General features: G+C 37.2%; 1 protein-coding gene and 1 pseudogene across 1 annotated transcript; both read right to left on the reverse strand.

The window, feature by feature from the left end:
- Positions 1-14,550: 14,550 nt before the first annotated feature.
- Positions 14,551-25,062, reverse strand: Mmp13 (matrix metallopeptidase 13). Its single transcript, XM_026392481.2, has 10 exons — positions 24,943-25,062; positions 24,612-24,853; positions 23,848-23,996; positions 23,546-23,671; positions 21,405-21,566; positions 19,965-20,082; positions 18,845-18,978; positions 17,670-17,829; positions 15,321-15,424; positions 14,551-14,651 (listed from the first exon to the last, which is right to left on the reverse strand). The coding sequence occupies exons 1-10, from the start codon at positions 25,060-25,062 to the stop codon at positions 14,551-14,553; spliced, it is 1,416 nt and encodes a 471-aa protein (XP_026248266.1).
- A 4,637-nt stretch (positions 25,063-29,699) lies between these two features.
- On the reverse strand, positions 29,700-59,860 carry LOC113185386 (S-phase kinase-associated protein 1 pseudogene; annotated as a pseudogene).
- Between the last annotated feature and the right edge of the window lie 1,088 nt (positions 59,861-60,948).

The following is a 60,948-nucleotide window of genomic DNA, read 5'->3' on the forward strand; positions in this document are numbered from 1 at the left end:
GATATATTCAGATACTTCTTTGTAAAATGCATTGCTTTACATATAAGACATGATCTCAATCCCCAGTGCTTCTACAAGCTGGTGGGAAATACAAATGCTGGAAGAAAAATAAAAGCAATGTGCTTTACAAGTTCAGTAAAGGGAGAGATGGAGTCATGGAGCCTGGCATTTCAGCTGCCTAGAGAAGGTTGGATAAGCCTTTGCTAATTCTCGTGTTCAGTCATTAAAAGCAATGGAGCACAAGTGCATAACTGCAAACAGGCTAGAGGAATCCCCACTTCTCCCTCATTCAACTAAGCTTAAGGACAAGTTAGGGGACACTCAATTAATGTTTGCCCATTGACATAGGAGCAGCCTCTTGGAGTGACACTAGACTTAGGGCATATATGCCTCATCGTCTTCTTCTGGATATTACATTTACTGGATTCAGTGCTTGATGACCAAACAGATATTCCAGGGTGGTGAGTAAACTACATTTTCCATCACATGACAATAAATTCTGTGAGTGGAGCAATAATGTCTCAGTTATTTATTAAAACTATGTTTGTTTTAAAGCTCTTCTCTGTAATATGTTTATAATATACTTGGTTTTCCTTTTCCCACAAATTAGTCATTTAAAAAAAATGAAATACAAGATCCAGCTTGTTTCTAGGTATTCCAGCTGTATTTTCTTTGTCAAGTTTGTTCAGGCTTTACTATCACAAAATGATAGAACTCTGCCTAAGTTTATTGGAACAACAGCTAGGAGATTCCAATACAAAATTCGATAGGTTTTAAAGAATAGGGTGTAAAGGACTACCAAAAACTAAAGGAAATCCCAACTTATTTCTCAGTCTGGAAAATCCAAAAGATGCTTTTTCTATATAATAAATAAGCTCTAAATAGTATGTGAACTAGCTGTGCCTCTGTTCTTTCCTATCAGTATTTGCTCTGTATAATTCCTTGGGTTTAAATGTAGGAAAGTATAGGCTACATTTTTCAGAATGAGATAATTTAAACAATAATTTTAGTGATGGAATCCAAACTCCCTATTGCTCAGGGCTTACTCCTTAAGGGTCTTAGAATATGGTAGAATGTTTGTAGGAAAAAAACATGGAAAGAATGGAAGGAGGAAGAGAAGAGGAAGAAGGGAAATGGGATCTAGGAATAACTGACAACTCTCATATCAAAACATCACCTTGTGTTTACATGTGTCGAGGATACCATTTCATGTGGTCCTTCTCACAACCCTGTGAGGTAGGCAAGGCAAGTATTACCATCCTCATTTTAATGCGGAGGAATGTAAAACGCAGAGCAGTGTGGTGGCTTGCCCACTTTGAAAGTGCTAGAGCTCAAAACTGTTCTTTTTTTGTTCTTTAACATTGCTGTGCTGCACTATTGCTTTTTATTGTTGTACTGCCATGGCCAAAAGACACAAAGAAATTTTAGGTATCTCCAAAGAGGGATTTCAGTGTACATTTTGGGATCTGCAGAGGCTCAGAGACTCTAGTTTTGAGTTGTGGATTTTCTGATTCTTCTCTTTTCAGGCTAGTTGTAAGTACAGTAGTCTTGTAATGGGCTGCGCTGCAGGAAAATAGGAGTCTGTGGTCATAATGGCTCCCCTGATGAGACATCCATACATACACACTCCCCAGACAGCATATTGCAATTTTATACTGTTTGCTTTATGCCCTGTTTTGGAAAGACCCTAAGTACCTTTTCCCAAGTACCATTTGGGCACAGCCAAATTTGTAGTTAGTTGAATAGCTTCAGAGAACATAGTCTCTCTGTCTCGTATTCCAGTCCAAATCCCCTTATTTCCTCCTATTTCCCTTCCCTTTCTCCTTTGCCTTTAATTCCCAACTGCTGTTGTCCAGGCCTGTCCTACGTCAGTTCATAGCATCACATACACAAGGGTGTCTGCGTCATAAAAAGATCACAAACCTGGGAAGTTTTGTAGTCCACATAACTAGCTCTGAAGCAGAATGACTGCCAGGTTCATTCAAGGTCATGCAGAGCTGGCTGGCCCTGGCCTGTTAGTGATGATCACAGTCAGGTTTACAGAAACCACAAACCATGTGTCCACCATTCTGGTGAAGTCACTGTTCTTTGTCACAATCTTTCACTAAAGATTAAAGCTGCTCAGGGCCACGACAAAATGGGCACCTACCTGTTTGTCCTTTTCTTAGCTCAGAGATTGGGGATTCCAATAACCTATACTATACTGCCTCAGAGAGAGGCTACACAGAGAGTCGCTGTGGCTTTTTGTACTTGGCTAAGAAGGAGAAGGAGCAATCAATTCTAGGGACAAGCCATTCCTCAAACTACTACCCTTGGCCATCAATTATGTTCCTAATGGTCAGGGATTGTATTTACCTCCTCTGCCATGGGAATGTTGTTACCCTGATTTGTAAAACTACATAGACCAAATAATCTGAGATCTTGTAACTTGAATCTGCAAATCTATTCACATGATTGTCTTAAAAAAAAAAATGTCCTGGCACTTTTTATTTAAACTTCTCACTTGAATGGTTTGATTCAGTTTTAAACTTATACCTAATTTGGGCTCCTCTCTGAAGACTGTACCCACAACCTCAGTAAGCAGAATTACTCTCCTATATAAACAGTACTACTCTGCTCAGTGAATAAAGAAGCAGTGAATGAAAACCCAGAGTTCAATTTTATCCTAAGAAATCTGGATGACAGACTTATCCATGGTTTGCAGCCTCCTAAGAGTTCCAACTCTGAGAATTAATCTCCAGGGCACATACCAAGGGCTTCCTCAGCTTGAGTCAGTTTTAATTATCATGATTTCATGTTCAGTAACAGGAATTCAGGTACTATAAAACTGTGCTTCCACAGGGTGTGTTCTTTACCCCCAGGCCCAAAGCCTTAACTTTCTTTCACTAAGTGAAGGATTATCATCAATGATGGTGCCAACAAAGGGTATACTTTGAATTAGTTTCTTCCTATCGCAAAGCAGAGGGATTGGGAGTTAAAAGCATAAACTGTCACTTGCAAGGTTAGAGTAGAGGAGGGGTCAGGGAATCCTCCAGTTGATCTGAGACACTGTAATGCTGTAACCTAACGGTATGGGCATGTCAAGGTGCTGTTGGTGGAATGACCACATCCACCCTACCTGACTTTAAAACAATGGGAGAAGGCCCAGAGGATAGAGTTCTTTCAGTACTACATGAATCTTCAGATTTTATTCCATTACTGATGTAGAAATAAAGCCAGGCATATAATTGAAAAAAAAAATGACTACCTTGTGTTTCAGCTGACTGGGTCATGGCATTGTTAAATTATTCAAGCATGGGCAAAAATAGGTTTAGAAAAGAAAGGGCTAAACAACAACAATTTCTGTCCACATTCACCTGAGCATTCATTAGGATTTTAGTATCAGGTGTGTCATATCCCAGGGTACAGGGCCTACATCATGCCATGTTTCCTTTGAGAGAAATTCCAGATGATTAACTGATCTTCCTTACAACTGAGAAGCTACTGGGTCTTTTCTCTTGGCTTTGTGCTCAGGAAGCATAAGTTTGAAAATTAGCCTAAACAAGACATCTGGTAAAAAAAAAAAAAAAAAAAAAAAAAGAACTATTTCCTCAAACAAAGGTTAAACTGTATTCTATGGACAAATACTAATACATCATTTATTAGGCCCTCTTTCTCATTTTCTAAACTACCACATTCCCATGCCAATATCCATTATCAGCATGGATAGTTCAATAGTTGACCAGATGGTCTTAACAAAGGGCAGAATGTCTTCTGATGCCACCACCCATTTTTTTGCCAGAACTAAACCAAAGGAGGAAGGACTTGTTAGCTGCAAAAATACAAATGATTCATGCTTTATTCTTAGGTCTAGAGAACTCCTTCTTAGAATTTTTAAAAGAGAACTTCATATCCTCCAAAAACAAAGCAGATATACAAACATTTCAACCAAACTGAAGAGAACTGGCCCATAGGTTATAGGAATAGAGGAAATGCTTAAGAACAGTTGTAAACCTGAAAGAATGACTTCAGCAACTGATTTTTTTGGAAGGGTTTTGTGTCTGAGATTGAGTTAGATCCAACACCCCTTATCTCTATCACTCCTGGCCCATCCCTCCCACCATCTCAGGACTATGAAAGTAGTACCAATTATTTCTTGAGCACTTGATATGGACCAGGGACTTTCTAAGGACTGTATATTTCAGCATAGTGCATAGATTTGCATGTAGAATGGCTGGGTTCAAATCTCAGTTTTTCCACATACTAAGACAGGTCTCTTAATCTCTCTGTACTTGCTTCTTCAATTATAAAATGTGAACAAATGTAGAACTATCATAACAATAAATAAATACTTGTGAAGCACTTAAACAGCTTTGACACAAAGAAAAGTATGATTTTTGTTACTATTATCCTCAACCAATTTTAGAAATGGGTTTATTCTCAGAAAGGTGGCATAATCCCCTTGATGTTTCACAGCAGTCTCCCAGAAGCAGGTAAATTGATCCTGATTTTTATAGTGTTTCATTGATGATTCTTTTTCATATTGTAATATGGGCTCCATTTCTTCACTGCTGCCTCACAAGTAGTATCTACATTATCCAACCAACTCTCCTGGGGTGAAGCTCAGTGCTAGAGCATGTACTTAGCATGCACAAGGCCTTGGGTCCAATCCCCAGCAACAAAACAACTCAAAAACCAATCAATCCTCCTGAGGGTAGAGCTTTCACATTCCAAAGACTGTGAGTTTTGGGGATGCTGGTGTCTTAGTCCATTTTCAGTTGCTTTAACAAAACACCAGAGAAAGGATAATTTATAAAGACAGAGTTTGTTTGGTTCATGGTTCTAGAGGCTGAGAAGTTGAAGAGTTTGGCATAGGCATGTGCCCAGCTTCTGATGAGGGCCTTCCTGATGCATGATGAAGTGGCAGAGGGTGTCTCATGGTGACACAGAGTAAGTGAACCAGGGAGAGCTCACTTTACAACAAGGGCATTCCTATGAATCCTTTAATCTGGGAATGGATCAGTCCATTCCCAGAGTCAATTGGAAGCAGAGTCAATTGCCTGCCAAAGTCCTCACCTCTCAAATGCTATCAAGACATGAATTTAGGGAGTAAGTTTCCAACACAGGAAATTTAGGGGACACATTCAAACTGCAGGAGTCCAGTAGTGAAAAGGATGATGGAGTCAGTGATGTTGTCAAAGAGATCTAGGTTAGATTCTGAATAAAGCAAGACTAAAGGAGGCTAGTAGATTGGGGAAATTAAAGGGATCTGACTGTACCACACTGAGGATGGTCCTACTTTGCTCTCCTGAGATCACAAGTCACCATGAGTGCAGGAATGGACCACCCCATACCATAGGTGGTGACTGAGCACTGAAAACGGGGCTAGTCGGAATTGAGATGCACTGTAAGTATAGAATGAACACCAGATTTTGAAGACTTTGTATGAAAGACAGATGTAAAATAGCTCATGAATAATTTTGTAAACCTCCATTATATTGGGGATGATGGTGTTTTAGATCTAGTCAGTTAAATAAAATATATTATTAAAGTGTATTCTACCTTCTTTTTTTTACTTTTTTTTTAAAGGAGACAACTAGAAAATTTTAAATTACATATCTGATGCATGTTATCGTTCTATTAACAGGGCCACTCTAGACCATGAATCTCTGAATTTCCTGATGCTAAGGCCTAAGAGGGACTCTATTCCAGGTTCATTCTCCCAAGAGTGTAATCTTTCAGTGATGTGGTGCACAACTAGTCGTGGCAAAGCCAGGAATGGAGGGACATACAAGTCAAGGTTTCCATACTTATATGTCAGAGGTCCCTTGCCATTCAAAGCAAAAACAGAAGTAAGAAGGGGAAAAAAAGAGCTAGGAAAGGCCTCCCAAATGTTAGAGACAGACCCAGGCTTGGGTGATGTGACAGTGGTTCAGTCACAGAAGATTACATTGAGAGGTGGAACAGCAAAGGTGGTAATTGGCTTTTGTGCTGCTGATGTCCAGAGTGAGGCTATGGGGTTGGTGTTTAAATGATGTGGGGTTAGTTGACAGCTATTTTCCCACCAGAAGTCAACATGATGGCTGATAGCAAGAAAGGGAAGGGAAAGATAAGATGTTTGGAATGGACGTGGCAAAATTTACAATGGTTTTGTGCATGTCTTAGTATTTACGTCTTTACTGAAGGCAGAGACCAGCCCCCCCCCCCATCAACAGTGGGATTTAGCCTCTGGACCAAGGCAAGCATCAGAAACTCAAATCTCTAAAGTTGAGAAAAAAAGAAAGAATGTCTACTGGGCAGAGTATTTAAAAAGCTGGGACTCTAGGGAAGAAAAGAGGGGTCTAGTTCATCAGGTTGCAGCAAAAGTGGGGACTCATCTTAGAAAAAACATGGAAACCAGAACATCAAAACTAGGCTCAAGGTCAGAGTTGTCCTGACAGAGAAGATTTTATACTGAGTCCCAGACAGTTGAGCCAGAGCTCCCTCCATCTCTCCTGGCTCAGGTCAGTTAGGGTCAAGAGACCTCTGCAGAGGGGAGATACTCAGCAAAGGCCAGAGACCCTGACCTTTGAGGCCTGACCTTTGTCCAAAGTGACACAGATGCACAGACTCAGCTTCTCCCAACTCTGGGTCAAGGGCACCAAAACATTAGTGGTACCTTTACAGAAGTAGAATTAGGTGTATTTCATGCCCTTAATCAATAATAGAGGTCTGAACATATAAGGTTCTGTCCCATGGAAATCAGTATGGGAATTAACACGCCAGAGGAGGAACACTGGGTGATTGTACGGTCCAATCTCAAACATTATTCAGTGATCTTGGACAGCTCCTTTGCTTTCCTTTGGCCTCAGTTTCTTATTTGTAAGATGAAGGCATTGAAAGCAAATGGTCCAATCTGTTCCTTTGTTTTTATCTCATGTAAATGCAGGATACACAATATTGCCATATGTTCCTAGTTCCTAAATCTACCATATTGAAGACCTGGGGAAATGTTTTGAACTTAAATGTAAACACCAAGCAGAGTGTAGAATGCAGCTCTAGTAAAATAGCTCTGAGCTCTTACTTCATATTTGACTTAAGCCCACATAATTTCTCAGTGATTTTTGTTGCTAAGTACTCTACTTCCATTACCACTACTACAAAATATTTACCGGAATTTCAGTTCCACATTACCCAACTTCCTTGGTCTTTGTTTTATCTTTCTGTTATTCAAATCATAAAGCAATTTAGAGGTTTCCTGTGAAACAGGGAATACAACTTCTTAGGAAAGATCTTATATAGGATAAGGCAAGATAAGTAGATTAATAAAAGTGGGCTTGGCTGGAGGCACAGCTAGTGATGTTTCTCAGACCTCAGCTCAGGTCGAAATGATTTGAACCAAAGTTTGCTAAGAGACTGAGCCAGCACCAGCTGACACCATGTATCATATGTCCCTAGAGATAAGTAACAGCTCTGTGCATTGTTTTGGAAACAAAGTCAAAAGACCCGGGGCACTCACTGAACTGAAGTACAGGCTGGCTGAAGTATAAAACTCAAAACTCCTTTAAGATAGAATTGGAAGGGTCAGATGAACTGCTTTGCTCATGACCTGGACTGTACTTTTAGTGCCTGGTCTAAGACAGTTGTCAAGAAAAGGAATGCTTAGAAGACAAGCAAAAAAAAAGCCTATCTTTTTAGTTGCTAATTTTAAATCTTTTTGATGAAAGAAATGGAGACATAGATAAGGATGCTTTATCAATGTCTTTCCATCCAGCATAAAGCTATGAAAATGGGAATAGATATACCTTCACCTTTAAAGAACTGCAAGGAAACAGGCAGGTTTGAATCACGTGGGCCCAGTCCCACTACAACCAAGACTTGAGATTCAGAACTCTCTGGATGTTGAATACTCATAATTGTTCCTTGCCCAATTGATACGTGGTGACGCCATTGAATGATTAATTCTAGGATGAGAAATTATGGATTTTTAATAAATGTGTGTGATGGGGAAAAAATAGCACTCATGCAATTAAATTTGACCTGTTCAGATTTTCCTATATAGAAAAGAAATTTCCCTCCTCAAAGAATAATATTAAAGCATAGTTTTTTGTTTTTTTTTTTTTAATTGCTGGTCCTTCAAAACATTACATAGTTCTTAATACATCATATTTCACAATTTGATTCAAGTGGGTTATGAACTCCCAATTATACCCCATATACAGATTGCTGAATCACATCAGTTACCCTTCCATTGATTGACAAATTGCCTTTCTAGTGTCTGATGTATTCTGCTGTCTGTCCTATTCTCTACTATCCCCCCTCCCCTCCCCTCCCCTCCCCTCCCCTCCCCTTTTCTCTCTCTACCCCTTCTACTGTAAATCATTTCTTCCATTTGTATTATCTTGTCTTTGACAAGTTAGATCAAGTAGGACATTATGATTTAGTCTTTAAAAAAATGGCCCTGCTGTTGCTGTAAACTCAGTACATTTTGATTTTCTAGAGGTCATTGTTAACTGCAGGTCAGTCTGAGTAAGCAGGGAGGTCTAACCAACCCAACCAAGAAAGCCTAGATTAGCATTTCACACTCATCAGAATATCAGGCAGCTATGAAGTCCAAAAACTTAGAAAAACTAGAGATTGTGTGAGAAAGAAATTTTGGAAACTTTAAGCATCATTTTTCTCTAAACCTGACATTGTCCCCAGTGATAAATGACTATTCACCTTTTCACTTGGAAATCTAGATTTACCACCCCTGGTAATGTGAATTTTCTTCCCTCTTACTGTTGGAACAGTGCTAGTTTGGTTTCTTTGGGGGGCTGATTTCATATTTTTGTGTATTTTGTGTTTTGTGTTAAACATTGGAGTCTGTCACCCAGAGGCCCAATATGGCTCTCACATCCCAGAAACAAGGCATGTACACCACAGGTCTTGGTGGCTTGGCCTGACGCACCATCCTGACTCTGACTTCTTGTGATAAGTGACAGGGACACATACATGACTCAGAACTTGTATTCTTGAGCTCATAATGGCTGTTAAATCTTTTTGAAAGTCAATGACATAAATTCAGGAATTACACAATCAGCCATTTGGCCAAGTTCCTCATTCCAATATTAAAGAACAAAGCCTGGTTCTATGATTTAATTCAAATTTAATGTTTCAAAATTTTAAGAAAGGTGTTGCTGGTGCCACCTAGTGGGGCTATTATAATCCCACAGCTTCCTGACAAATCCTTAAACTCAAGATAACTTCTGTGACCAGGGCTTAAATTTGGTATGTAGCTATCTTTTTACAAGGTCTATTATATATGTTTTGGTGTTTTGACTCTACAATGAGGATAAGGAGTTACAGGACGATATTTTAAATCTATAATGGAAGTTCTTCAGGATAATTCCAAGGACAGAATTTGTTCTACCAATATAAAATCTTATCAGTTTCTCCTATTTCAAATACATTCTGGCTATTGTTAAACATTGAGAAAACCTTCAAACTTTTAATTCTCATTAGATTATGAAGATGACATTATTAGTGTTATTCAATTTGAGTCTAGCACATTTGCCCAGTATATTAGTTCTGAGGATATAGTATTATGTCTCATAAAATGTTCATTTGGCCTTTTCTCATCCCATTTAAGAACATCTGTGAGAATAGCCTTTCTGGTTTTTACCTGTTAGTTATTTCACAGAAGATTCTATTAGGATACTCTGCTTAACTTACAAGGTGCTCTTTTTAAAAAACCACAACAGCCCCCAGTGGTAAACTCCAAATAGATATTGATCATTTTTTGAATTTTATGATTGGCCACAGTGGAATAACACTGATCCAGGTAACTCTAGTCATATTGAGAATTTGGAATTGAGATTGGGGGTCAAGAAAGTATCCTGATTTTATATATTTATATCTGTATCTATGTCACTCTTTATCATAAGGATATCTCTAAGAGTGACAGCAAATGATAAATCAGATAAGGAAAAGTTTTCTGAAAACATCTTTCTAAAATAAGAGAAAAATAAAGTACAATGGTGAATCTTGGTTGTCAACTTGACTGGATTGAGAGACACCTGTAAGATTGGTAAAGCACACTGCTGGGTGTGTCTGTGAGAGTGTCTCCAGAGATGATTGGCATATGGGTCAGCAGACTGAGTAGGAAAATGGCCCTGCAGGTGGACAGCACCATCCTATAGTGAGGGGGCCTGGATGGAACAATAAGGGGAAGAAGGGGATGCTGCATATGCACATATTATCGGCTTTTCGTGAGGGTGTGTGTTTCTGCTGCTGCCATCATCCATAAACATTGGACTCCATAATTCTCACCTTTGAATGTGGACTTGCACCTGCAACTCTCCAGATGGCCTCCAGGCCTTCAGCCTCGGACTGGGGTTGCGTCATTTGTTCTTCTTGATCTGAGGCTTCCAGCTTCTTGAACTGAGCTACTGGTTTCTCCAATTGTCAAGCCTGCAGATAGCCATTGTGGGGCCTGAGGGACCTGAAGGACTTTCTAAAACACAGATTGTTTGATTCCAAACCAGAGTTCCTCATCTAGCTGTTCATGACACAGAATGTTCATCTCTGACAAGTGCCTGGATGATGCTGATGCACTGGCCTTCAGAACACATTTTGAGAAGAATTTTGCTGAAGGAGCCTTTCCTCTACAGGAGGAAACTGGAAATCATCCTCCCAAAGTTTCCCTGAGAGGTATGTTATCTGCCTGAGACTAGGGCCAAAGACAGTGAGTGGCCTTATACAACACCAGGAAAATTCACTGGGTTCTATATCAGAGAAGACATTCGGCATTTGTTTTTTGGGGATTGGCTACCTTCACTTAGCATAATCTTCTCTAATGCCATCCATTTCCCTGCAAATGCCATGATCTTACTCTTTTTTATTGCTGAGTAATATTCCATTGTGTATAAATGCCACATTTTTTTAATCTATTCATCCACTGAAGGTCATCTAGTTTGGCTCCACAGTTTAGCTATTGTGAATTGTGCTGCTATAAACATTGATGTGGCTGTGTCCCTGTAATATGCTGTTTTTAGGTCCTTTGAGTATAGTCTGAGAAGAGGAATAGCTGGGTCAAATGGTGGTTCCATTCCCAGTTTTCCAAGGAATATCCATACTGCTTTCCAAATTGGCTGCACCAATTTGCAGTCCCACCAGCAGTGTATGAATGTACCTTTTCCCCCACATCCTCGCCAAAACTTGTTGTTGTTTGTCTTCATAATGGCTGCCACTCTTACTGGAGTGAGGTGGTATCTTAGAGTAGTTATAATTTGCATTTATCTGATTGCTAGAGATGGGCTTGGGAGGGAGAGCAAGGGAGGAAGATTACCTCTAGATAGGGAATAGGGGTGGGAGGGAAAGGGAGGAAGAAGGGGATTAGCATGGATGGTGAAAGGAGACCCTCATCATTATACAACATACGTGTATGAAGATGTGAATTTGGTGTCAACATACCTTATATATAATCAGAGATATGATAAATATGGTATAATGGTGAAGTAAGAATTGTAATGCAACAACAAATAAATAAATAAATAAATTTTTAAAAAGAAAAGAAAATTCACTGAGTTCTAGATCAAGAGAACAGCTTTTACCAGGAAAGGATCTCCCGACACTCTTACAGAGACAGGGGCACAACCATGTTTCAGATCCATACACTCAAAAATAGTTAATGTTTCCATCAACTGACTCAGTTATCAGGAACTAGACTTACACATCCTGCCTAGAAGGACCCATGCTATTTTTATTTGAACTAACAGGCTTTAAAGTCAATATGTTTTTATCCCTTTACTTGTCAGAGATTCATTGATTTATATTTGGCATTGCGACTGACTTGAAGGATAGGATAAACATGGTTGTAGTAGGTGCTTTCTTGGTATAATTTACCAATTCACACTCTGCCAAAATCATCATGAAGCACCCCTATAATTCCTTACTAGGCTCCAAGAAATCCATTCCAGTCAGGAGCTCTGGGCCCTGAGCCCTTCCCTGATTGCCTTCACCTGGCCCAGTTAACTTCTCACTTTTTACATTAGCTCAGGAACCTCTTCTTTGCGAAACCTTTCCTGAACCACCTCCTTTGCCCTTGACCCCCATGCCCCATAAATACAATAAAGTCCCTCTTGTTAGAGGCACTCAGAATACCATGTTTCTATTCTTTTTGGCACCTACCACAGTTTAAACACATACTTATTTCATTAATATTTGTGCTTCCAACTAGACTGAGTTCCCAAAAAAGTAAGGAGGTTTTGTTCTTCATTATTTCCTCAACTTCTACTTAAATTCCTGACACAGGACAGGGGGACAGGCGCCCAGTTGATTTTGGGGGGGTGGGGGGAGGGGCAAGGCACTGCAGATTGAAAACAGGGGAGCTTTACCACTGAGCTACATCTCCAACCTTTTGCAACACTGCACCCAGCTTCCAAACTTTGTGGGGTTTTTTTTGGTGCTACTCAGTATTGGATATAGGGCCTCGTGCATGCTAGGCAAGTATTCTGTCCCTGAGCTATATCCCTAGTCCTCCATTTGATTTTTGTTAGATGGACTGGTGGATGGATGGATGGATGGATGGATGGATGGATGGATGGATGCATGGATGGATAGACTATGTTATACCCTAACAGCAAAACTTAGAAATCAATAATTCTGTTACATTTTCAGGGAAAATGAAAAGTATGCAGATTATTTTTGAGGTACACCATAAAGAAGACATCAGCAATTCATTCTTCCCCCATAGTGAGTGCTCCCTGCTCCCCAACAGAGCACCTGACTTACTGAATTGGTCGTCTTGCAGTTTTGTCTTCACAGTGATGTAAAAGCTTTTCGGGGAGTACAAATCAAGGTTTTGTTTTGTTTTGTTTTGCTAGTGAATGACACTTAACAGAAATGTATTAAATGTTTGCAAATGGGAAAAACTTAGGAAAACAGAAGGGACTTGAATTTCCCAAGGGGGACCTGGGTTCTCTTGCCTGCCTCCAGAGTTTCCTGCCTCTCCATATTTCCCCAAATTCACCACAGCTTTCAATCCTCTCCTTTTACAGATAAGAAAGGTAAGGCCCATGGAGATGAAATAACCTGTATAAAGTCACAGGGCAGAATTCAAGGCAGAGCGAGAAGTAGAACTCAATCTTCCTAACTCCAGCTCTTTCCACTTAGTTGCCAAATACTGTCAGCAAGGAGGATACTGAGGAATTGTCTGCTTCATCAAGGGAGGATGGCCCAGAAGGAATGGTCTCATCAGCACCGTGCTGACCAAACTCAATCAGAACTTTGACATAGCCCAGTACAATTAATTTTAAATTTAAATTCTGAGAGGGTGGGGAGAGTAAACTGCATTCACCAAGAAATATTGATAATAAATTATTTTGTGAGGAAAGCTTAAAATTATACTTAAAAATAAAATATACCATATAAAAATGTCTGTTGAAAATATCTTTTTATTAGAAACAACATTAACACATTATAATACATTGTGCAAATATATATTTCATTTTTTTGCCTGAGTTTTTATGAACAAGATTTCTCAGCACAATAGTTCTTCCTCTGGGGGCCACTCATGTATTCAGCAAGTGCTCAGTGCCCTGCCAAGTGCTGAAGAATTGGGGAAAAAAAAAAAAGCAGAGAAAAACAACACAGTCCCATATCTCAAGAGGATCAGAGTCTAGTACACTATTTTCCTTATTTTGGATGTCTCTGTTTTAACATAAATACTTCCAATTTGTAAGATATATTTTATTCCTTGCTAGTTAAGTCTTTAGAAAATAGCCTATATGTCCAAGGTAAACTGGACAATTAAAATAATTAGTTAAAATATGATCGAAACATAAATTTGAGTCTTAAATAATCAAGTGATTTATGGAAACGTAATGCTATCACCTAAATTATTTTGATAACAGTTTTAATTTTTTACTTTGTGACTTTGCAAAGCCCCAAAATGTTTTAATAAAAAGAGAGACCTTCTTTCTTGATCTTCTATCAACACACAGAGGAATATTTGTCTTATCTGAAAGTAATCCATTGCCAAAAGCGAAAATTAAACAAAATCCAAAGCTGCATCTATGGTCCCCTTATTAGTCTTTGTCTCCTTTCTTTAGTAACTTTGATATTTTCTTAATGTTTGTATAAAGAGGGACATGTACATATGAATATTCTCAGTGTAAAACCCAAATTATCTCTTTGGAAAGTTGTCTACAAGTCTATTACTGGCATTCCCCTTTATTTCTATGATACACTTCTCAAAATGTTCATGTTTATACTATTTTGTACATTTTAATAAAGATGATTCATAATTATATGTGATTTACTTTATAATCTCAGTGACACACCCTATTCCCACTTTTGGTGTGGGAAATACCATCAACTGTTGCTGCTATAGAGCCCACAGGAATCAGGTGATCCTTGGAGGTACTCGACTTCATTACTTCAAAATTCTTCAATGTGGTTCCAGCCACGCATAGTCATATAGATAATAAATGCTCAAAGATAACTTATGAAAGCTTGTTCTCAGAACAAAGCTGTCCTCCCTTGCCCCACATTTCTGGAAGTATTATCCCAAGTGATCTCCAGGATTTAAATAACAATGTTTAAAGACACTTAACACCACAGTAATGAATTTGCTGGCATGACACGAACAATACGGTTACTCCAGATGCTATATTCAAACTGTATGGGTCCATTGAAAAAATAAATATAACCTACAAGAAAAAGACCATAAGGAAAATTTCAAAGTTTGAAAATAAAAAGGTTTTACTACAGTTAATCATAAATATCCAATCTGTTAGAGTTGAATTATCTTTAACATTGCAATTTTTATCTTTTTAAATCCTACTAACATTTTAATGTCTTGCTTGTAAGTTTAAAAGGGATAAATGTTCTCAGGTCTTCTAAAATACCACCTAGAATTCATTGTCTTACCATGAATTCCAATTTCAATGCTAGAAATACTTATATTAGTTATTTGTTGTAAGTTAGGGACAATATTTCCTTTCATAATTAAAGCAAAAAGTCATATAAATTATTGGTTGTTATGAGCTTTTATATATAAATTACCCCCACTCCATTCCTAGTTTAAATTCTGGCAACATCCTTTCCATCTTGGCATTTTTACATATAATTTAAGGTAATATATAGGGTTTGGCATGTCTTTTTTACAGAATTAGCAATAATTAAAATTTTCATTTTTTTCTAAGCAACTTATTTTTTTGTTTGTGCTCTGTGTAAATAGTCACTCAAGAATAATCAATGACTTAACTGCCATATATTTAATAGCACATCTAAGTCCTATATTAAAAGCCTTCGTAAAGAAAAGAGTTTTAAGGAGCTGTAGAAGCTCTTGTTGAAGTTTAATGCAATGTAATAATTACCATTTTTCTCATATACAGCATCCACTTTATCGCCAATTCCTGGGAATTCCTCCTCTATCAGTCTGGGATAGTCTTTGTCCATGATATGATTAGTATCATCATATCTATTTAATAAGAAAAAGAAATTCTTAAGTAAGTTCTAGTTCTTAAAAATGATTTAAGCCCATTGAAGGGGTGTAAACCTGCAATCCCAGCTACTTGGGAGACTGAAGCAGGAGGATCTCAAGTTCAAGGCCAGCCTGGGCAACAGAGGGAGAACCCACCTCAAAACAAAACAATTTTAGATATAATACAATGGATTCAATGGTACCTTTCAGAATGGACAAGTTTTAAAATATCTGATAGTTTCTTTTTAATTAGTAATGAATGCTTGATGAGTATTTGTTGACCTTTTAAAGGTCATCTTTGTAAGGACAATTACAAGCTTATTTCCACTTTACAAATTTTGTACCTGTTATAAAAGCATGTCATTAGGATGGCATTCTTAGAATGAAAAAATATATTTCACTGAATAAATATATGCATTGAATAATTGTCTATTGATCTTCTACTATGTGTAAAATAACTTGCTAAGTACAGTAATGGATATAAAAATATTTAAGGTTTAAATTCAGCACTAAAATGTTATAAGGGCTTATGGTAGTAAAGATTGAAAGGAGAGAATAGGTTTTCCCATGCATAACTGTATATTCTACATTTCTTCTTCCCTGTCACCACCACACCCTGGCCAACCGAATACATTCTGAAATTAACCTTAAAAAAAAGTATCCTTTAAGGTGCTATTGTTACTGATGGGAGCCTTTTATATCCTTGAAGTATATCCTAATAGGTAAATGGTAAGAATCCCTGACCCATCAAGAAAGCTTAGACATATGACATATACACACAATTACAGCATCAGGCTCGTGTGTGTGTGTGTGTGTGTGTGTGTGTGTGTGTGTGTGTTACTGGGGTTGGAACCCATGGCTTTGCTACATTAAGCAATGCTCTGCCTCTAAGCTGCATCCCCAGCTCAACACCAGGCATTATAAGGTAAGCATTATAAGGTAAGTAAGTTAAGCACCATAAGAGAGTAAACAGAAAATGTCATGACTGTACAGAAAAGGGGGAGATAACCTCTGAGTGGGGTGTTCAAAAATTCTGTAGACAAAATAATACTTCAAATATTTCAGATAGTTAGAGTTTTAAGAGGGAGAGATGAAAGGAAGAAAATTATGTAAGAGAAGTTGAGGGGGATATAAAAGCACAGTATGTTTGAGATCTGATAAGCAATTCATCCTGACTGAACCATAGAGTTCTTCCAGAGTGTAGGAAATGGAAAGTTGTGCCAGAGAGAAGCTGTCAGTAATTTTTAGAGAGGTACAAATTTAATTATCAGAAAAAAAATAATTCAAAAGACAAAGATGATACACACAGGAAGATGTATATAGCGTATAGTTGTGCATGTGTGTGTGTGTGCCTGTGAGTATGTAGAAATAGAATAAAGCATCCATTCTAAACATTTTGAGTGTGGTGTTCCTTGATATATTGTCATTCCCCATTGTAGAAATGGATCTGGGCTCCTAAATGTTGCTCAGTGCTGCCTGAACCTTTAAATATGTTTTAAATATTCCAGTTCCATTTTCCCTTCAGAAATTTGACTGTACAAACTATGGGCCCATCAGCTTACTGGTCACCCTTTCTAGTGGATCAGCTGATTCTACAAACATGGAGCCTTTTCTCAACTAATCATTACCTGTACCCATTCTGGTGTCCTCTCTAACCCCTGAAAATAGAACCACTTATAAATTAGGAGGTGGTGACAAGAAAGAGAGTCCAGATAAAAGATTAAAAATAATAAAGGTACCAAAGTAAAAGTAGCAGTTTGCCATATTTGAGGCATAATAAATGGCTAAGAAAGAAAAGATCGGTTGGGATGTGGCTCAAGTGGTAGCGCGCTCGCCTGGCATGCGTGCGGCTTGGGTTCGATCCTCAGCACCACATACAAACAAAGATGTTGTGTCCACCGAGAACTAAAAAATAAATATTAAAAAAAAATTCTCTCTCTCTCTCTCTCTCTCTCTCTCTCTCTCTCTCTCTCTCTCTCTCCTTAAAAAAAATAAGAAAAAGAAAAGAAAGAAAGAAAAGAGCGGTTGAGAAGAGGTAGGTAGAGTGTGTGTATTTAAGAGAGATTAAGATTTTAAACATGTCTGGAGCCCATGCAGGAGCTTACATGGAACAGAAAGAAATGAGTGAATGGTATGAAATTTAAAATAATATGGTAAGATAATAACTTAGAGTAGTGGCAGATGTTTGAGGCTTGCTTTGTACCCATTACACAAGATGGGACAGTGCATATTGTTGTCTTACCTCCAGACCTGGTTTCCTGAGAAGAAGAGGGTCTTGCCCGTGTTCTCAAAATGAACAGCAGCACTTATCTTCTTAACCTCTTTTGGAAAACCCAGTTCAGATATTTTTCTGGGATAACCTTCCAGAATGTCATAACCATTAAGAGCCCAAAATTTTCTACCTAGAAGAAGTGAAAAAAATAGTTTTAGTGTAAAGAAAATCTATTTGGACTCACACGTGTGGATATTTACTTAAAAAAATACTATATTTCAGAAATAAAATATTCAGTGTTCATGGTCACAGTGTTTATGAAACATAGAGATATAAGCATTATTCCAATAAAAATTAGTGTTTAAGACCCTAACTTCCTAGTTCTGAATATAGCCAACCAGATATCAAAATTAATTTGGCAATTTATTACCTCTGAATATTGTTTAGAGATGGGTAAAAAATTCTTGTTTGACTATACAGCACAATAGTAAATTGAAAATACATATTTTATACCAGTTAGAAAGTGATTTCTTTCTCTAAAAAGTAACTTCATTATTACATTAGTTATAGTAGTCAAATAATAAAAAATAATGTGAGTAGAATTTAGATAAACATAGCATTAAATTGTGGTCATGAAGACAGAATAGCAATTTGGAAATTTTTCATGATTTTATATCAACAGAATAAGTAGAATTTAAACCCGTACCTATGCTTTGAAACCAAATATGTAAACAATATGTATTAAATATGGTGAAGGACTAGAAAAGAAAGTGAGTACATAATAAAATGAACTTGTTTACAGAAAGGGGAATTATAGTTAACATTTTTTCACTTTTTCAAAATGTACAATGTTATGGTTTTTCAGTAAGCAATATATAGAGATTTTTTTTTCAGTGCTAATGATGGAAGCCTCAGCAAGAGATCTACCACTGAGCCACCTCTCCAGCCCCCAGTAAGCAACTTTTAAGAGAAACCAAGAGAAAAAAAAATTGAAATTAAGGATATGATGCAAATAGATACGATAGCTAATAAGACAGAACTCTTGCATATCAAATTTAGGGATATTTGGTAGAATGGTCAGGTGGTTTTTGGTTTTCATCTGATCTTTAATTTAGGTGTATTTCTGGTAGTGATCATTTTAGTAAGTCTCAGGTCTATCACTGTCTCCCCTGGTCATGTGGAAGGCCTCATCTTGGATGGCTTACCTCGGAAGATGAATATAAGGTCGTGAGAAGGATGTTCATATGCAGCATCAACACGATTGGGAAGTTCTGGCCAAAATGATTTTGTCAAAAACAGCTCTGCATCAACCTGCTGAGGGTGCAGGCGCCAAAAGAATCTAGCACAAGAATAGAAAGACATAATTTTCTATCATATTTTAAGTGCAATATTTCTATCCTGCAAGCCACCTCTCTCCACATCAACACAATTAACACAACTGTCCCCTAGCACCTGTGAAGGGGAAAAAGTTTCATATTCCTTTAAGGGTAGTTTTAAGTTTTGGTTATCCTAATGCTAACCTAAGGTATTCAAGTTTAAAATGTCACAGAGCTTTAGTGAAAGCTCTGAGTCTTTTGTGGGTTGACAAGGTGCTTTTTTCTTGTTTTGTAAATCTTGCAAGTGGCAAGCAATATACCAGGCACTGTATTGGGCTCTAGGGAAAAAAAAAAAAACATGAATACAGAAGCTATGTCTTCCATGTAATTTCATGTAGTTTTCACATTATCTCACTGATAATGTGAGAAAGCACCAGAGCACAATGTAATTAGAGTTGTATGAAAGGTGGTGGGAATGCTATTGGATCAAAATGAGGGGGGCAGCTAATGGATTAGTGAACAGATAAACAAATGAGCATCATACAACAATTTAGAAATTTAAAATTAACATTTCAATGTTAATACCTATAAGTTTAGGTTGCAAAGCATTCCCCCCTCTCAAATTCCAGCCTAGGTATCTGAAATCAAAGTCTTTCCATGCCAAAAGGAATTCTTATGGACAATAATGAGTAACATTTTACTAATTCAGTAATTACTCTCAGTATCTATTTTTCAAATAAATTGGATTACTTACTTTACTTTGTTGTCTTTATAAGAAAGATAACCAAAGATGTAAAAGAAGCTGCTCAATGCTAACATTATCCATTGGAAAGGAAAGTGTCTATTCATCAGTCATTTATTGGATCTGCAACATGTAAATAAACTGCCCAAAAGTCTATTCTTTTCCCTGTTAGAATCTAGATGTTTGACTGGATGTTTTGGCAGTTTGCAAACATGGACATGCAAATGTTTGTCACCTACAGATTTGATGAAAGACTCTCAAGAGTACCTGTCTTTAAAGATCATTGTTTCTCCTCGGAGACTGGTAATGGCATCAAGGGTTAAGGAGGGGTCACATTTGTCTGGTGTTTTGGGATGTTTAGGGTTAGGATCTTCATCTCCTGGACCTGCAGTTGTGAAATAAATGGGAGAAGTTACCAGTATGACCCCTCCTGGTGACCTGAGTCACAGCACAACAGGCTGATCCTGCTTATGGAGAACAAGAATGGATTCCCTCCAAGGAGGGCAGTAAGTCCTGAAGCTCCTACATAATGGTAATCCTACCTCCTTTCTCCAGGGTTACCAAGGTCTTGCAGGGGGACTACCTCTCTGCTTTCATCCTTCAACAAACCTTCAGACTCTGCTGAACTACAAATTAATTTTTTTATCTGATAGATATGAGAAAAAAGCAAAAGACTGAGAAAAATTCCTCCATACTTTGTATCACCAATTGACAAACTGTTTTTGAGAAACATATTTCTCTTGAAGCCATTTCTGATGGCATGCTATGCCTGTGATAGCCCTCAAAGAGGCTCCTTCTCCTGACTATTTTTTCAACTGTCAATATCAGCTTATGTTACATCACCAGTTTGCCACAGTGCATTGCATCTCAGTGACAAGCCAGCCTGCAGCAAGTCTGATGTGATTTGCATATGGTTATAACTCTTCCACCAGTTCACACAGTAGTGCACAGCAGTAACCCTACAGTGTTTTATCTAATTTTATTACCAGTCCCTTATTCACAATATAGTAGAAATAAAAATTGCAAAATAAAATGGAAAATTCCATTGGCCACCTTCAAGTTCTTGCCTTTGCTTACACTAACTATAATAGTGAATTTAAATCTGGGGTGGGGAGGAATTATGGATTGAGGAGACGTGAGCAAGTTTTCTGAGCTCTTTGCTCCAGATATGTTTACACTAATGACTGCATGGTGGTTTTCATTCTATTTATGGCAGGTAATCTATAAATAAATGTTTTGGTTAAGATTTAAATGTTTTGTAAATATTATGGAAAAATTGGAAGAATAAAAGGAGGGATTTTTTCATTGTCATTGTAATTGTTGGTTAAAAACTACTGAAGTTCACAAGAGTGATTTCTACTATGGCAATTAGACTAGTTGAAAGAATACCAAGAATTTATAACTGCTGTCACCATCAACTGTGTTACTATAGGTGTACTAAACTCTAACAGGCTTAATTGCTTCATTGGTTAAATGGGAAATAAAATATTTTCCTTTTTCATGGTAGAGGTATTTTGAGGGTATCTAATGTATCTGACAATGTATAAAATACAAATACAGAAATTATATTATGCAAAAAAAGCATACAGAATGGAATATTTTCTCCTTGGACAATTTAGAAAGAAAAAATGCATGCATCTATTCTACTTATGTAACTAATTTTATAACTGATTCTATTCTGTTTTTATAGCTGATAAATTAAGTCACCATAGAGAGACTGGATTCCTTGTACATCATCATCAGGAAGCATGAAATGGCTTTTTCCAGTGTAGGTGTAGATGGGAAACATGAGGGCTCCTGGGTCCTTGGAGTGGTCAAGACCTAAGGAGTGACCAAACTCATGGGCAGCTACAAGAAACAAGTTATAGCCTGTAAGAAAACAAAGAAACAGTGAGAAAAAAAGGAATTTCAGTCAATGAAAGAAATATTTTTTCCATCTTATTTTTCTCTTTCTTCATTTCTTGTTCTCTTTTAAAAATTAATATTCAGTGGCTTGAAGAAAAATTCAAAGTATTGATATAATCTTTATTAATAATTTATGGTTCTCTTTGATTATAGTTGCCTACATAATTAATCAGTTACCTACAGCAATATCAACAGATTGCTCTCATATACTTATTAGTCAATAAGGATTTACTGTGAATACAATAGGAATCCTGATATGCTATTTTTATTCTTAGGCCAAGGGAGGAAAGTGGACAGAAATCACCTTAAATTAGAAGTAGGGAAATCACATGGAGCCTTGCCTAGCTTATATGCAGTCTAGGACAGCATCCAAACAGGAGGCAGCATCCAAGAGATAATGACAAAGTATAGAGAACATATCAACTAGGGTCTCTGGATATACACTTGGGAACAAATTCCAACCAAATGATCCTTTCCAGAATTTTTCTAGACTATAGAGTTTATAATACCAGAAACTATGTGTGACTGAGCATTTCCCCTGTACTCTCGAATACGAGTATGTCACTGTTGTCATGGTTTCCTCTAGACATTCTTTTTATCAATTTTTAGCTTCCTAATATTGATACTTTAGATAGGGGAAAAGAAGGATAATAAAACATTAAAAGAAAAATAATACGTGTAAGGCAATAGGGATATTTACTTCTGCTTAGAATACATGAAAGCTGGAGCCAGTGGCTTCAGTTCTACCTTAAATACCCTGTTATCTTAGCCTGTACATGAAGAGACTGAACTAAGTTAGTAAATTCTGCACATACACATACAGAGGTCACATGATCTAAATAAGTAGTTCTTTACTAAAGTGACCAGTAATGCATACCTTTCTTGGCCTTCAACTGAAAACTTATTCCAGATTTATTTTTGGAAGTTTTCATTTATTTCAGTTATATATGTTTCAAATGCAGAACTTATATAGGAAACTAAATCTGAGTCTTACTGTAACTCTGTCTTAACACTAGTTAGTGTTGTTCTTTCTTCCCAAGGTCATTCTCGCCTATGAAAGACTCAAACATGTGAATTAGTGAATTTTCACTCTTTCCTTTAGAGGCATTGGTATTGAGACACTGATCTTTTAAGGCCCAGTTTTACTTGGGAAAAATAATCCTTTATATTTCAATGAAAAATAAAAATCAGCTGTCTATAAAGATTGCCTCTATTTGCCCTAAATTAGAATCTCTCTAGTTCCAAAATTAAACTCTCTTTGAAAAATTCTGTGATTTTTCTTCCTAAATTTGCATTGTAATTAATTTGAGCTTTGAAGATTCAATAACTAAATAAATGCATTCCACAATCCGTTCATTTTCCTCTTGTAAATACATCCTTCATCTTATCTGTCTCAGTGCATTTAAATACATTATCTTGATTTCTCAAAGCAGTGTTTATAAAATGAGTGCTGTAGGCAAATCTGAAGCAAGTAACTCATGCAATAAGGAATAGAAAGTTGTCTGAACTCATGTCATTAATATTTCTACAAAGGAAAAAAATCTATTTCAATTCCCATGCAATTCAGTTATGACCCATAGATGGAGTCCTAATGACTTTTAGATATAAATTTTCGTAAACTATACTTCTTCAACATGCAAAAAAGGGACCCCACAGTAAAATTTCCTTTGCTGACAGAGAAGACATTTTAGTCAGACTTCTAAGTTAGTATCCCTCAAATCAGGATGATAAAGTAATACATTTTATCCATTTTTTCACATTCACAATTTATTTGTAGAAATGTCTCTTGTAGAGACACTAACAAGAATAAGATTGTTTTTATTCATTTACTTTAGAAAATATAATCAAATGCTAAATACAATTTATTTTATGCTTCTTCACTCTGTAGGAATATGTTCACTGTGTAATCTAATACATTAATTCATCTGTATAAAAAACATTACCTTTAGAACTACTGGTCCAGTCTTCATCATCATCAAAATGGGCATCTCCTCCATAGTTTGGTCCAGGAGGAAAAGCATGAGCCAGCAGACCAGAGGGTCCATCAAATGGGTAGAAGTCTCCATGCTCTACAAACAGAAGGGAGAGTCAGAATCTGAGCATGCCCAGTAGAACCTAGCACAGGTGCTTGCTCAACTTTTGTTAAATGCTATAAACTTAATGAATGACTAGAAGAAGGAATAAAAATAGAACCGATTAAGGATTAGAACATAAAAACATTTCAGAAATGATTCTGCCTCATTACCTTTAGTTCCAAAAGAGATCATGATGTCTGCTGTGCCATCATGGAGTCTGGTAAAATTCAAAGGTGTCACATCGGACCACACTTTGAAGGCTTTTTTAAATGCCTTCTCCACTTCAGAATGAGTCATATCAGGGGTATAATTCACAATTCTATTCAACAGAGAAAGCTTCAATTAAATTTTGGAAAGTTAGAGTTATTTTACAATACACTTTCTTGGAACATTGCTTTTCAACTGAAATGCCATGTCTTTTTTAAAAGTTCTACTATAGGTAGAATTTATTAGTTATGGTGATATCCAAGGATAAAAAGTTAAGAATTCAATTAGATATTTGAGCATCTCCATATGTTTGACCATGTGGCTTCTTAAAGTATTCAGACATATAATAGAACTTATTTTGCATGCTAAAAGTTTGGAATTATATCAATATAGCCAATTTAAATAAAATAACTCTGTAAAACTTCTAACAAGAGTGGAACCCTTTTATCTTTAGCTCTATGATAATAAATGCGACTGATGTCCTATTTTGCAAGTTTTATTGAATCTATTTTTACTTTTATTTTGGTTTTGAGATGTTCCCTGAAAAGTAATGTTGGATTATAACATTACAATTATTGATGTTATGAGACATTCCCAGCAGCAGTCTTAAAACCATTTCTAGACCTACTTAACTTCCAATTAAATATTTAAGGTCGACTTAATATTAGACATTTACTAACAGAAGAAAAAACTAGCAAATATCAAGGAAATGTAGTCTGTCATTTACCTGTAGGTTAAATTCGTTTGGGACCATTTGAGAGTCCGAGGGAAAACATTGTATTCGCCCACATCAGGGACCCCGCATCTTGGTTTTTTCATGATATCTAAGGTGCTATCGTCCAGTTTGCCCGTCACCTCTAAGCCGAAGAAAGACTGCATTTCTCGGAGCCTGTCCACCATGGAGCTTGCTGCATTCTTCTTCAGGATTCCCGCAAGATTTGAAGGATGGTAATAAGATTTCAAGTAGTGCTGAAAAAAGAGACCCAAATAAGCTGGTTTTAAAAGGAGAAGGAATTGAAGAGCTGGGCTACATCCTCAGGATGGGTAAGTTACTCTACCTCTGCAAACTGGAGGTCTTCCTCAGACAAGTCTTCATCATCATCACCACTGGGGAGGGGCAGGGCCCGACAGTGAGTCCAGCTCAAGAGGAGGAAGGCAGCCAGGACACCTGGGTGCATCTTGAATGGCTGTGCCTGGAGTCTGCTGCCTTTCCACTGGCAAATACCTTTACTTTTATAGGCCTGCGATGTTGAGTCATCATTCCTGGGTGTCTCCACTTCCTCAGCAGTCAAAGGTAAGCATGCTTACAGGGCAACTTTTTTTTTTTTTATTTTCTTCCTCCCGAGTGTGGTTTGTGGCAGAATTTGAGGGAAATATAAAATGAGGGCATCTCTTGTTTCAGCAGAGTCACAAAACCATCTGGCAAAATAAACTCCCTCAGCATATTTATGGATACTGTGGGAAGAAGCAGAGAGTAGTACATTTTTTCACTTCACTCTGCAAAAATGTTTTCTTCTTTCTGTAGGAAAGCAGCTGCTTTGGCTTTTTCAGATAAGAATATCAAGGTGATATGTTTACTCCCATAAAGAGAAACCTAGACCTGCACCAAGAATGCTTACAGCCTTCTGAGTTCTAAACTACATTCCCTTTTAAGAGCAACTGTAGGGAGAAATACTGTTTACATGAGGGCAGTGGAATTGCACAAGAACCAAGCTTCAATCCTCAGATGTAGTAAGGGATTGAATCCCAAGGTCAGATTTACACACACTGGCATGCCCTTTCAATGAATATGGAGTCCTGCACAAATTTCCTACGAGTCCAGGCAGAAGTAGAATAATTATAATAGCATACAACAACTCTAATGGTTAGGAATATATATTGAGAGATTGCTGCATACTACATTTAAAGGCCATTATCTCATTTAATCCTTACTACTGTACCTAGGCAGGTACTATGGGAAGGCTTGTTTTCCATCTTACATGTGAAAACTGTGAGAGGAAGAGAAGGCAAATGTCATAAAGTTAATAAATGGTACTACCAGAATTTAAACCCAGGACAGTCAACTCAACACTCCATGTTCATAAGCACCATCCAATATCGCTTCTACCCTGTCGCTTCTCAGACATTTTCTTAAAAACCAAGGTGCTTGGTTCTCATACCTCTGGAAGTACCCAGGAAAACAAGAGCTATAAGTAAGCATATGATCAATTTAAACTTTGTCAAATTTCATTTTTACATTTGAACAATAAAAGTATCATTGGTCCAACAACTCAGAAAAACAGTTTTAGAGTCCTCTTTTATACAACTGTTCTTCTTTTCAAAGCTTTACACATTCAGTACCATGAAATCAAAATGCCATAATTGGTCCCCTGTAGATGTAAATAGGTAGTCCTCTGTAGATGTACACAGAATATGTATTGTCTGTGCAGAAAATATGCTATTACATATTGTGTAATATTCTGTAATATTTTTACATATTCTATAATATTTTTGTAGAGATAAAATAAATAATCTAACATGCAAGTTAATTTAGTGATCAAGCATCAAAAAGAAAAAGAATCTCAAAGACATATTAAGACAAAGAAAATAAGCGTGAATAGAGATTTAGAGCATGTAGGAAAGGGTTAAAATGTGGATAAAATGCTATAATCTAGAGTAGTCAGTACCTTAGAGAAAACCAATGAAGTCTATGAAATAAGAGCAATCAGTTGAAATAACTCTATTATGTTTTTATCCAAAACACAGCCAAATACACCTAAGAATAGACTGTTTCCAATGAGTTCAAGATTCAATTTGGGCTCAATCAGAAAACAAGGAAGAAGAATAAAAAGCCTGTCCACCATGGAGCTTACTGCATTCTTCTTCAGAAGAATTTTTTCTTTCAAACATTTTTTCAGTGTTTAAAATCGGGGGGAAGAGAACAAAACAGGCTACTCATTCTCATATCTTTGGGGGTATTTGTAGAAATATAACCATTCTAAAAGAAAAGAAATCTTTTGAGTTATCAAATCAATGAATATCATTTGAGCATCAACTGCAAAGGATATTATTGAAGTCACTATGACAATGGAATGAAGGGTAAGATAAGAATTTTTTTTTGAGAGAGAGAGAGAGGATTTTTTAATATTTATTTTTTAGTTTTTTTCCGGCGGACACAACATCTTTGTTTGTATGTGGTACTGAGGGTCGAATCCAGTGCTGCACGCATGCCAGGCGAGCGCGCTACTGCTTGAGCCACATCCCCAGCCCATGAGAATTTTTTTAACACGACTATTACAATATTACCTCCTTCAAAACAACCTTCTAAAGGACAAATGCCACTGTTTCTCAACTTGAAAAGTAATTATGAAAAAATAATTATGAAACAGCTTTAGTGTTTTATTAGTTACAGAAAAGAAAATCAGAGGATACTGAAAATATGCTATTACATATTCCATAATATTTTTAGTAGAGATAAGGAAAAATTCCCCGGAATATTGAAATAAATGTTGATTCCTTAAGAGAACCAAACACTTTGTCTATAGGGAATTGTTCACAGAGGAGTGGTATCAGACTGCTGATAGGATGTGTCACCACTTTGTCATGTGTTGGCAGCCTGCTTGTCAACACAAGTGCTTATCACAGGTGGTTAATTGTAAAAATGAAAGCCAGGCCTTCTGGTTATCACCGGTGAAATGGCTGTGGTTTTGAATGTCACCTTTAACATATTGGGGCTGAGTTGGTATTTAAAAATGGTTCTAACCCGCCCACTGAATCACTGGGAAATTTAAAAACCTGTAAAATGAGCAAACAAAATTGGACAAGATTAGAGTAAGTATCTACCACTGATTCAGACATAAGCAATACGGGACTTTTTAAAATACAGATCATCACCAGTTTCTAAATTGAGAGTATCACCAAAGAGAGAAACAAAAGTGCCCATGAGCAACTGTTTTGTAAACAGGGTGTGTGGTGAGCCGTTTCTGTGTACTGTGGCCGCCATTACAAGATGGCGCTGATAAGCGCCGTGGCCTGTGATAAACAACTCCTTATTTTGGGAGAGTTGGCACGTAGCTGTAAATCACCCTATGAGAAAGATCCACGTGGCAGTTGTGCATTGGGGCTTTATCTGCTTTATTAAGGCTGGGGCACATAGCAGGAGTAGTAGTAGTAGTAGGAGTAGCAGTAGGAGTGGTAGTAGTAGTAGGAGGAGGAGGAGTAGCAATAGGAGTAGTAGTAGTTCGAGAGAGAAACAAGCTAAAAGACATGTCTAAACAAAGGCCTGAATAAACTGCTGAAGGAAGAATCCTGTGTCGTGTTTCCTTTGCTGGAGAGGGGACGCGACAAGGGTGCACTCAGATTAGGTATTACCAAATTGGTCACTTGAGATGGTCTAAAATATAAAAATTCTGTAAAATATAAAAATCCTGAAGTTCAAGAGCATGTTTTGATTAGAGTATGTATTGTCTGTGTTGACAATGTCAGTAGTATCTTTATTTGTAAATGATAAGTGATTTGACTCCGCAACTGCATGAGTTTTTGTGAACACTCTGAAGGTTGCTTTAGTCTAGTTTCTGATTTCCTTTTTGTCTATAACCCCATGGAAAGGGTTTATACGCTCTTAAAAGAGAAAACTAAATTTGAATTTGGCACTTAGTCATATTTATACCCTAGAACGTAAGGTGTTAGAGTATCCTGCCTAACTTGCTTATGCATAGCCAATTGTGGTATAATCCACAGGTTCTGCAACAGAATCCAGAGGGACTCATTTTAGAGGTTCCAGCTGCAAAGCAGGTTAGCAATTTAGGAGGTCATTTCCTTTTAACAATTCAATCACATGCTTTTTTAGAGATGCTATCTTTGTACTGGGCTGATCCACAAAAGAAATTAATAGAATCTGTGAGAAATAAAGGAAATTATTTTTTAGATTCTGCCAAAATATGACAGTTGAAAGGAAAGACTTAATTTTCTGGGCTTACCGCCTAATGAATTCTAATTTTCCTTGTGCCTCATTAAAAAGAATATTTACTACATGGCTGCTTCTGCCAGATTTAGCCAAACACTCTAAGAGAAAACAACTAGTAATAGAAAACACATTCTTGTCCTACCATCCCCAAATTTCTTTGAAAAGGTTAAAATGAAGATGGATTGGTATTGAATAATAGATATGAAAACAAGCTGTAAAAATGGAGAAATGCCTCAGTGGCTTTAACAAAAAGCAACTTCAGTGTATTTGAAGCTTCCTAATATTTAAACAACAAAGCAAAAGTTCTACTTTTATTAAAATAGACTGTATTATGTTATATGTATGACAAATAGATCACAATTAATCTCCCTATTATATATAATTTTAATGCACTAATTTTAAAAAGCCTAGTCTTACTTTATTACCTTAATTCACTAAAGTAGAACATAAGTTTTGTTTTTGTTTTTGTTTTCCTATTTCAGAAAACGTTTGCAAGTTGTTTTATTTATAATGTCTACTTTTAAAAGCTCACCAAAGTAAACTGGACAATAAACTTGGCAAAAATCGCCTTACAAAAGCAGGGAAAGCCCAAAATGCCATTTTCTACAGAGAACCCACAGTTCGATTTTATTCAGAGTAGAGAAAAACTAAACTTTCTCTTATACTAGAAGAAATTCAGCCACAGGTTTGGAGTCTGTACTCAAACTACACAGGCAATAAGGACAATATTGTGCTAATAAATTGATTTGCTGCTGCATTTGTCTACTGTTTGTCTAACATTAACAATTATAAACAGAGCAATGCAACTAGTATTTGGAACAATCCTTATAGTGTTATAGTGTCAGGTACAACATCCCACTTCCCTTCACATCACCCGTTCTCTTTGCCTACCTGGGCTTCCTCCTCTTCAGTGAAGTCATGTTTGACATTGAAAGTTTTGCAGATCTCCTCAGGAGTTTTTCCCTTGATCATATTGGCAACAGTCTTGCCCGTAACATCAAGCAAACTTTGATGTCTAAGTAGTTTGCAGTCAGAATAAGTTCACAAAAGTGATCCTTGGTCAACCTTCTGGAATTCTTGGTCCCAAATGGGGATATCTTCTGTTCCCTTTTCTTTGTTCTCATCATCCTCAAGAGGAGGTGGGTCATCTTTCTGGCTGAATGACCTTTTTCAATATTGCTGCATTGACATTTGGTAGAACAACTGGGTCATCATCTTCTTCATCATCCATTCCCAGATCTTCCAACATGGTCTTGATTGTCACAGATTGTTTGGCAATTTCTACATCAACTTCAAATATCTCCCCATTAGAACTTTGCAACTTAATTGATGGCCAATTGTGGCATGATCCACAGGTCTGCAACAGAATATATAGGGTTTCATTTTAGATTCTACAGCTGCAAAGCAGGTCAGTAATTTAGGAGGTTATTTACTTCTAACAATTCAATCCTGGTGTTGGTCTCAAGAAGATAGTGGACTAGAGCCTGAAGGGAGCCTGGCAGCATCCACACAAGGAAAGAAAAAGGCACAGGACAAGGCAACTCCGAACCTAAGAATTTTTAGAGAACAAAATTTGGTATTTAAAAGTTAATGTACACAAATGCAATGTGATTATATAATGTTTGGAAAACAGAGTCCTGTAAGAAAATAAATTACTATAACATCTCAAGATTTTTTGAGATAATCCCCCCCATACTACACCATATATCCTTAAAAGTTGACCTTAAAGTTTTCCTCTTTTTTTCTTTTATATTTTATTTCTTTATTTGTTGTTTTTAGATATACGTGACAGTAGGGTGTATTTTGACATTTTATACACACATGGGGTACAATTCTGACCCACTCTTGTGGTTGAACACCATGTGGAGTTACAATAGTCATGTATTCATATATGAGCATAGGAAAGTTATGTCTGATTCATTCTACTGTCTTTCCTGTTTCCATCCACCCTTTCTTCCCTTCATTTCATTTGTCTAATCCAATGAACTTCTATACTTCCAGTCCCTACCCTCCCTTGTTGTGGGTTATCATCCACATATCAGAACATTTGATCTTTGGTTTTGGGGGGACTGGCTTATTTCACTTAGCATGATATTCTCTAGTTCCATTCATTTTTTAGAAAATGCCGTAACTTCATTCTTCTTTATTGCTGAGTAGTATTCCATTGTGTAGATATACCACATTTTCTTTATTGAATGTGAATGAGCTTTATCTGAGTGTGAATTGAGCTGCTATAAACATTGATGTGGCTGTGTCAGTGTAGTATGCTGATTTCAGGTCTTTCAGGTATAAACCAAGGAGTGGGATAACTGGGAAAAATGGTGGTTCCATTCCAAGTTTGCTGAGGAATCTCCATACTGCTTTCTAGAGTGGTTGCACCAATTTGCTGTTTCACCAGCAATATATAAGTGTACCTTTTCCCCCACATCCTCACCAACATTTATTGTTACTTGTATTCTTGATAATTGCCATTCTGACTAAAGTTTTCTTAAACAGCACTTTCTAGGACAGAAACACTCATTGTATCATTGGTATGTTGCATCCACTTTATCAGTTCCAGACAAACCATTTTTAATGAATTTGGAGTGGTCATTTTTCATAGTTTTGTTTTCTTCATCAAGTGTATCACAAATTTGGGAATGAGCTCAAACTAAATCTTAACAATGCTATGCATTTAGGCCAGGCATTGTAGTATATGCCTGCGATCCCAGCAACTTGGGAGGCTAAGGCAAGAGAATCAAAAGTTTGAGGTTAGCCTCAGCAATTTAGTGAGGCTCCGACTCAAAATTAAAAAAATAAGAAGAACTTGGGTTGTAATTCAGTGGCACAGTATCCCTGAGTTCAATCTTAAATATCACCCCCCCCAAAAGATGTTAATATTCAATTCTTTTCTAGAAATATGCTCTACATAGTTAATTTCAGATATTTATATTTCAGAAAAATGAGGAATTCGCTGTAACTATGAACTGCCAACGAAACCTTCTACCTCGACTGGCTAGTAGTACTTGTTCACTGAAAAAAAGTGGTGGTCCCAGCGGTAGGATCATGGACAGCAGCATCTATCCTTTGGGTATCTCCTGGGAATTCAAGGTCATGAACTTCCTTGGGATATTTATCTAGCACTGTGGGGTCTTGTAGGGCTCCAAACTTTTTTTCATGTCAAAAACAATAAATCAGGCCCAGCATGGTGGCACACACCTGTAATCCCAGTGGCTCAGGAGACTGAGGCAGGAGGATCACCAGTTCAAATTCAGCCTCAGCAAAAGCAAGGTGCTAAGCAACTCAGTGAGACCCTGACTCTAAATAAAATACAAAATAGAGCTGGGGATGTAGCTCAGTGATCACGTGCCCTGGAGTTCAATCCCCAGTACCCTCAAACAAACAAACAGACAAAAAAACCAATGAGTCAAAAGAGAGCCTTATTCTTGGCCAAAAAAAAAAAAAAAAAAAAAGAAAGAAAGAAAGGAAGGAAGGGAGGAAGGAAGGAAGGAAGGGAGAAAGAGAGAAGAAAGAAAGAAAGAAAGAAAGAAAGAAAGAAAGAAAGAAAGAAAGAAAGAAAGAAAGAAAGAAAGAAAGAAAAATATGATCAAACAACTAAGACCTGTCAAAGGCAAGGTACATTATAAACCAAAACCTGAATTACAAAAAAAAAAAAAAGAAGAAGAAGAAGAAAAGAAAAGAAAGAAAGAATCATTTAAGCTACAGACTCTAGGATGGATGTTTGGGTTTTTGTTTTGTTTTGTTTGTTTGTTTGTTTTACTTCTCCAGTGATCCAGCCTTAAGCAGTAGAGCCACAGAGGGATTAAGAATAGAATTTGAGGGCTGGGGATGTGGCTCAAGTGGTAGCACGCTCGCCTGGCATGCGTGCGCCCCAGGTTCGATCCTCAGCACCACATACAAACAAAGATGTGTCAGCCGAAAACTAAAAAATAAATATTAAAAATTCTCTCTCTCTCTCTCTCTCTCTCTCTCTCTCTCTCTCTCTCTCATCTCTCTCTTTAAAAAAAAAAAAAGAATAGAATTTGAGACCATTGTGTTAAACAAAACGTGACAAATTCAGAAGGTCAAAGTCATATGTTTTCTCTCATATGTGGAAGCTAGAGAGAAAAAAGGAAAAGTGGGGTAGGGGGTGGATCTCATGAAACTCAAAGGGAGATCAGTGGAATAAAGGGAAGGGACCAGGGGAAGGGAGGAGAGGAAGGAAATTGGAAATACTGGGGCATGATATTGGCCAAATTATATTGTTATGTTATGTACTTGTATGAATATGTAACCACAAATCTCATTATGTACAACGATAATGCATCAACAAAAAATATAGGGAAAGAAAGAGTTGATCATTTGCCTTGAACTGTTCTAGGCACAGGGGATACAAAATAGCAATCAAACACATCAAAATCCTGGACCTCATGGTGCTAACACTCTAATAGGAAGAGAGAGAGAATGATAAAAATAGAGCAGGAAAGAGGGATAGGGAATAGAAGGGTCAGGTGAGGAATATTCCACTTTACATATGGTGGCCGAGACACTATTATTTTAGCACTATGAAAACAATTGCTGGGCCTCAAGCAATAATAAATGAGGGAAATTCAAATCTGGGCTTTAGGTTGTTTCGAAGCATTTAGCAGCTTTGCATAAGAATGATAAGCACGCCTGTATGTCTGCACACATGATTCGATGCTACATGGTATACAATCAGAGAAATGAAAACTTGTGCTGCAATTGTGTACAATGGATCAAAATGCATTCTGCTATCATATACACCTAATTAAAATAAATAAATTCTAAAAAAGAAAAAGAATGATAAGCATGTCAGTTATAATAATTCTTTTTTTTTAAAGAGAGAGAGAGAGAGAGAGAGAATTTCAATATTTATTTTTTAGTTTTCGGTGGACACAACATCTTTGTATGTGGTGCTGAGGATGAACCGGGGGCGCACGCATGCCAGGCGAGCGTGCTACCACTTGAGCCACATCCCCAGCCCCAATATAATAATTATTATTAATTCATCAAAGTCTTTCAAATGAGTATTTGGCAAACGTTAGTATGCAGTTGATACACACACACACACACACACACACTTCTAATTCTATATCACATCAAGTTAGGGGAATTTTTATGGGAAGCTTTTTTAATGGTCATTAGTTTACTATGAGAAATCTATTTTCTCTGCCAGCTCCAGGCTGGAATGGCACATTGTTTTCTTTTTCTTTTTTTTTAAATATATTTTTTAGTTGTCAATGGACCTTTATTTTATTTATTTGTGTACGGTGCCGAGAATTGAACCCAATGTCTCACACATGCTAGGCAAGTGCTCTTCCACTGAACTACAACCCCAGCCTGGCACATTCTTTTTCTAATAGAAAAGTAAAGATATTGTAGATAATATTTAATGCCTATGTTGCCTGCCTCTTAATACAATAATTGTCAAAAATGTCTGTAAAGAGTGGGATCTAAAATAAAGCAGCAAAACATGAAATAAAGCATCATTTTATACCTGAATATATGACTATATTTTGTTTGTGAATCACTGTAAATATGTTTACCACACTGTGGTTTAAATGATTGATTGGTAAACTGTCACACTTTCTGCCACCACAGGCGGGAAAAACTGGGTCAGGTCAAACCTTATTTATAGTGAGTGACACCACACAATCCGTGTGGTGTTATCTTAACCCCCCAAGACCTCAAAACCCATTTTGGTTCATTCTGTTTCATTGCTCTAATTGCTGTTTGGGGATATGGAATAGTCCAATGTTTTGACCACTTATGTACATAAAATGGACAAAGCAATTTTTTCCCAAATGGGAAATTTCTGTAACTTTGACCACTCTTCAAGTTGAATAATTACATCAATCCTCACTGAAGCATATTTACCTTTACCTTGGTAATAATTTGTCTAGACTTCATCAACATTGAAGTGAGCTTCGCCTCCCAAATCCTTACTAGGAGTAAAGGCATGAGGCAGCTGTCTGTGGGGCCCATCAAAGGGAGGTAGATTACCATGTTCTAAATAGAAACAACTCAGAAAAGAACTATGGTAAAAATTGTTAAGATTATAGGAAAGCTTATCACTTCAGGTAGAGGGTGTTCAAAAATGAGAAGTCTGTAGTAAAGTCAATTGTTATGGTTGCTTTCAAAGAAAATCATGATGTAAGCAGTGTTCCAGAAAACTCTAGGGTAATTGAGTCTCCCAGCTCCAACCTTGACTGCTGATTGCTAGTGAGCCCATAGCATTGAGATTTGCTGTTTGGCTCCCTGTTTTGACCAACACACATACATACAATAGGTATTTCAGTAGGTCCCCACATGTGACATTTAAAATGTTATTATACTTTTAAAAAAGATATCCTTTTGATTATTATTTTCATTTCCATATAGAATCAGAAATCTAAGTTACACCACGGTATATTAAAGTTTCTCTGGAGGCTGGCTTTGTTTTTATATACTCACTAGTACTCTTGGTTTAAAAATCTAAACTGCATATTATCATCCAAGATTGAAAACTACCATAAGGCACTAATAATTTTAAATAAGGGTGTAAAATTTTATCTTATATAGAATATTTGAATGTCATTTTAATTACATTGAAGAGGAGGGAAGTGATAATTAATAAATTAATAAACTAATAAATTACACTCAGCCTATGCTACATTCCAAGTAGTAATGTGCTAAGAGATTGAAGTGGTGGTACAGAGTTCTGAAGCATAATATTAAGGAAACATTATAAAATAAGGTAAAGGAATCATTAGCTTGTAGATAATTGGAAAGAATTAGTTATTACTCTCTTTAATTTGCCTTTCAAGAAAAACCAAAAATAACCCCAAGTATATTAAAGTGTTTCCTTTCCCCAACACTTGAAAGTGTGTTTCATGTTCAGTATTTAAAATATTTAATTATATCAATAGCCTAGAAATCAATGAGGTTTCACTTTAAAAGAAGTTCACTAACAAAGAAGTAACTCTCTGATGTACTTCAGGTTGAGCAAAGAAATATTTTTTGTTTATTTTTATGTTCCTAAAGATTAAACACATATTTGTCCCATATTAGGCACTATATTCAAGTGGCTAAATGGATGTATAAATGAATGAATAGAAATTAAGAGCAGGCTCAACCTGCTAGATTATCTAGACTTCCACTGAAAACAAGACTCAACTCCATCCAATGATGTGTTTTCTATTTGTTATTTCTGAACTCTCCAAATTTGCAGGAAAATGCTATGTAGTAATAAGTTACTGGGATTAAGAGACAACTGATTTTACCTTTTTTTAAAATACTTTATTTATTTGTTTTTTTATTTTTATGTGGTGCTGAGGATTGAACCCTGTGCCTCTCATGTGCCAGGTGAGTGCTTTACCACTGAGCCACAACTCCAGATCCTGATTTTAACTTTTGTAAAAAAAAAAAAAAAAAAAAAAAAAAAAAAAAAAAATTATCACTGAAAAAAGGAAACCATTAGTTGTTTATCATATATTTATGAAATTATTTTTCCTATATGTTAAGCTACCTAGAAAAGATATACTAACTAAAGATTCCAGTAACAGAGAAAAAGCCTGGTTTGGAATTCAAAAGAACATGATTTGGGGAAAACCGATTTATACAGCCCAAAACTGGGCCTCCAGAAATCATATAGACTAATCCCTTCATGTTACATTGGAAAACAGGCCCAAAGACATTGAAAAACTTCCTCACAACTAAGGAGATAAAATTGGCACTAGGATTAGCATCTCAGACCCCTGACTAGGATAACCCAGGATACTGCGAATTAACCCAAACTGCTTCTGAACACATAAGTGCATGATTTGCGTAAACTGATCCTGCAAGCTGGAGCAACATTATACACTTTACAGGGCGGAAATATGAGCCAAAGTTTTACTTGGAGGTCAAGTTACCAGTTGGCCATTTCATTTTCAGAATCTAGTTGGCAATGTGCTTCTAGACCAAAACAAGCCTGCAGATGTTGGAATCTGTGTCCCAAGAGTTTGGAGTTTCTCTTCTGTCTCTGTAGTTTTTTCAAGAGAAGCTGGTTGATAACATCCTTTGAAATAGTGCTAGAAAGAAAGCACATAATCATGTCCATTAAATAGTAAATACTGCAGGCAAAATGAGGAATACAGCAAGAAAGGGGGCTGTTACCACTGTACGGAACACTGCCTTGATGTTGTAAAAGTACATGAGAGGACTGATAGCAGCTACAGATAATAACCATGGTGTCTCCACTGCTGGGGTGGGTGTGGGGGTCGACAGAGACCTTCGTGTGGGGTGGGTTTTGGAAGGAGATAATAGATCTTCTGCTTTGCTAAGCTTTTATGGAGTCAAAGTATTGACATATGATGTATATTTTAATCCCTACTGCAATTACATTTCTATTTGTTCAAGGATGGGCAAGTATAGCACACTCTTTTGTCCAAAGCAACAGTTTATGAGTGAAAAAACAAAGGCTTCATTCCTTGTTGAATGAATTTAAAGATAGAATGTAAATTTTGCTTTTTTGAGGACTTTGTTTAATAGCAGAAAGCTTATAATTTGTGTTCCGATGTAAGGAAAGAAGGAAGGGAGGAAGAAGGAAGCGAGGGAGAGAGGAAGGAATCAAGTAAATGCAAAAGAAAGGAGAGCATTAGAAAAGGAAGGGAAATGGAAGGGAGGTCAATTAGAAGGGAAGTAGCATTTAATTAGTGTCCCATGGATGTGCATGTTGGTGAGATTCACTGTAGCATATTCATATGTCTACATAGGAAAGTTAGATAGATTCATTCCACTCTTTCCCTATCCCAACATGGGGAAGGAACAGAGGAGGGGAAGGGGAAGTACTGGGAAGTGAATTAGAATGAATTATATTCCATGTTTTTATAATTAGGTCCAAAATATATCCTATTGTCCTGTGTAACTAAAAAGAACCAATAAAAAATGAAGGGAAGTGGCATTTATTCTGAAACCAACAAAGTCCTTGTGCTTTCTCTTTTATTTATTAGAGAGTGGCCAACAACCTGAGTAAGTCCATCCCAGACACCTAGATGGAGATATGTACAGACAGACCTATAGGACTAGGAAGAATTTTCCCAACAAATCATGAACCAAGGACCCTGGTTATGAGTTTGCATCAATGTGGATCCACTCACCTTGCTGCCTAAAAAGGATAATATAATCCACATGTAGGAAATTATCCATTTGCCTGGTAAAGCATCATTAAGAATGTGTTAATTTTTTCCAAAGCCAAAATTCTTTCCCAACTTTCCAAATATTGGCAAACATAAATGATTAGGCAAATTTGACTTCTTGTACACGTATGTAAATTGATCAAGCAAGGGGTTGAATTTGATCCATTCTTGCTCAAATGGTAAATACTTTACACATTTTGGAAAGTCCAACACCTGCCAGTTTCTGGCTGATTTCAGACTGTTTTCAGTGCATTGCATAACTAGTAAAACTTAAGACATTTATCCTAATGGTTCATTTGCCCCAGGGTATTTTGCCTTATCCAAATTAAACTAATGACTTTGAATCAATTTGCTACACCATTACTCATTTTCTTATTATAGAATCTAGTCAGTTGATGGTGATTGGGCCAAATCACAATGCCAAAAACTAGAATGAAGTTCCTCAAAACTTAGGCGTTACATAAAGAAATGGTTTCCAGAAACAGTGGTGGACAAGATAGTTTTCTGATGAAATCTAGGTAAATTCATCTATTCTCAGCCTATCTTTTGCCCTCCCAAATGATTGGTAACATTCACAGCAGGGTCCTTGAACTGCTAGAGCATCTGCTATAATCCTACCTCTCTCCAATTCAAGACACTGGTCTAGAAAGCAGTGAGAGTAATATTATCCTAACAGAGGGCCCAGTGTCTGAAATAACAACTTTTAAAATGTACATCAGTTTAAAATTTCAGCACTTTATTATTATTATTCATGATTAATTTCATACAATCAATGGAGATAAATTTTTGAATGGTGTCACCAAAGTGGAGGATTTCTCTAAAAATGTAAACTATGAACATGACAATGAAAATAAAACTGGAATTGTGTGCAGGAAACCTTCATCTATCCATGAACTTATGATTATAAAGATAAACACAAAATACTCTTTTTGAAATACAAACTACAGTGAAAAGATTGCAGCCCTGGTTGGGGTAGGTAAATTTAAAAGATATTCTTAAAGTTGTGAAATAAATGATGAGATTATTTTAAGATGAAAGAATCAGAGGAAAGTATTTGGAGTTGGCTTGTAGCTAACTCCTCAACCATTCTCAAAACTGCCCCAGATGTCTGACGGTTTGTGAGGGGTTCTGTGAGGGAGAAAAGAATAACCAGGCTGAGAAAATCCTACTTCAAAATCATGCAGGGCCCTCTGTTCTGTCTCCAGATAAACTAAGAAAACTTCTGCTCTTGATTATATTTCTCATATATGTGTCTCCCAATAGACAAGAATGTACAGATTACTGGATTGATTCTCTAATAAACAAATTTTTGCCTAGCAGTGTATTTCTCTATTCAAATTAACTTTAGTGTACTAATTTGTTAGTTGCTTATGAATAGCTCTGGTCTACGTTAAACTGTTGTGAATTAAAGGTGACTTTAAGGTGAAGGATGTTATACTACTAGAGATATAAAAAGACAAATGATGGTAGCCTTTCCCATTCCAGATCAGACTTACCAGATTACCTGTTATAAAATATAATTATCTGGTCTTTGATCTATGATATAAATTAAATTGGCTTTCTGGTACACACACATTTGAGTCTAAGGAAAACAAACATAATAAAATATGACACAAGTAATTCCTAGATCAAGATATAGTTAAGATTTAGAGATTTCTTTTTAGTTGTCTAAAGAGAGTTTTCTATGAACCTAGCATCCTTGGAATTCATAATTGTTTTTCTGTGAGCTACATACTAATTGCAATAATACTGTTGAGTTTATGAAGTTAATGCTCAAAAATTACCTGGTTGAGGCCCGGCTCAGTGGTGCATGCCTGTAATTCCCAAAGCTCAGGAGGCTGAGGCAGGAGGATTGAGAGTTCAAAGCCAGCCTCAGCAAAAGCAAGGCACTAAGCAACTCAGTGAGATCCTTTCTCTAAATAAAATATGAAACAGGGCTGGGGATGTGGCTCAGTGGTCCAGCACCTCTGAGTTCAATTCCCAGAAACCCCCCGCTCCCTGAAAATTACCTGGTTAATGGGTAGATTAAATGGAAAAGTTACCTATATCTAAATGCAGTTAAAATTGTAAGACGCTTTATTCAATTAATGTGTTAGTGATCTAAATATTGCTATTGTACTATTAATATTAATAAATACCACTTTAATACACTGATTACAATCTTTCTAAAATTATAAGGCTTTAAGATCTTTGTACTCACTAATGTGAGTCATGTTCTCTGGCTTCAATTCTAGACAGCATTTGTGGCTTAAACTGAATAAAAATATAAATGGTATAGAGTCAATGAGCCATGCCCTTGAGACATGACAAGGGTGCTGCATACCTTTAGGAGAAGCTTTGAAATTTTCTATGTATGAATCACCACTGGGTTTTCCACAGTCACACACACAACAGAAAAAAAAACTATAGATAACAAAAAAACAAAACAAAACAAAAAATGACTTCTTATTTCCCTAAAAACAATTTAAACAAGAAAAATCTTCAGACATGCAAAATATTATCAAAATAAAGTAGACAATTGTAAATACTCATATTTAAGTTTATAAGCAAGAGTATTATTTGAGACATAAATTTTCCTATGTAGAACAGGTATCTGAAAATGTTAACTATTGGTTTAATGAATAAAAGCACCAAATTCACTCTTGATGGTGTTACTTAAAAGCTGTATGACTTTAACAGATTATTTAACCTTTCTGACTGTATTTTCCTCATCTGTAAACTATGGATGAAAATATTGGCTACACATATCAATATGAGGAATAGAGATTATAAAAGTAAAGTAGGAGCACCTTACCTGAAAAAACAGCAGATTCTCAATAATCATTATCAGCCTCAGTTTTTACCGTCACTGAAGATCAGTTAAGATTTATTGAACATAAGTTATTCATGAAGCAGAGTACTTAAAATTTTAGAAGACATACAAGATATAGCCAATTTAATCTTTTAGACAAAAGAAAAAAGTAAAAAACAAGGGAAAACAAGTTGCCAGAAACCTTTTTACAAAATACTAATTCTTCTACCACATTCTAAAAGAGGGCAGCAGGAGCTAATAGCAGATTAGGTAAAAGTGTAGGAAGCACTTCTAGGAGGCAGTGAATTTTAAAGAGGTTCTGCAGATACATGGTGAGGGATATGGACTGGCAGAGGAGAGGGCAAAAAGAATTTGGGTAGAAAAGCGGCATGTGTGGCTGATGTAGAGAAAAGCAGATGACTTTTTCAATTAATATGCCATGTTCTTTCTGTTTTGAGACATTCACAGGGCTCTTTGACCTTGTCCACACTGGTCTTTAACTTTGCATACATCCTGGATTGGGGTTTTACAATAAAGTCTAACCTGAAATGGGGTTGGAGATCTGAAATATGTGTTTAGCTACAGGTTCTCCTGGGATGCTTAGATACAGAAACCTACACGTGTTGGCGGGTTATCTGCTAATGAAAGACAAAGGAAGAAAAAGGAGAAAAAGAAATCAGGATTTGGAGTGTGGTGTAGGACCACATGTAAAGGCTAGCTTACCCAGAGACTGATCAACTGGATACTATCCAGGAACACTTGAGGGGGTTTACAGAGGCCATGTTATCTTTAAAATGTTACGGTAACCTAGGCAGCACTCCTAGAGCACTAAAAATTCCTTTCAGATTCGATGACATTTCTAGGTGGCCAACAGCAACTCTGGTGAAATTCTACCAAAGCCAGAGACTAGCTTAGGGTCACTGCCAGATGCCTGCATCTTTTCTCCTCTGTTTCTTTTCTCCTGTGTAACTCTCAACTATCTAAACTAACTCCTGACCCTCCAGTTTCTTCTTTCATGATTTCTGTTTCTATAGGCTTCTACTGCTTCAGTGTCTGCTTATTGTCTTCTTAATTGTAACTTTTTTTTCTGTCTCCCCGTCTCTTTTCGTGTCTATTCTCATGGGGCCGGGGGGGGGGGGGGAGGTGGGGTGGGTAAGTGGAGGGGGGTGTATTTTGAGATGATCTGCTTAACTCATCTAGATATTCTCCAATATAGAATTGCTTCTGCATAGTTTCTGGCAAGCTTATAGATGACTATATTTTGTTCAATGGTTTCAATTAGGTGGCCAGAATGATGTTATGGTAGCCAATATAAAGTATGGTAACCAATGTGTGAAAGGGGGCTGTGGGCATGGTATGCAATGAATCAGCCATCACATCTCCTAAAATACTACAGCTGCTTCACAATCCTTGCTACTATTGGTTGATTTCCTATTAAAAGATAAAAGGTAATGCAGGATGGTAAGAGGAGCAGCAGTAGTCAAAGTTAACAACTTCCAAAGAATATTCCTTAAATTAATCACTTTTATACTAAGAAAATTTCCTGTTGACTTGTCTTCATACAATTGTGCTGCATTATACACACTAATACAGAGTTAGATAAGATGAATGATAATAACAACAGCTGTTTCTTATTTGGTAACTTGGTTAAATAATGTCATTTAATTACACTTAACCAGGTTTTATTATTATCATTTCCTTCTCACAGATAAAGAAACATACACAGTCAATAAATGGTAGATGCAAGACTTAAATCTCTTTGGGGCACCAAAGCCCACAGGCTTACCACTGCCTTATAGTGTTTCTAGATTTAAATAACAAATATTCTGGGGACTCTGAGCCCAGTGGTATATACCTGTAATCCCAGAGACTTAGGCTGAGGCAGGAAGATCACAAGTTCAAAGCCAGTCTTAGCAACTTAGCAAGGTCTTAAGCAACTTAGTGAAACCCTATCTCAAAATTTAAAAGAATAAAACTAAAAGAGTTTTGGATGTGGTTCAGTGGTTAAGCACCCCCTGGGTTTAATCCCTGGTACAAAAAAAAAAAAAAAAAAAAAGAATTTGTGAATTAGAGAGGCATATCCCACAGAAAGAACCTGAGACTGGAAGTCAAAGGAGAAAGAACATCAACAGGTAAACACTAAGACAAAAAGATCCAAAAGACCCTCATTAACATCTGGTCAGCTCCGTCCATCCCAGCTTGGACAAAAATCAGCCAAATCACTTTCTGTGAGCTGTTAATGTATACAGGTAACTCAAGAACAAGTTTTCTTTCAGTTGGAAAGTCCCAGGCCAGTGTAAGGGAAGAGCAGAGCTTCCCCCCCCACCCTCCTAGATTTTTGAGAGGATTCCAGTAAACTTAAACTGACACAAGACAGTTTAACAACAGAAAAAGACAGAGAAGTTTATTAATGGGCATTCTGTATACATGAAAACGCTGAGTGATGAGTAACTTAAAGTGGTGGTTAGAATTTGGGGTTGGTAGCATCTTAATAAAAGAGCAATTGTTGTAGGGACAGAGGAGGCAAGGCACTGAAGATAGCAGGAAATAGTTTTATTTGGCTGCAGCCAGGTTCAGAGGGTACAGATTTTGCTGTAATCAATTAATCCCCTGAACCCCGAGTACAGGTAGTTTCAGAACTTTATACCCAGCATGTAAGGACATGTAAGAGGAGGGTCTCAGAAGTTCACAATCTGCTGAAATTCACATAAAAAACACTTTTTCTTTCACTGTTTTGGGCAAGTTAACCTTTCAAGGACAACACCTGAGAAGGGGAGAGTGTGTTCTCCCCTTTCTTTCCTCCCCCTGCCAACTGTTACCATGGAGCCCAATTGGTAACTTCTCTTATCTTAGAAATGTAGACATTTCTGTGAAGCTCCAGCTCAAGGCCAGAGGCCTTGTTAAAGGATTTGTCATTTTTTTTTAAATCACATTTTGCATTTGCAAACAATTCTACAAACTACTATGCTGGATACATGTTTATGGAAAAATAGTAAAGGGGCATCTAGCACCTGGAGTGCCGATTTCTTCCAGGCCAGTGACCAAGTAAAATAGAGCAACAGGAAAATAGGAAGTTTACCTAAACTGAACTCTTTTGGAGAGACTCTTTTTCTGATAGTCCTAAAATCAATTATGATGAAGATTTCTGGAGAAGCTTAGTTAAGATTTTCTGTGGAAGATGGGGTGCCACTACACAATAAGTTTGTAGAGAACAGACAAGAGAAAGAAAAAACGTAATTGTTATTATATAGGTCCCTCTGGTGCATTCTCTGGTCTGATAAAAGCCTAGAGCTGTCTCCAGTGATTAGAGAGGGGAGAGAGGGACACCTTGACAAACCTATGCCCTGCCTTTAGGCAAACGAGAGGAGGCCAATTCTCAATTGTCACTGGTTCAAAGTAGTCTTTATGCCAAAGTGGCCTACTTGGAGGGGTGCAAATATTGTCTTACAGAATGACCAAATTTGTCCAGATCCAAATTAACATCCCAAAGTGGATACTGATTTGTCTTTGACATGTGTTATTTCCACACAGTATTCCTCATCTGATTTTGGTAAACCTGTCCTAATTGCTGGGGTAGCATTCCTCAAATCTCAAGCAGAAAAAAAAAATTCCAAGTGAAAATAAAGAGATAACCAACAGTAAGCCAACTAGTAGAAAACAAAAGATTTTAAAACAAGCAAAATAAATAAAGGTTCATCATAAAGATCCCATTACAAGACCTAGAATCTCAATATTGAGTCAAACATTTCACTGTTTCTGTTTTGAAGAAATTGTATTACATTGGGGAAACAGTTTAAAATAATATTTTCCTTTAGGTTCCTGGAAGCCACAGGGGTTCTACCAACTGAAATTGGCACCACTGTGCTGTGGGATGAAATGTCCTCCACTTATGGCTTTTCCCCTTTTACATCTACCACAGCATATAATTTACCATGTAGACGTTGAGCAATGCATTGGGTCTATATTTGTTTGGTAGGAAAGATATGGAATTTCTGTAATTGTTAAATTGCTGAAGAATTTCCCTGAACTCAAATCCAGAAGAAATTATACGCTTAATGGAAATAGCTCTATAAGCTACATTAAACCTCTTCTCCCTATATTCATCCCCCATCCCAGCACTGAGAAGCTACATTTTTTTTTACTTTTTCTTTTATTTAAATTCATATGGTCAGAATCCAATACATCCACTAATCTGATCTGACCTCATTCTAGTTCTGCTTTTCTGCCATAAATAAACCATTCCTGACCTGAGTCTTCACCATTTGACCCAGTTCCTATTAGTGGTCAACCTGTTTTCACTGGACAAAGCCACAGGCATCCAGCCAGCCCCAGGTAGGAAAGTCACCTAGTTGAAAAGTCAAGCTCTCAACCATTAATCAGGAGACAAACCTGGGGGTGGCAAGTCATTTCCAGGAGACTGAATGTGGGGGTGGCAAATTGATAGAACATTGCTCATTGTAAGTCTGAAAAGCTGAAAAACAACTGCAATCTTGCCTGTCTCAGAGCTAGCCTCTCCCATTATTGTAGCTAAAAAAAAAAAAAAAAAAAAAAAAAGACTAATGAGCAAAATATTATGACTCACATCCTGGCATCGATATGCATCAACATTAAACAACACCTCAAAGTTAAAAAAAAAAATCGAGACAACATCAAGGTATATTTTTAATTTGCCTTGGAAAGTTGGGATTATTCTTTTTTTCAGTTTACAAATGACTTGTGTGGAAGCGTTGATGTTAGCAAAGCATAGATATGCCAAACCAGGCCTTGTGCCTTGGTCAGTTCTTTTGTTGTACCCTTTCCTAAATACATACTAGGGATGGGCAGGCACACCACCCTTTCATTCTGTCTTCTCCCACTTGCACCATCTCTCTGCCTTTTGTACCTTCCATCAAGTTTTATGCCCTGTGTGCTCCATATTGTGTCACATGTGCCCTTTTCAAAGCAAAGAGGTGCTACTCCTTACATTTTTGCTACTGCCCATAATTCTTTTTTTTTTCCCCTATCAGAGATTGAACCCAAAGAAGCTCAAGCACTGAATCACATCCCCAGCCCTTTTTAGTTTTTATTTTGAGACAGAGTCTTACTAAGTTGCTGAAGCTGGCTTTGAACTTGTGATCCTCCTGCCTCAGCCTCCTGAGTCTCTGGGATTACAGGCATGCACCACCACACCAGGCTCCATAATTCTTTGCATACATATTAGATCAAACCATATGAAATTGCTGTTTTTAAATCAAACATTAGCATCTTCTCTACACTAGTACATATGTTTGCATATGTGTATATGAATGAGGACAAGTATGTCAACTATCCAGTTTATGTTGATTTGAGTTTCTGTGTGAATGAACAAAGGTAGAAGGCTGAGAGGGGAAAGAATTAGCTTTGGCTTTTTTATCTTTGTATTGTGTTGTTTTATTAGTCACAAGTAGATGCATACTAAGATCTTGAAGTGAAAAATGTCAAATAAAATATTTAAAATATTTTTTAAATTGCTGTTTTTATATGTCAAAAATGATCGATATTGGCAATTTCAAATAGCTCAACCTAACACTTGTGTGTATGTGTGTATGTGTATATATATAGTGCGTGTGTGTATGTGTGTAACAGTGTGCATGTATGTATCTCAGGCAGAAGCACTTTAAACAGTTTACTTCCATTAATGTTCACAATGTCTTATAATTAGATAGATTTTTTTAAATTACGCTCATAAAAATTAGAGTAAAGAAAATATCCAGTTCAGCATTTACAGGATTCAAATTTCTTTCCTTTCCCTATGCCACATCCTCTTTCTAGTCTCCCCATGCTGGAGACAATTTGATTGCCTGGATCATCTTGACTCCAGAGTTGCCTTGGGAAGAGAGCAGATAAGGGATCTCAAGCTTACAGACATTGCTTCTGTCATCCTGTCCCAGGATGTGGCACTGAACAAAGGAACAAGTCAGCATGTGTTTTGTCTGCACATTCCAATAGCAAGCACTGGTGGAGGCAACTTAGGATGTTCTAACAACTGTGACACTTACTTCCACAGTAAACCTTGAATAAATTCTTTTTTACTATTCTGAATTATCCTCCCCTCCCCCTCTTCCTTTCCGTTTTTCCCTCCCTCCCTCCCTCCAGGTTTGGGCAAAATCTTGCATTTATTTTAGAGGAAATTTAATTTTCCCAGAAATCTGGGTCAGGGGGTGATGTGATTATTATATAGTTGAGCAAAGGTGTCCAAACACTGTGAAATCTAGTTCTCTCCTCTTCCAAATTATAGACCGTGAGAAGTGGTTTGCTGGCTTTCCGGTTCCTACTCTGGAGGTTTTGGGAAGTGAGACCACAGCAGTCTAGGTTTACATTGTTGGGATTTTTTTTTTCAGTAAAGACTTATGCAAATCTTTCCTTTCCTGTCGGTCTTGGACTGGCTTGTATTCAGCTAACATCCTTGGCTGAGCTGGAGTGATTTAAAAAAAATTGATATGACTTTGCACTAGGTCATGAGAACGAAACTCTTTTCACAGCTCATGTTTTTAGTGCTCAGGGGTAGCAAGAAAGCTGGCTTTGGAAATGGAATCACAGCATCTTCCAGATTTTGTGAAGAGGACCAGGATTTAAAGAAGTCAATAGTACAGAAAGCAAAGCAGAGGACATCTGGAATATATCTCTGTCCCAATGATCTAATTCATTAACTAAAGAGGAAGCAATAGGGAGAGCCATTCTCTGAGAAAAACTCTCCAACTGGAAGGGTCCCAAAGGACTGCCCTTTTCCCAAACTGAGGTTTTGAAGGAGTGGTAGTTTGTTCAAGTGTTCTTAGGGGGTTGCTAGATTCCTGTGAGAATTGTTTAATTTTGTTTTCATTTTAATGATCATCTACAGGCAATCAACATAAGCATATCCTGAATTATTTAGATGACCATCTCAATGCTAGGAACTATGGCATGATTTCAGGGTCCATTTTTCAGCTGTGTTTAAAGCTTACTGAGAATTACTAAAACAAGAACAGGAGAACTGAATATACTGATTAAAAGAAAACTAAGTAATGTCATAAGCATTGTATGAAGGAAAGTCCTGTGGAAGAGAAATGGGAGGATTACACTACACTCACACATTAATGATAGATAGGAACTTATTCATGCTGTAAGCTATGATCTACTTGTAGCAAAATTGCACTGCTTGTTATATTAACTTAATGTCATTCATTTTCAAAGTTGCGTTTAGAATTTTGAAGATATGTACCTTATAAGTGTGTTTCCTCGATACTATAAAAGAACTGTAGGATTATGGGATGTATAATGAATACTAATTCATACATGTGTAAGTAAAGGTATTTGTTTTCTAGGGCAGGCATCCATAGCAAAGTGCCATAAACTAGGTCACTTAAAGAACAGAAATTTATTATACCATAATTCCAAAGACTAGGGTCCAAGATCAAGACCAAGAACCCTTGGTCTCTCTTCTAGTTTCTGGTAGTTCCCAGGTTGTGGCAACATAACCCTAATCTTCACATGACACTCTCCCTGGGCTTGTGTCTGTGTCCAAATTTCCCTTTTAGTAGGATATCAATCATACTGGATTAGAGACGCTCACCTTCATTAGTTTGAGCTCCTCTTAACTAAATTCATCTGCAACAACCATATATTAAATGAGATCACATTCTGAGGTTCTGGGGGTTAGCACTTCAGCATATGAATTTGGGGAAGACATAATTCAATCCATATAGGAATGTCCATAATAAGAGTAATTTGTCATCATTAAAGTCCAAGATACTCTCTTTTCCTTTAAAAGTCATATACATAAAGCTCAATTTTAAGTACCTATTTTCAAAATTATATCAGTCTGCTAAGAATAAGAAATTAAAACTTCTCATTCTCCTATAAGAAAACTTGTGAAGAATTCTAATATATCAAACCCTAGAGAAACAGGGAGGAGAATGAAATTGAATATTAACCAGCCCCCTTGAAATGGATGACTCTCTCAGCCTAGAGATAGAAAAGGAAATTCAGTGGGAAAGAAAAATAGTCATGATGGTATCAGAATGTAAAAAATGCAGACTTGGGCTGGGGATGTGGCTCAAGTGGTAGTGCGCTCGCCTGGCATGGTGCGGCCCGGGTTCGATCCTCAGCACCACATACAAACAAAGATGTTGTGTCCGCCAAAAACTAAAAAATAAATATTAAAAAATTCTCTCTCTCTCTCTCTCTCTCTCTCTCTCTCTCTCTCTCTCCTCTCCTCTCCTCTCCTCTCCTCTCCTCTCTCTCTTTAAAAAAAAAAATGCAGACTTTTCTTTAAAAGCAAACGGGGAAATTTTGTACAATGAACAGGACAGAAAAGGGAATAAGGTTTATTTTACAGAGCACATACCAAACAACAACAGAAACATAAGATCTAAAAAAAATAAGCACAAAAAGAAACATTTTTTTTAGATGAGGAAATGTGTCTGAGCAGGAAATAATGAAAGAATTGTTAAATGGAGTGTTTTTCGGAAACATAATGCTATTGGTATATAGTAAAACTAGGACACACATGTTTTGCTGCCAACAGGGTAAATTGCTAATTCCCTCCTGAAAGCACTATTGAAAAAGTGCAAATGTGGTTTCTCAAAGTTAAGAAATATACAGACCATTTTAAAACTGTTTTTTTTTTTTATTGAGGTGAAGTTCATATAAAATGAAATTAACCATTTTTAAAGTGAACAATTCTGTGGTATTTAGTGCATTCACAAAGTTGTGTAACTTCCACCTGAACTGAGTTCCTGAATATTTTCATCTTCCCAAAAGAAGACCCAAGACCCAGTACTTGGTTGTCTTTCACACTTCCTCTCGGAAGTGCCTGGCAGCCACACATCTGCTCCCTGTTCTGAGAAGCTCATGTGAATGAAAACATACAAGAGGTAATCTTTTATGTCTGGCCTTTATTTTTCATTTAGCAGTATACTTTGGAGACTCATCTCCTTGTAGCAGGTTACTGTACTTTATTCCTTGTCATGGCTGAGTAATATCTCATCGTGTATATATCACAGTTTCTTACTCATTCATCCATTGATAGATATCTAGATTGTTTTATCTTTTAGATATTATGAATGGTGCTGTTATAGAACACCTTTAAAGGAAAAGAATAATTTTATTTTTTTAAAAAAATCTTCATTTATTTATTTAGTGGTACTGAGGATTGCACCCAGGGCCTTAAGCATATTACGCAAATGCTCTGTCACTGAGATATATCTCTACCTCTTGATTTTATCTTTTATTCAGACATTTTAATTCAGGAATTTTCTTTGAAAGTAATAACCTAAAATCGTAAAAATTTATATCCTTATGTTTATTGCAGTATTAGTGCAGTTGGGGGGAAAAACCATACAGCTGTGGTAAAACTCAAGTCTAGTGTTGGCTATTCAATTTTTTGCAATAGCCTGTTAATTTATCCCTACTGACTACACTTTTTTTTTGTTGTTTTTGTTGTTGTTAAAATTTATTCTTCTAACAAAAGCCCAAGCAAATGTTTTTTTAACAGATAATCAGGTCATCTTACTCCCTACTTCAAACTCTCCAGTTCTTTCCTTTCTCATTCACCATAAAACCCAATATTCCAATCATGGCTTACATAATTGTATAATTATGTAATAATTACATAATTCTACCCCAGCTTCACCCCACCCCCACTTCTCGTCCACCTTCAGGTCCACTGCCTAGGCACATTGGCTTCCCTTCTGTTTCTGATTGGGGACCTTTTCTAGTCTTCTGAAGATTCTGTCACAATTCTGTCCTCAATTTCACAATCTCCATTTCCTTCTCACTCACTCACTCTGACTTTTCCCCCCTCACTCTGAATTTGGCCTCTATCACTTGACCAAAACTGCAGTCTGGAAGTGACTCATATTATTCCAACATTAAATAATGTTGGAATAAATATCCATATGCACAAACCTTTATAAGGATCTCTGATGATATCCTTAAAAATCAAACTGCTGGGGGTAATGGGTAGTTTTAAACGTGTTTGAGATTGTCTGCCAAACCAGCTCTGGAAATTTTACCAGTTTGGTCTCCATTGCTGCTCATCTTTCCCTCCCTCTTCTCCTTCCTCTTCCTTTTCAGTAGGCATAATCATTTTCCAAAGTTCAGATGGTCTTCTTGGATCAGTATTCCTCTCTATACTGTTTCCCCACTGGCAGAATACAGCATGAGACCGAGCATTGCTCAGGCAACTCAAGACTTAGTGACCCTGGAAACACTGGGAGCCAGCAGCCTCACACCAACGCTCATGTTTTCATATAAGGCAACAGCAGCAGAGAAAGTGCTGACTGCCTCTGAGATGGCTACATTAAAAGATCACCAAGAGGACAATCCCTGAGAACACCTGTTGACTACACAGAATAACATGAGGGAGCCAGATGTTGGGTGAGAAGGTAAGGGCCAAGTGCTAGTGAGATTTAAATATTAACATTCATGTGGTCTCTTAGATTCTTACACCTTGATGAAGGCTGGGACCTTTGGGACTGTGTGAGAGCTGCAGTTCTGTGGACCAGAGAACTCCATAGTTTAACCATTGGCTTGGACATCTGGATGTCCTTGCATCACACAGACATTGCTTCCGAGTAACTCTAACTCATTAATGCTATCTGATTCTGAGAGCATATGAACAAGAATTACACAGCAGATGCTAGCACCCATTACATTCAATAGGACAACTCATCATTTCTCTGTATAATTTACAAATTTGCTTGATTCAATCCAAGAAATATGCATATATTAAATATCTTCCATATGTTAGTCTGCAAGGGATATAAAATGAATATGACATAATCTCAGCCCTAAATAATTAATAAATAGAGAAGATAAGGTGAATACATCCAACACATTAGAAAACACCTTTTCCCCCACCATACTTCTAAACAAACTGAGAAATAAAATTAAAAAAAAAAAAACAGAAACAGATCAAACTTTATTACTAACAGAATCCAGGTTGAAGAACAAACATACACAATGCAAAAACCAAAATGGGCTTCCTATTCTCTTATCCCTGGGGATCTTGACCTTGGAAAGCCCAGCAGAGGGACATTTGAATCTTCAAAGTAGACCACAGGTAAAAGTGGAGTGAGAACCAAGAGCAAAGATCAAATGTGTGACCTCAGGACCACTAATGGGTGAATACCACCCAGTTAAGAAACATAGACTAAAAGTGGCCACTTCCATTGCTCTTAGAGAGGAAGCAGTAATGGGAAGAGCAAAAGGTTAAGAAAATTAAGAGAGGATCCTTCTCTGTGGAAACCAGGAATAGAAAAGAGACATTCCTTCCAAAGGGACATTCATACAACTCTCTGTTCCTCAAGTCTGACTGTGATACCTGTTCTAAGAGAGGTGTTAACAATGCCCTTTGGAGATACTAAAGAGGAAGGAATTCATATAATTAGAGAGAGAGATAAAATATATATGGACGATGCTTCTGTTCCTGTTGACAAGATGTGAAGGATTTGGATAGAACTAGCAGAGAATGGAGGAAGGGAATTGGCACAATGCTAGGCAAAGAGAACAATATGGCTCCAGGTAGTGTGAGCATTCTTACAGGGCTCCAGGAAAGGCAAGTACCCAGTAGTATGAACAGACCATTATATTTAGCCAATTTTATTTAGAGGGTTTTGGCCTAAAAAGAAAACACCTTTCAATTTTGTAAATTATCAAGCCATGTGAAATTGTGCTTCACCACGGTTCAAGTCCAAGGTAGACTGAATTAGGGATAGGAGTGCCAGACATGGGGGCATGGATATCTGCTGTCCGGATTACTTGGTGATTAAAATAACAGTGATTGAGATTCTGACATAGCTATTTTGAAAACAGATTTGCTTCGGATGACCTTGCTTTTTCTACTAGAGAGTATGGGGGGCATACAGTAGGAAGTGGTGATTAAAAAAAAGAAAGAAAGAAAAGAAAAAAAAGTTGGGTGAAGTTACAGAAGACGTGGAATAACATTTAAATGAGTTTGTACTGTGTTCCATAAAAAAAATGGGAAACAAGAAGAGATTTTTGAATAGAGGTACGTGACAAGTGTCGTATTAGTCACTGGCCTAAAGTTCTACTCACTTTCCAAGAATTCGCCTTCTAGTCAAGGAGATCAATGCCTATCCAGGTAATTTCCATACAAGTAAAGGAGGGATCATGTGTCATAGTCAGAGATATCCTTATTATAAGTATGATTCAAGCAGGGTCAGAACCTGGAGCCAAGGACCCAATTAAAATGCACTTAACAACAGTCCAGGCCAGGGAGCAAGAGGATCACAGAGTGGTCAGGAGGGAGTGGAAGCAGACGCACAGGTAGAAGCACCCATTTTGGGAAAAGCAGTTTCATTTCTTCTGAATTGGGCAAGACAAACAAACACAAGATACATTACCTTTCAGATGTGCATGTTTTCAAAAATTGTTTCCACATTTTGATTCAACCATCTCTTCTCTTCCACTGGTTATGTAAAGTACAAAGACCAATTACTCAGATTCCAAATAAAAGGCATACTTTTCAGTTTACTTAACACCAATAAGCCCAGCCCTTGAAAAACAAAAGTGGCCAAAATTTGACCAGGGTGTCTGTTTGTACACTAGAAAAGTATAGGTTAGATTCCCAGAGGTTTTGATTTTGCCAGGAATCAGAACCACAGTCACTGTAAAATTGTGAAACTAAGTAGACAGGAAGGCAAGAGGAAGAGCTGTTTCTGAGAGGAAAGGAGGGAGAAGGAAGAGGCACAGATCAGAATAGATTAAAGGTGCCAGGCTATAGATATTTGCAAAGTAGTCCTGTCTTAGGTAAGTATTCAACTTCCTCCTGAGCTCATAAAACCAACTGCCTACATTGGTAATGGGGATACGGTAGGAAACATAGTAGACAAAAAGTAATAACAATAACTTATTTTGACAAAAGAGGTTATGTTTTAGTGAGAAAGGGCAAATATCTAAAACTTAGGTAACTAAAAAATAAAGGGATGGTAATAAGGTGATAAAAGTAATTGGGTAGTATCAGAATGGCAATCATCAAGAATACAGGCAACAATAAATATTGGCTAGGATGTGAGGGGAAAGGCACACTCATACATTGTTGGTTGGACTGCAAATTGGTGCAACCACCCTGGAAAGCAGTATGAAGATTAGAAAACTCGGAATGAAACCACCATTTGATCAGTGATCCCACTCCTCAGTTTATACCCAAAAGTCTCAAAATCAGCATAATACAGTGATGCAGCCATGTCAATGTTTATAGCAGCTCAATTCACAATAGCTAAACTATGGAACCAACCTAGGTGACCTTCAATCGATGAATGGATAAAGAAAATATGGTATATATGTTCAATGGAATATTACTCAGCTTTAAAGAAGAATGCAATGATGGGATTTGTAGGTAAATGGATGAAGTTGGAGAATATCATTTAAGCGAAGTAAGCCAATCCCAAAAAACCAAAGCCTGAATGTTTTCTCTGATACGCAGATGCTAATTCACAATAAGAGTTGGGGGAAATAGGGAAGAATAGAGTTACTTTAGATTAGGTAGAGAAGAGTGAAGGGAGAAGTGGGAATATGGGGATATAAAGGATAGTAGAATGAAATAGACATTATCTCCTTATATACATATATGACTACATGACGAATGTGATTCTACAACATGTACAATCATAAAAATGAGAAATTATATATAATGTATGATATATCAAAGTGCATAAGTGCATTCTACTGCCATGTACAACTAGTTAAAACAAAAAATTAATTTTAGAAATGTAACTGGGTGGTAATATAGAGAAAACCGCATGCACAGGAGGCAGGGATGTCATTCCTGGGTGAGTGGTGTGCAGAGAAGGCCTTAGTGAAGTTGATATTTTAGTAAAGGGCTTAAGGAAGTGAGAGAGTGAATAATTACCATTTCTCCATTTGAGCATTCAAGGGCAACTGAGACTTAGCACATCTAAAACTATACTCATTATCTTCATATCAGTGATGAGCACCAGACAGGCCCCAGCAAACACAGGCACCTCCAGTCACCATGACCTTGTCCTTTTCAGCCCACCCCCGCCATCCATCCTATTACTTAGACCTGCCAGTAGAAATTTCCTCGACATTTCTCTGCTTCAAACCTAAGTCTGAAGCCCATCGCAATCTGCCTGACTGCATCAGTCTCCAGATCTCTCCACCAGTCTCAAATCTGTCCTTCACCTCAGAGACCCTGACTGAATGTGATCCCAATGACAAATCTGAACATACCATTGCCCTGGCTTAGAATGCTTCACTGTCTCTCCATTACCTCCAGGACACTGTCCAAGCCGCTTGACATGGCAAACAAGGGCCTCCAAGACCTGACACCTTCCAAATTCTCCACTCATGTCTTCCTGTTCTTTTAAACAGTGAATTGCTCCTTTTTTTTTTAAGAGAGAGAGAGAAAGAGAGAATTTTAATATTTATTTTTTAGTTTTCGGCAGACATAACATCTTTGTTTGTATGTGGTGCTGAGGATTGAACCAGGGCCGCACCATGCCAGGCGAGCACGCTACCGCTTGAGCCACATCCCCAGCCCCGAATTGTCCTTTTTTAATGCAAATATTATTTCACTCCTCCTTGCCTTTGTACTGTTCCATCTTAGATGTACTTACTCCCCTTCTATATTTGTATAACTTCTAGGTATCTTTCAAGCTCAACTTGAATCCCACTTTCTCCAGAAAGTCTGATCTCTCAAATTAGTTTAAGCATATCTGCTCTGTGTTTATCCTAATGTAGAACATGTCAGCTGTAGTGTTATTTATTATCTGTGGGCATGTCTATCCCCCACATGACTAAGCAGTTCGAGGGCATATCCCCTAGCATATTCCCTATTGAGGTTTTCAAATAAACTAATCAAAGGTTCAGCTCCCAGAATACAGGAAGTGACTGTATTTTAGACCAAAGTATGAACTTTCTTTCCACTTAAAACTCTATCTTCAAAACAAATAACCTCGGGGTTTTAGAGTGGTTTGTTATTCCTGATGTAGAAAGAGGAAGAAAAGGCTATTTACCAACATTCCTCTTGGGGTCAAAGCATAGGCCACTCTGTGGCCTGAGTTTGGAGAACACTGCCCTGTGAAGGATAAAGGAGAATTTTTGTTGATACTAGAATCAAGATTGGTATAGGTAAGCACTTAAGGTTGACACATGAGACAGAGCAAAAAAAGTCATAAGTTGGCACTCTTGTGAAGCTCCTGATAACTCTTCAAATCTTCCTAAATTAATGAAATGTCTGATTGGTCCACATATGTGTGTGTGTTTCACACATGTACATGTGGGGTATAATCTGGGAAAGGACCTGAGTTTTGTTCAGTGATGAGAGTGCAGGACTCCAGATAAAAGGGGGCCATAAACAAGTCATGGATTTTCAGTGTTTGGTTGATTTGAAGTAATGAAGGCAATATAGTTCAGAGCAATGCATGGATCCTTGGAATCAGAATGTGGTAGGCTTCAATTCTGGATCCAACTTTCATCAGTTGGGTAACTTTGGGATAATTGTTTAACTACTCTCAGTCTGAACCCTTCTTATATAAGAAGGGAAAATAACACTAGCCCTGGGTGGCTGTAGAGATTAACTAGGTGTTCAAGGTGCTGCAACTGTTATTATTCTCATCAGTGCTATGTTTTAGGAAGATGCCTCTGATAAGGGTACTAAGAGTGGACATAAGCCAGGAAGAATTAAACTGACCAGAGGCTATTTGAGCATCTCTTTAGGCAAGAAGAATTAGAATCTGAATGGAGGAAATAGTAGTGGACATAGAAGGGAGAAAAAATGTTGAAGGGAAGGACTGAGTAGCTGATTGGATAAACATATCCAAGGGAAGGAAGAATCTGAGAAGGAGCCAAAGCTTTGCATTACAGTAAATTAAAAAGGAATGATAATACTATGCTCCTTTGTGTTCCCAGAGCATTCTACCAAGTATCCCCACACTGATATATGTACCTGTTTTAGTCATCTTTTTCATGGCTATAATGAAAGACCTGAAAATAACAATTTTAGAGGAGAAAAAGTTTACTTGAGGCTCATGCTTTCAGAGGTCTCAGTCCATAGATGGCCAACTCCATTGCTTTGGGCTTGAGGTGAGGTAGAACATCATGACAGAAGAGTGTGGTAAGGAGAGCAGGTCAGAACATGGGACAAGGAAGCAGAGAGAGAGATAGAGAGACTCCCCTCACCACAGACAAAATATAGATCCCAAAAGCATGACCCTAGTGACCCACCCCTCCAGTCATACCCTACCTGCCTACGGTTACCATCCAGTTAACCCCTATCAGTGGATTAACACACTGATTATGTTAAGGCTCTCATAAGCCATTCACTTCACCTCTAAACTTTCTTGCATTGTCTCACACATCAGCTTTTGGGGAACACCTCATAGCTAAACCAAAACAGCACCCTATATCATGTGAGACTCCAGGTCTTGTCTCAAGTCCCTTGTCACCAGAAATCTTCCCTGATCAATCAAGTCCAGGCTTAGCTCTTTTTCCAACCAGATGCTGCACTTCAAGTCACTGAAAGTCTGGGTACTTAATTATACTTTGTTCCTGGGTTTTAGATCTGACTTTCTGACTAAATTTCTTATTCTCTGAAGGCAAGAATTAAGTTTCACTCATTTTTCTAACATCATCTCTGTCAAGTGGTCCATACCTATTCACTGCCTCTGTGGCTAATCCTAATATTCTCAGCTTCCTTTGTTCTGAACCTCATGCCATAAGCTACAGTAAAGATGCAAATTGCCCTTTGTGAGAGCCTCAGAAGAAAGAGCAAGTTTAAGGAAGGCAGAAGAACTAGTAGACCAACCAAAGGACAAACCCAGTTCAAGTGTTATTTTGTGCTCACCACAATATTCATCATCATCAATATCACCACTAATATTTATTATTACATGCCATGTGCATAGATCATTTCAGTGAGTACTCATAATGACCCCGTGATGTAGCTACTCTCACTATACCTGTTTCACAACTAAAGAAATTAAGACCCAAAGAGGTTAAGTGACTTCCAAATATTAAAAGCTATTAAGTGATGTAAGAAAGACTCTCTAATATTATCACACAGCTAATTAGACTGTGCTAATAACTAGATTAAAATAATTGTACTGGGGAAGGGAGATAACTACAAAACAGATTATGGGGTGGTAGGAAGAACACTGAAGTAGGAGTCAGGAAACTGGACTTCCAATCCTAAGTGAGGTAAGATCTGTGGACCTCGGTCCTCTTCATCTGGAAAATAAAGAGATCACACTGAATAATCTCTAAAATGCATCCCAGCTCCGAATTCTGTGCTAGAAACATCATCTATTTCTAATGATAAAAGACCTAATGACATCACTTTTAATAAATGCCTGCTTTCTTGGAGCTTATTGGAATTATTCAGGGCAGTCTAGACCAGGAAGGTCACATGTAGTTTTAAGGAGTATTTTGAAATAAGAAAGGAAATAGCATGAAGAAGAGACATCATCCGGAAAAAATTCAGGCTAGGATATGGTCAGGAGAGTGACTCAAAGGAAGGAGCAGGTGAGTCACGTGCACCCTGTAACTAGCAGATACTCCTGGCTGCAGAGGGAAGCATCGTCACAGTAGGAAATGGACACAAGAAAGGACCAAGTTGTGGGCAATCCAAAAATTAGTAACTGGGAAAACTAACACTTTTTTTTTTTTAGTTTTTACAGAGAGTAATGACTAGATGAATTAATTTCTAATCCACTATTTTTTTAAAAATCTAGGTATAAGATTAACATAACTATCTCACAGGAACTTTTGAAAAGTGTAGAACAAGCAGCTATTCTAGCATGACCTTCTAAAAACCACCTGAGCCAAATAAAATGACCTTGGGATATACAAGTTATACTCCCTCAGAGCTTGCTAATGTATGAGTAGAGGGGAAGGGAGAGGAAGGGAGAGATCTAAATGTGGTGAGTACATAAATGTAAGAGGAAATTGTTGAGGTTTGTATATTATATGGTTAGACTTTTTTTAAGTGATTGAGTGGCATATTTTCTTGATTTTTTTCCCAGAATATAAAATGACCTAGCCTAACTTTGCAAATGTCCCACAAGTTCCTTATACTTTCTTTCACCTTTATGAAATCTTACTATGCAGGAAAAGAATCTTTATCTAAGAGGAAGATATTTAGTGAAACCCAATGACATTTTTGGAAGACAACTCCACTTCCAAGTCTCTAACACAATAAACTTATACTTTTAAGTCTCTAACGAAAGAGGCTTATTCATTTAAAATAATAGATAAAAATATTAGTTTCAACAATAAACTAGATAGGATAATTCATATCAGACTTGAACATTTTTATTTTTTTCTCTTTTTTTTATTGGTTGTTCACAACAACAAAGCTCTTGACATATCATATTTCATACATTAGATTGAAGTGGGTTATGAACTCCCAATTTTTACCCCAAATGCAGATTGCAGAATCACGTCAGTTACACATCCACAATTTTACATAATGCCCTATTAGTAACTGTTGTATTCTGCTACCTTTCCTATCCCCTACTATCCCCCCTCCCCTTCCCTCCCATCTTCTCTCTCTACCCCATCTACTGTAATTCATTTCTCTCCTTGTTTATTTTCCCATTCCCCTCACAACCTCTTATATGTAATTTTGTATAGCAATGAGGGTCTCCCTTCATTTCCATACAACAGACTTGAACATTTTTTCTAAGAAAGTATTAACATTTTTCCTAGGAAAGTATTTATTTTCCATTATCCTGTTTCTGAAATGAATTTTCTATAATTATAGAAACAACAAGGATTACATTTAAGATTTCAGTTTTCCACTGTGTACATGGGAAGGATTCCTAGGCAGAGGTAGAGGTCTACACTGAGAGGGAAAAGGGAAGGAAGCTGACTTGAGTGTGTGCTTACTCTGTGTCAGGCACTATGCTGGCCTCTTTATGCACATTATTTTATTTTATTTTATTACCATACCTCTCCTACACATGAAAACAAAGAGTATTGGTATTGCTCACCTGAGTCACACAGGTAGTAGGTAAAAGCAGAAGGATGCACGTGGGTCTACAGAACTTCAAAGCCCACATCGGCTCTACCAGAAGCAGATTAATACTGCGGACTTTCCCCATCTTGCCACTCAGGTAGAAGGAAGTGAGTTCCTACATGTTAATAAAATTCTTTGGTATTAGAACTTATTTTAAAAATAGGAATACTGTACATGAGCTATTTTGAATCAATTCCTTTGAACTCTCTAATTTGCTCATTTCCTGCCTGAGTATAGGGAATTGAGACAACTCTTTCTCTTTATATACCCAGAATCAATCACTTCTGGTCATTTCCATTACTATTATTCTGGTCCATGTTGCTGTTTGTCTTGCCTACATTACTGTGATAGATTTCTAACTGGTTTACCCACGTTAGCCCTTGTCTCCTTTTTCAATATATTCACTAGTAGAGCAAACCCGAGATCCTTAAAAGTTCTTAACACAAAACTCTTCTACCCTACTCTCTAATGGCTGCCATCTCACCAGAATAAAAACCACAGTACTTGAGAGGCCAATAGGCTCTGCCTGCTCTGGCCTATGTCTTTGTGTTCATTCTCATCTCCTGCAGTTTTCCCCACTAGACTCCTTCCTCTCTGTCACACAAGTCTTCAGTTCCAAGCTATTCTTTACCATTTGCATAACTATGATATGTGGTAGGATAATTTTAATTTGCCAATTCAAACTAAATATGGCATATTCATAAATCCTGTAAGAAAAATATATTGAACAAGTACCACATACAAAGAACTAGGCCTGGCCTATTAGCAGTGGGGATGGATATTTTTAAAAGTAAAGAAGGCACAATGCCTGGTGTTCAAAATATTTACTTCCAAAAAGAGGGTCAATTGAGAAGTACAAGGGACTGAGAATATAAGAGTGTTTATTCAGCATGCACAAGGCCCTGGGTTCAATTTTTTTAAAAAGTCAGAGAAAGACAAATAGAATGTTAAGAGAGTTCAAAAAACATTCTTTTTTTTTTTTTTTTTTTTTTTTTTTTTTTTTTTTAGGAAAACTTGGGAAAGGCTTTATGCTTTATTCAGTTATCTGATGTAAGTCTTAAAGCGTAGTTAGGATTTTGAAGATGAGTGTGTTCTGGATGGAGTGAACAATGTAAAAGAAAAAAGAAGAAATGGGTAGCAATGAAGATGAGAATGTCTGGTTCAAAAGAGACA

This window comes from Urocitellus parryii, chromosome 4 (genome assembly GCF_045843805.1).
Source record: "Urocitellus parryii isolate mUroPar1 chromosome 4, mUroPar1.hap1, whole genome shotgun sequence".
Classification (NCBI taxonomy): Eukaryota; Metazoa; Chordata; class Mammalia; order Rodentia; family Sciuridae; genus Urocitellus; species Urocitellus parryii.

Bases quoted from the DNA above. Each gene is read 5' to 3' on its own strand.
- Mmp13 (XM_026392481.2), bottom strand. From the start codon at position 25,062: ATGCACCCAGGTGTCCTGGCTGCCTTCCTCCTCTTGAGCTGGACTCAC. The intron at 23,997-24,611 runs GTAAATGACAGA...TCTGTTGAATAG, and splicing joins CAAACGAATTTAACCTACAG to AATTGTGAATTATACCCCTG. The intron at 14,652-15,320 runs GTAATTATTACA...TTTTTCTTGTAG, and splicing joins TGCTGTATATGAGAAAAATG to GTTATATTTATTTTTTCAAT.